Source organism: Diadema antillarum, unplaced genomic scaffold (genome assembly GCF_040938485.1).
Source record: "Diadema antillarum isolate AM-2024a unplaced genomic scaffold, OU_Dant_1.0 seq00000098_RagTag, whole genome shotgun sequence".
In the NCBI taxonomy this organism is placed as follows: Eukaryota; Metazoa; Echinodermata; class Echinoidea; order Diadematoida; family Diadematidae; genus Diadema; species Diadema antillarum.
Genome location: NW_027271187.1, coordinates 1,640,829 through 1,712,917, shown reverse-complemented (window position 1 = coordinate 1,712,917; position 72,089 = coordinate 1,640,829). Strand labels below are relative to the sequence as shown.

The window sequence follows — 72,089 nt, the reverse complement described above, 5'->3', positions numbered from 1 at the left end:
AAAAAAGTTTTCATTAAGATTGATGGTGATGATGATTGATGGGTAAACAAAAATTCGAGTGACACTGTACATGCAATTATTTATTAAACACCAGACATTATCATTATTAAACATCAGAAACTGTGTGAGTGTGACACAAGACAGATAAGCAGGATCGGTACTGTGTTGTGTGACACAACATTCCTATTGAACATTGATGGAACTGTAGACTTAGATCTGATTCAGGTCTACAGGTGTATATTTGCAGGTTGTGTATCATAGGGCACCATAAGATCAGAGTGGTTGAGTGTTTTGCATGCTCCCAACATGGCAATTAACATTTGTGTAGATACCAGTGTATGTTGATCTATTGAGAATATTTGTATCTGTATCATTGTCTTCTTCTGTATAATCGAGAGCTACTGTATACTGAAGTATGAATGCAATTAAGTCTCATATGAAATCATTTCTCTCTTGTAGAGCCCTACAGAAAGCTCCATACACAGCGCTGAAGGGTGTCATCATTGATGGCAGACAACCCCCAAGGGTAAGTTTGTGTTTAAGAATCTAAACATGTTTCGTCATGAAATTCCGACTGAACATATCCAATGCATCAACTTGTTATAAATGGGTTATATTTTGACCGGATACAAACTCCCTTCTGGTTCCTCAATGCTATTTTTTTTTTTGGATAAGTTTTGAGAACACTATTTTTTTTTACTTCAGCAAATATTTCATTGTTTAACATTTTTTGAATGAGACGCATCTTCAATTCTTTTTTTTTCACAGTTTAATTCGTCATTAATATTTGTTAACACAGCTTGTCTAAAATATAATCTCTTTTAAGCTGAAATACAGGTGATTGTAGTAGCATGAGCTGTCTACATATACAGCAGAGTAGAGTTGAAAGGATGTAATTCCTTCCAGTTAACCACCTAGTCATTTTTTATCTTTGCCATAGTTCTATATTAATTACATAACTTTTTACAATCATATATTACCTGGTAAGTACTGAAATCAATATTTTCCCCACTAATATGTAGATGTCATCATCAATCTCTTTTCGATTTACCCCCTCCAGCACCCAGAGTCGCCGCGCTATAGAGTCCGCAAACAGGTCGGCGGCACCAACAGGTGGCGCCTTCCGGAGTCCCTGGGCGGAGACCTGCTAGGTACATCTCAAGCCATCAAGTCCATCAACGAGCCTTACAACAAGAGCACAGTGGCCATCATGACAGGTCAGTGATAGACACTTCAATGCAATTCATCTAGGGGATGGAGGGGGGGGGGGGGGATAGGTTCAGTAAGTCATGAAAAAAAGATTAAAGGGACCCACCGGGTTTGCACCCCCCTTTACATTTTTCTTAAAAAAAAGAAAAGTATGCATAAAGTTGCACGATGATCTTTGTCAGCCAATTGTAGTGGCACCAGGAAATTGCGCTCAAGCCTTTTTGTTGTTGTTGTTGTTGTTGTTGTTGTTGTTGTTTTTTTTTTGCTTGTCAGCTGATTAACCCCAGAAGTGGTAAAAGAGAGTACCTGTTAAGGCTTTTTTTGTTTGTATGGTTTTTTTGCTTAATTTGTCAGCTGATTAAAGCTGGAAGTGGCACCAGAAATATACACTGCTTTGCGCCCCTCCCCCCCCCCCCCTTTACAGAATTCCTGCGTGGATCCACCGCTGCCTTGCAATCCGATGAATCTATGCTGTGCCTATGTCTTGAATTAATTCATTTTATTCTGTGTATACTGGTACATGCGTAGAATATGTTCAAATATAATGTGTGCATGCAAACAAAACAAATTTCCAGACATGGACAGTAAAATCAAATTGAATTAAATGGAATGGAAAGAATCAAATGCCTGCAAGCATTCAAAAGCTTAGACTGTTCTCACAATAAAAGAAAAAAAAAATATCCTAGACAGATAATCATAATGCAATCATTTACAATCTTTTAGATTTCTTAGAGGCAAAGCATGATGATATTTATTTTTCTGACTTACCAGTCTAAATCTAGGGTTGTTTCTGTTTCTTTTTTCTCTTTTTGATGTATATCCACTGTTTGAAATTCTGTAAATTGTACCTCAAAGTAATGGTAATATACATGTATATGTTCCACCCAAACTGTTCCGTTTGCTTCTCTTTTTTTATAAAGGAAGGTTGACTAGATTATTATTAAGATGTGATTGTGTTGTCTTGTGTGTTTCAGCCGATAACCCAGCCACCTCAGTAAACAAGGATCTGGAGAAGCCATACAAGTTCTTCTACGGGGAGGAGCACGAGAAACCTAAGACTGCCCCGCAGCTCAGCTCGTCCAGCAGGGAAAGCGACTACAACCAGAGGCTTCCGAGCCCGAAGCCACCGGCCACCGCTCCCGAAGTCAGGACAGCAGAGTGAGTGTTGGTGGGACATTATGGAAGGGGCAACGCTCACCGAGCATTCAGAGTTTTGTTCTTCTTCTTCATTGCTTAGTCGCCGTTGCAAAGATAGCCGTATGTTTACTGTTAATAGGGAATGAGCACATTTCCCAATCATTTTTGTTTTCTTAGCTAAGAAATGTGCACATTGGTTGTTTTGATGACAGTGTGACCTTTCTTCAAACATTGTATATGTCGAGCATTTTAAGATATCATCACCCTCATTCCTATATCGCAATAAATGATAAAACTGAAATGATATGCGACAGTCAGTTCCTGTGATATAGCTTGATTTTGAGTAAATTATGATGGTCACTTATCATTATTGAATGATGTTGTTGCACATTTCAGATTGTGAATCATGTAAACAATGAAATAGTGATGTCACATGGGGCTATCAATTTTTAGCAATTTTTCCTAGATAAATGCATGTTTTCAGGGAAAGAAAGAGAGCATGATATAGCAAAGATAATTTGTAAGTAAAGAGAGCAAAGAGAATAGAGAGATTTCAAATAAACACCCCCTTGCAATTGCAAATTTCCGAATCAGTGTGAGAAGGGAAACCAATAAGGTTATCTCCATCATTGGAAGAATACACGGTGAAGATTCAGTTTCCTTCTTTTACCTTCATCCACAGAGCCCCAGCACCCATTGAGAAGTTCCGTCCTCTTTCAGCGAGGTCACCGACCCCAGTGGACATCTTCCACTACCACTCTGCTCCTGTCCATAGCTTAGTTGGCCCTGGTAAGTTGTTTAACTTGTTTACAGTGTTTGGTAATGCAATAACTGCAATCTTACCATCCCTTGTCCTAGTATGTGTATGTATATTAAACGTTGGAAAGCATTTGACAAGATGGATAAAAAAGAAAAAAAAAAGTGGAACAGCACAGAAGAAATTAATTCAAGACTGTTATATTCAAATGAATATAGGTGATGGTGAAAATAATGTCTGAACTGCCATAAAAAAAAAAAAAATCTAAAACTGAGACAATCTCAACCTTTCTTTGATGAAGAAAGATCATAACACACACACTCAGTTCTGGCGAATTGGAAAACACACTTCAAGTCACTCTTCATATCCTCCTAAGGACAACAGACACAAAAATAGGTCCTCTGTAATCATGCATAGCCGTAGATGTGTTTTAACAAGTATACAGCAATCAGTTTAGAGTTCAATCTAACAAGAGAAATTACCTCTGTTGTAGTATCAAGTTTGCATTTGGAAGCAAGTTGTGTGTGAACTCATTAAAACTGAATGAGAATTTTTAGTGAGGAACCACCATTAGCTGTAGAACAGTTTACCTAGAAATGGCTGCCATGTTTAATGAACACACCCCCTGGATTCTACTTCCTGAACTTAACTCCATGCCCCCCACCCCCAACTTTGCTACCCATACTCCAGACATCCTGTTACAGTGCCTGGAGACTAACTGGGAGCTCCACCGGCCCTACATCCGCAAGGCCTCCACCCTGACCCAGCTCCTGCAGAAGGCGGAGAACAAGCCCCAGGAGGAGCTTTACTACCGGGATCCCATGGCGGCCACCGTAGACCAGTACATCAGCAAGAGCAACTTCTACAGGTACAATGTCACCCTGCAGGAGTCTGGGTTGCATACTGCTTGTTGATCACCTTTAAATTTAAGTGATTCCATTGATTGCACCTATGTGGCATAATGTTTTTGGGGTGACAAAACCTTTTATCTCAAACATGTCAAATGTTCAGGACAGTGAAAGAATATGGCAATAAAAGCACTAAAATGGAACCGCCTTTTATTTGACATGCCATTGTGGCTTTTTTTTTTGGGGGGGGGGGAGGGGGGTAAGACAGCTAGGATTTAGACCTAACTGATTGTCTGACAATTAATCAAAAAAGTGATTTTCACCAAAATCCGAGATACAAGCTCTTGTCACCCCAGTTAAGATAAGCATTCCATTACAATTTATTTAACCTGAAATGAGATTTAAAGGCTGTGATATGAGATTAGATTTTGAGAGAAAGATAAAGCAACTAAATTGTATGCTGATAGAAGGGACTTTATCTGTGGTTGCTTTCAATTTGTGGTAATTGCTGTTCATGGTGTCATATTGTCCATGGGGGACTTATTAGTTGGTAGCTACATGAACAATCTTAACCAGACAATTCTTCTTTGAGGGATATCGAAGTGGTTGCATGAGAGAAGGGGCCACTATAAACAAGTGACCACTGTTAAGACAGGTTTGGCTGTATTTGCGTTGTAGCCATGCTAAGCACAATCCATCAAGATAACCTCACCCCCAAGAATCCAAATGAATGGCAGAATTTCTCATCAAACTGTCCGTAGATGATCAGCTCAACAGTGCCTGCAGTGCATATCCAGTGAAATGCTTTTACAGATGTGACCATATTTCTGCTTGCGTTCTAGAGTCTATCAGGTTTCACGTGTATACCAGCATAATTTTCCCCTTGTAATTTATACTACCCAATTTGATATGCAGACATCAACACTTTTTATTTTCGACATCTGCCATGAAAGCACTGGTCAGTTTGTGACTTTATTGGTGACTTTGAAGTCAGAAGAAAATAAACATGATTAAAGGTGTATATCTCAAGTAGGGCATACAGGTTTTTTACTGTCATGAAAAGCTGACTGCAAGAGCACAATTTGTTTTGTTTTTTTGCCATTCAAATGTTTGATATTATTTATGATGTGCTTTTTTTTCCCCAGTACACTGAAGGAATGCTTTGAACAGCATCGTGATATCTTTTTCAGTTCATTGAAAGAACCAAAATTCAAAGCACAATGGGGGGGGGGGCATTTCATGAAGCGTTTTGTCGGACAAATTCGTCAGACAAATTTCCTCTCAGCCAATCAGATGCAAGGATTTCAGAAGCTTTCAACAGTTTGTCAGAAAAACATATCTGACAGAACGCTTTAAAATGCCCCCAGCATATTTCAGCAATATTCCTATCTCAGTACGGAGTTTTTACCCAATATACTGCCCTGTGATCCTCTTGGCATTTCGACAGGACACCAGAAAACATGTAGTGTGAGACTCTTTTCCCAAAATAAATGAATGTTTTTCAGTAGATGGTGGCTTAAGCCGTTTCTCTTTCATGTGATTATGAGATTTATTTTCTTTGGGTTTTGGTCTCTCTGGAAAACTGTGCATTACACATAACATATAGTCAAGTTTTTCCCTCAGCACTGCGTTTTAAACCCAATTTTCCTTTTTTTTTTTCTCTTTGCTCTGTAGTCCCGAGTACCAGAAGATCAGTCGGCAGCTGAGTGTCCAGACAGCATCCCAGGAGAGCTTTCAGCAGGCCAGGAGGAAGGACATCAGTCACCCGTCCCACATCGTGGCTGCCCGCACCAGCAACATGGTCAAGCTCAAACTCAAGGTCAAGGATGCCATGGTGACCAAAGAAAGTAAGGGTCAACAAAAGTGTGGCAAATTTTTGGGCTCAGAATTAGCGCTAATTATCACTTCTGACATTACAGTTAATTATCTAAAATGCATATAACTTTAGGAATGTTTACAGTGTGTAACTTAATTGCCCTATCTGTACTCTAAATCAGTTTTCAAGATGTGATATTCTAAACTTGTTGTGCAAGTGCTCAGTTTTTCACTGAACTCACTGATATATTTTTGTGCCAGTTGTAAAGACCACCTGAAAGAAGAACTCATCTAAAACATGGCTTTAATAATCAAATGTCTGTGCTCCATCCGATGCAAAAAAAAAGATATGTGTTTTGTTTTTGGTTGTTTTTCAGGAATGGCCATAATTACTTCGCTTGCTTTCAGTATTCGTAGCATAGTAATTAGATAAACTCCTAATCGTCTCATTGTCTCTGTAGCTGTATGTCATTTCTAGCAAGTCTAACTTTTGATGAATCAGGACTTCGCGATAATTTTTGCAAGTGGTTAATTCAGTCGCGGAGTGCAGCATAATCAAACATTTTGTTCATGTACTGTGTTGTGCATACCAGCTGTATGGACACGTGCATGTCAAAGTCACATTCATGTCAAGATGAGAGTTAAAGGACAAGTCCACCTTCATATACATAAGGATTGAGAGAATGCAGCAATATTAGTAGAACCCATCAGTGAAAGTTTGAGGAAAATTGGACAATCCGTTCAAAAGTTACGAATATTTTAATTATCTGCGCGTCACTGCTGGAAGAGAAGACTACTACAGTAATGATGTCACATGCGTACAACTCTATAAGGAAAATAAAAAGATAATTTCACAAAACTTTACTTTTTGAATAAAGTGCACAGTTCTTCGACTTGCTACTGACGTATGTTAAGGGTAATATTATTCCCCCTGCCTTCTGAAAGAGAGAAGTCGAGCGTTCTTTTGTTATGGGAGAAAAATGGAAATATGTTGAATTTTCTTTATTCTTTCTTTATATCGTTGTACTCATGTGACATCACAAGCTATAGTAGTCTTTTCATCCAGTCGTGACTGAGCAGAAACTTCAAAAATTCATAACTTTTTAACGGATTGTCCGATTTTGCTCAGACTCTCACTGATGTGTTCTACTAATATTGCTGCATTCACTCAACCCACATGTCTATGAAGGTGAACTTGTCCTTTAATATTTGTGCATGATGTTCTTAAATTCGAAGTCGTGACGTTTGTGACAATAGAAGCCTGTAAAATATGTGCTGAATAGAGGAGTATAAATCCTATCTCTGAATCATGAATAGATAGATATGCCTCTCATATATGTGTAAGAGAAATCTCAGTGGGTCAAGCGAAATGGATCTTTGTTCAGACTGCTTAATAGATGATAATGAAGAATCACTTCTCACTTCTCTATATGTTAATGTCTCCAGCCTTTGCCATAGCCCTGGGCAACCTGTACCACGAGGGGGTGGATCCCGAGAGGATCGATGTGGTGGGAGTACTGGCCTCTGCCCACGCCCTGGGATTCTCAGAGCTAGAGAGAAGGTAGGTTGTTGCAGCCAGCTCCTCAATCGTCATGAGTAGACTCTTTGGATTCAAACTTACTCAAAAAATGACAGATTATTGTTATGCTGCCAATCCACTTTGCAAGGTCTTTCCCAGAAAATGCCATACATTATACCGGTGTACTAGTGATAAGATTACTTGACTACTATTTCTTTGCAATGAGGAGTTAAGTGTGAAGGGAATTGCGTACATAGATGTTAATGTTGGAAGTATGTATATGGGTCTTACTTTTCTGAATATGTATTGTTACACTACTTGTTAATCCTAAGTGATAGTGACCACTACATTTGATATCTTGAAAATTTTTAATGTTCTTCACTCTATACAAAATATTTCTTTCTTGGCATAAATTGGAAGAGATAAGTTATGCAGATACTAAGTTTTATTACGAAGAAGGAAAATGGAGTTCAGAAGTTTAATGACTCAGTCGTTTATCGCGCTCTTTTTTTTTTTTTTTTTTTTCAGATGTGCTGATATCATGATGGACGACATTCAAGCCAGTACAGTGTGCAGATATCATCAGGCTGCCCTCAAGGTAAGTCGGATATACTCTTCATCTTGAAGTCATGTGTTCCAACCCCCCCCCCCCCCATTGTATGCGCTGATTGTACAAGGCCAATTATACATGTTAACAGGACACCTCACAGAATGCAGAAAATTGTGTCATACTAATGTTGTAGAAGTAATCAACAGATCTAGATGCTTCCCAAAATGTTTCAAATAGTCCAGGATATTTTGTGCAAGGTCTTGTGATAACCACAAATACTCAAAGCAGTGCTGTAGGGATAGGACTAATTATAAATGCAGCAGCCAGTACAAACCAGCATTTATTGCATGCATGCATAGTATGTGTTATAACATTGAGCTGACAATGTTGATCCTTTGATGTTATAATATTTCAGGTGATTATAGCAAGGAACAATTGTATGGACGTAACTAATGAATTGTTTTGCATCTAAACAATTTGAGAAGACAGAACTGACCTTATGTATAAAACTGAAACTGTGTAGCTCTTATAGTGTCCTTGGTAAATTGGCAAGGAATACAAATATATTCCTATAGTTGAAGCTGCAAAATTTTATTAATTATTATTTTTTTTGGGGGGGGGGTGGAGGGGTGGGGCACTATTTTCTACTGTCTCCTGCAACAAATGGCCTGCTTTAATCATGATTATTCGTGAGACAGAAAAAAGAAGAGGAGCTGGCAGCAGGGATATGATCATTCTTGAGTAATCAGTTGATCTTATAACCACATATATTTTTTCATGTTCTTCCCATGCAGTACAAAATTGGTCAAGTGGTGAATGCTTGTGAACGGTGGTTGGAGCTGAACCTTATTCCACAGGCAAGTATATATATTAGCTCATACAATTTAGTCTGCTCTTCTTTCTTTTGATTAGTAGATGCTATAAAGACAGGGCATGCCGTATTTAAGATAAAAATCATGAAAATGTGTCAAGAATAAAGAAATTGTGAGAGTAATTGAGAGATATGAAGATGTATGAAGGAAAGATTGGAATGCAGGCGACTCGTGTGATGACAAAGTCCCTGGGACCGGCAGTTTTCATTTGTTAGATGAGTATTCCATTATAACCAAACAAATAAAGTATATAAAGATATACAGGTAATAATTTTGGACGTGAATTTTTGCTTTGTTGTAACAGGAATTTCTTGTAACTGTGTTCATTATAATAGGAGTGTACTTTATAGAAGTAGTGATTAATTGTTCTTGCTTACATTCTTTGAAATGAGATTTTGATAGCTTTTCTTACATATGTGGTGCCTCCTTACTTGTATGTTCATCAAGTAATGTGTACCCTCCCTCTCTTTTTTTTTTTTTCACCCTAGCTGTCAGTCCAAATCCAGCTGAGGCAGCTGCCCATTGAGCTCTTGCAAAAGATCATCAAATCAAGCAGGTAAGGGGTCGCGTTCAAGTTGCTTTTCAATAGGATCTAAGGGATCATGGCGTCCCCGCCCATCTCTTTACAGGCTGTCAGTGTTTGGTCGGTAGATCGATATGACTGACAAGAACAGATATAGTTGTCTGTGTTTTCATGCGCATAGATTCAAGTTCAGTCACTGAATGCACACTAAGAAGCAATGCTGAATGAATAGATTTATCTTAAATGTTCCTGTCTTTGTCAAAATAATGATATGAATCTAATCATTTACATACATATATAGGGCTGGACAGTAACTTTTTGTTTTGTGGCCCAAAAAAGATATTGGCCAGAAATAAACAGAAATAACAATCCATTTTGAATTTCACATGCCCGCTCGGGCCACCATAAGACGAATTGCTCAGGCCACCAGGCCACAGCTAATATCAAGTCCAGATATATATATCATTTGAAAGATGCCTGTGCCAAACAGAAATATGTCATTCATAACAAAAAAAATGGATAAAACTTGCATAAGACAGCAGCGGTACATTACAATTTTCTTCTGTACAGGGGGATTTTTTTCAGTAAATGATGAAAGTATTTCTCTGTGTTTTGAACCCTTGCAGGTTTTTCACCTTCAATGAGTACTGCGTGTACAAGATGCTCTGTTACTGGATCTTCCTGCAGCAGAACCCACATCTCCAACTCATGCCGTCACACAGCACCATCGTTACATTCTTCAACAGGTGAGAATTAGACAAAGAAGAATATCTCTATGAAGAGAGTTGGGGGGGGGAGGGATGAGATGGGCTAGTTTCTTCCTTTTCACTTGGTCTGCAATGATACAGATCAAACAAGTTATCTAACTTTTAGAGAGCTAAAAAACCAAAACAAAAAGTCTATTCACATCTGAAGGCAAGTTGTATGTATGATAATCATTGATGAAATAAGGTTTTATTTGGTACTTGATGTCCAAGAAGAGTGTTCCACAGGCATCACTTGCTGGAGTTTTATCCAGTTTTATCTATGATATTGGAGCAAGTAATGATAACTTACAACAAAAACAAAAACAAAAAGACAGAAAGGGTTTGACAATTTTGACTTGATAAATGTGGAGAAGGTAATCGCCGTTTGGTTATATTGTGTGATGATATTTTCCGCAGTTATACATGAAATTCGTGCACAAATTTTTAATGACATCAATCTTCATTGACCGTCAGTCCTGTCTGCCAAGGTCTTTCCAGGAAAGAACAGGGCCCTGTTTTATGAAGAGTTATAATTGATTTTATAGTTGATTTCAATCATAAGTCTATGGCAGCCTGTGTGGTAAGGAAATTTAAAATCGATTTTATATTTTGATGAAACGGGGCCCAGATATAACAAAGAGAAAAGTTCATTCATACTGGCTGGATGTGTTGCTGTTTGAGTGAAAGTGTTTACAGCTGTGGCTCTTAAAACATTTTTGACTGTATGATATGGGTCTATTTTTCATTTTTGTTTTTGTTTTGTCAGAAAAGCAGGTGCTAATACTGTGACAATTATGGGAGATATTTAAGAAGTTTATAATGTTAGCAATTTGTACCGAGTGTGAGAAACAGAGGCATGGACAGCTTCAGTCATACACATAGCGTCATGTGAATGTAGAATGTAGCGATAATCATGGCTAAATTATTTATGTCAGTCACAAATTGGAGATTTTCTTGGTGATAAAATTGATCCTGCATCAAGTTGTATGGAGAGATGGAGAACATTCTTAGCGAAGAGACAAAGATGAAATATTTAAATTGTGTGAATTTGTAGTAACCATACCCCCAACATCCTTATGTTGTACCCTCTCTACATTAAATGTTCTCCATACTTTATGGCATCCTTGCAGCATGTCGCGCACCAGCGCCTTCATTGAGCAGGAGCTCGGCCAACCGTACGCCGGCCTCTTCATGTCCCTCCGGATGAGCGGCATCACCGACACCCGCCACCTTGACGACATGCTCCAGATGAACGTGGTGCCCAACCAGTGGATCCTGCGGACCCTCACCCTCCACTACCACGCTCTCCAAGGGGGCGGGGACATGTCCCTCATGCTGGACTTTAAGAGGGATGCTGTCAGAGTTGGCTTCATCATTGAACAGGTGTGTAGGTGTGTTTGGGTGGGTGTACGTGCTAAAGAGTAATCGCAGGACTAGGATTCTGGTGCATTAAAAGATATGCAGTGCTATAATTTGCAAAGTTTCTGTTTGCCATAACAACACATCCTCTGTTTGTAGCTGATTGGTTGTTGCCTAGCTGCTGCCATAATAGCTGCAATATTCAAAGTGCAATTCATCAGTTTTATTATTTTTTTTTTTGTAAAGTGTTACGTTAAATCGGACCAGAAAATGACATTAAAGACCCTGTGTCAAAAATTAACAAAGGGAGCTTATCACTTTTACAAATCAGAGAAAAAGTTTTGTTGTTGTACTTGCACTGCTGTCTTATATTGGTGTTTCTGTATAGGCTGGTGGGAAAATGATCATGGATTGATGAGATTGTTGTCTTAGACAAAGACCACAATGAGAGCCTTTAGGGCAAGATAGGTGTGAATATAATTTTATGAGTACACTAATATATGTTCATAATTAACCAAGATTAATGACTTTGTTTTTTATTTGTCTTGTATCTGCTTTTGTTCTCTTGTCGCAGGAACCACGCTACCACTGTGAAGTCATCTCCATACATGGCTTCCACTTTGAGCTCAAGGCACAACGTCTTGGCAAGCAGAACAACTACCAGTTTTACATCCAGGTATGAAGCATCAAAACGTCAACCAAGCAGGGCCATATTGCTCAAAACATTATCATTAAATGTAACTCCTAAAATCAAATGAGAGTCAAACCCAATTTGAACTGGAGCCAATTTGACTTGAAGCCAATTGGAAATGCATTTGGCATACAATGTAGGTTCATTTTCATTTGCAGTCGAGTGTTGAATGTGTAATAGGTTCAGGGTCGTGATACTGGATATCTGGCAGTGCAGGAGATCTGGTTGGTTTCCCCTAATTATAGCCTAATATGTATTCATGCAAAAAAGGGTTAAGTAATGGTTGCATAAGAAAATGTTCAAATGCCCTAATTCATCATATGTTTCATATGCCTTTCAGATGAGTGATAATTGACATACATCATCCTTGGTAAATACCCCCTCCCCCAAAAAAAAAACAAATAACAAAAAACAAACCAGCAACATGTCTATAGATCTATTCTGTGTGTCCAATTTCTCTTAAACTGTGTTTGTGATACCTTCCAATGTTACCAAACCCCTGCCAATGTTTTTAAGGACTCTTTTGGACCACTTTAATAAAAGTAGGTCTACAAAGAAAGATTAGCATTTTATATTTACACCAGTGATATTTTCATCAGAATTGGAGAAATATTGGGAAACTTATGAAATTGTGAAGTTTTGCTAATTCTGACCAGCATTGTGAAAATGTTTTAGTGTACTCTAAATCCCAGCTTTTCATACTTGATTTGACAAAAGCCTGAGGATGGAAAGATATTACTTCTTAAAAAGCAATTTTACACCACTCTGTCTGTTTTCCGCCCACCAGCGCCTGAAGCCACGGGACCCCGCCCTCTCCTTCCGCATCTGCGAGCGGCAGACGTTCTCCATGCGGCAAGACCGCGAGGTCCTCTACTCCATCCGCACCCAGTGCCGCATCCGGGGCCAGGACTATGCCTTCAACACGGGCATCCTGGGCAAGCGCTTTGGGCTGGGGCCCAAGACGTGCCGCAGCGAGGCCCTGACCCTGGAGGGCCTCTGTCTTCCCCTCTACGTCACCTACTCCATCCTCTTCCCACCCTCCTAAGAGGGAGAGAGTCTTTCCCTCCTCCTCAGTGCTCAGAGTGGTGGAGTATTTTACGTCCCGCCGAACTTCACTCGTTGATTGATTGCGTCTGACTGCCGTGCTTTTTAATAGACTGTGGAGGATGGTCGTGTTATGGACTCGTCACAACTGTCTTGCTGAATATCATTTTACACCGGGTGGAAAGTGAGCTTAAAAAGCATCAGGACATCTAGATATGTGTGAATTATCAGAACATTGCTGCTACTGAAAAAAAAAAAATTATATTTGAATGTTAAAAAAAAACAAAGAAAAACACAAAACAAACGGAAACAAGCAAAATCCAAGAGGAAGATCATGGCTACAGGACTAAAGATGCAATGTTCCAACCACTCCACTGAAAATGAAAAGATTATTGATCCATGTGAGTGCTATTAGACATAATTATATCCAATGTTTCTAACGGACCATTTTTTAAATGTATTTAAGGTAGCACTATCACTATGTTGCAGGACAAGAAGGCGACAAGAATGTTAACATCTCCAAGTCACATGGACAGAATACAGTGATTTGAGGTTAAGTTGATGACCAGAATTTGTTGCAGCAAGTACCACCTTTTCCATCAAGTGCCAGTATCTTGAAAATTCTATTATTGCTACCTTGTTGTTATGAAAGTATTGACTAGAATCCGTCCATTTAACACGTCTTTCCTTGAGCGCATTTGCCAAGTGGTACTGTGTTCAAAATGATAGGGCCTCTATGAATTACTATCAATTAAATTGTACTTGTGTTTCAAAGAGAGTGTTTTATTACCAGATATTTATTGATTTTGAAGAGGAGCCAGCATTGAAATACTGAACCCACAGTCCTTCACGGATGTACCTGTTGAGACGTGTTTATAATTTTTTTTTCTCATATATTTGTAGAAATGACCCAAATTTTGAGTGTAGAAAGGACTTCTAATCTGGGTTAGATGCTTTCTTCTCTGATATAGTGCAGAAATACTATCTATGACCATACACAGACACTCACATACACTAATAGACAGGCACGAACATATAAATGCGAGCAGCCATTCGCACATAGACACACACACTCACAGACAAACAGACTCTAGCATCAAGCGCCACTCCAATGGAATGCATACTTGATGAAGAGAATGAGACCATTTGGAGTCACTCTACCCATCCTATTTGCTGTTGCTTACAGTGTTATGTATGGACTGCTCCTATTAATTGGACGAAAGGTACACAGTGTGTGTTGCTGCTGAGATAAACTAAAATGCACACTGCAATGAGACAAAAGAAAAGTGTGTCGTATTTAAGTTGTTAAACGCATGTTTATTACATTCCAAACTCATAAATTGCACATAATATATCCTTACTTGCTTTGGACATTGGTCGTCAGTATTAATTGCCAAGTACTAAGCTGGTAGAAATGCTAGGACATGCATTACATATCATTACGTATATGTGATCATTAAAAAAAAAAAATATATATATATTGACAAGTGCTACTGTACATAATTATCTACAGATTACGGTAAATATGCAGGTTTGAGATTAATAAGAGGTGTTTTATCATATCGTGTGTACAGATAATAATCATGGTCTGCACACTCTATATTGAATGCAACTTATACTGATATTGCAGTCTTAACAGCTCATTATAACCTACACATACCTGATTATGTTTTTATTATGCATGCTGTATATGATAAAAGTGATTGTCATTACTTAAATTTGTGCCTTTTGATTTTTTTTTTCTGGGGCCTTTAATCTTCGCTGCCTGTAATTATAAAATGTGCCATATTATGTTCACTCTTTTAACCAAAAAGAATTCCTTTCTCTTCTTCACTGCTGTGAAATCTATGCCCTCATATTTAGCCAGCATCATCTACTCATTTAAAAGCACTGCACCCGCACAATATGAGTTTAGATTTGCTGATTAGACAGAATAATCATTACTTATATGAATTCTGCAACTTTCTTTCTTTTTTCAGTCATAGAATGTTGAAATTGTATCATATTTTTACAAGATTTTGACATTCAAATTGTGCCTTGATACGAAAGTGTGCTGCTTTCATCGCCTGAATTATGGTTTTAATAAGATTAATGGCGTCAACTTTGCAAATTTCAGCATTGTTTTGCTTTTAGAGCTTTGGGCAAAAATTTCTCATTTAACTCACTAGGACAAACAAATATGACATGGCGATACCATTCAAGCATTTACATAGTAGTCTATTTTGCTTTTCATACTTTGCAGACATTATAGATGACATCTATTACAGGAAACTGCTTAACGCGTCTGACCTTGATGTAGCAACAATGCACTTTTTCAGATAGAGTTATTTTTTAATTCACGGAACAGCTTGATATGAAAAAAAAAAGGAAAAGGGGTAAATAGTAATATCACCGTGCAAAATATCATAGCAGCATGATCTTCAAATGCTTAAAATGGTGCCTTTCTTGTCTCTTGACTATTTCTTCTACCATATCTCTACGCAGCTGAGATTGTTTGTTAGTAGATGCATTATAGGAATAGCTTCATCATATGTGATGATATGTGAAGAAAGCAACGAAATCCAACCTGTGTCTTACGTATATTCTTAACATGCAATCTTGATTGAATTGTATTTTCATTTTCTCCCATGTTCTTGCATGTCCGTTTTGCATTAAATGCACTATCGTGTGAAAAAAAAAAGTGAGAAAACGTCCACTCATATTGATTCAGTGTATATTCATAATTGTGGCTTGAATAAATGCAAAGTCATTTTATTTCTGGTCCTATACAGTATTGGAATATAAAATGGCTTAGCGCATTGAAACATCAATAGACCTAACTACACGTTCAGTTGTGCTACATAAAGGATTGAAATTAAGGTCATGTAAAACAGATTGATCAAGGCATTCTTTAATCTTACACAGATACCCTCTTATAGTTTGTTTACAGTTGTAATGTGAAAAACGGATGGCTTGAACGTAATCCAACAGTTTAGGAAAAAAAAAAACACACATCACCAACAAAACACCCTCCCTCCCCCCCCCCCCAAAAAAAAAAATGAATTACATTCATTGTTAAATACGCAAACTGCGAACCAATTTCACTTTACTTTATGGCTGAAAACCCTCTACAAAATCATGTAACAGACATGACATCACAGCCGGAGGGAGCTGTGTCATCTTTTCCGAGAAGATAACTAGCACGTTCAATTCTGCTCGCACATGTTTCGCGCTAGTCTTGTTGTTGCGTGTGTGTGTGTGGGGGGGGGGGGGGGAAGGGGGTGGGGGTACCCCATCCACACCACTTCCTATCATTATTAGACTGGTAGGGCGCATGCAAGACTGAAAAAAAAAATGACCGTGTTCAATACCTCTCAGGAAAGCAAGAAATATTACAAGCGGTAGTCATCTACGTCAGGTTTGAGACATGTTAGTGTAAAGTGTGCTGATTGCCAGTGAACCTTCATCACGTATTTTTGAATACTCGAAGAAGCTTATTAATTAGTGGTTACCTTGTACGTTGAGTGATATACTACACAGTTTACTAGTAAGTAATCAGTGCACATATATGGACACATTCTGTTGTAAGAGTCTACCCGTAAGAACTTCCTACTTACAAATCATAACGTTCAATGTTCAAATAGTAATACTCGCCCGCATGCACTGTAGTGTATCGCTATATGCGCTCAATTACTCCTATTTTAGGCGCCCCTATAAAAATCATGTGCTGCCGGGAGCGTTGCAGCAGTGTATTGTTGCACTCTACATCACGTCCAAAATAGCTTTCTAAAGTGTTCTATCGAGAAATTCAAATGCGGAGCCCCATTAAATCTGGAGTCAACTATGCCTGTTCTAGTCGTTGTTTTTCTGTTTTGCTATTTTTCTTTTTCTGAAATGATGACTGGTGCAATCATGCATGAGAAACTTTGCAGATAAAAATATGAACTATTTTGAAAGTCCATGCGTGAATCAAACATCTAAAAGCATCACTGCGCATAGGATAATTATAATGAAGGTAGTTGATATATGATACGATCTTGGCGGTACGTATGCCACACGTACAACTCTATAGTGTGCTGGTAGAAATCATATTATTGGTGGCTGGTTGCGTAACCCAGGTGATGAGTTAGCAAAGCGGTCCCGACGTCCCATCCGGTCGTCTCAGCCAACGCGGGCACGGTTGTCCGTAGCAGTTCCACCTCACTCAAGGCCGTATCAGCGACCTAGCAAGAAGTCGGTATTATAGAGAGAGAACCATTTAAAAAACAATAGAGCTGAAATCAGACAGCAACTGATGTTCACGCCATTCTGAATACGATCGTGTCACTGAACAATATTATTATCTCGATTACGGTTGGCGGGGCATCGAGCATACATAATCTTTCATCCGAATAGTGTTTAAATGCAGAGTGATGTTGTAGGTATCTCGACTTCCTCATAGGGCTCCATAGGACATAACTCACTTAACTAGCATTAAAAACGCCGCGTTTGGAGAATTATTTGTTAATCTGACATCACACGCCATCATCTGTTATAATATGAGCTGTAGACAAGCATTCTATAATTGCGTTGCCACCGACTTGTCACGTAGACTCTGCGTACACTACTGAGCCTGGCAGGTCCGCAAATTACAATGTATCCATTCGGTCAGGTTTTGAACATTGTATTACAAATACGAACATTTATTCCATCGACTACGCTTGATGTGATCGTTCCACTATTTGGGATTTAATGGACTATTTGCTAATACAAAAATGTTTTGGCCATGAGCAAACTGACAAAGTGTTCTACCACCATGTGATCATGTTTGTCCAATCACTGACTAGCATTTTACTAACTTATATTAATCCTGATTAGTATATAGAGTTTTAAGAGTCACTGGCAAAATGAAGAACGACAGACATCACCATGCACAAAATTATTTCGATATATCTGTGAGTAAAGACGGGCAGATATTATGGTTCACAGCCATTTACTCCAAGTCAAAGTGATTTTCACATTGTACGATACGTTGTGCAATGAGTCTAATGATGGCGCCGGCCACAATTGATTTCAAGAGATTGATTAGACTGGCCAATGACGCCGTAATTTTCTTTCATTGTCGAACAGAAACGCCGTGGAGAAATAAACATGTAAGATTTGATGATCTTTGTATGTGGTGTTCTTTTGCGATTCTTAGTCTTCCTGTTCTTCGTCTCTTTTTGTCTTCTGTTCTATTATCACATTTCTTTTAAAACGCATGCTTCAAATTCACGTCAATGTGCTCTTCTCTCTATATTGGTTGGTACGTTGAAATAAGTTGAGATGCTTTACTGACGGCTCTGACGTACTTACCTGAAATACGATCTGTAGAACGCCGCCATTGTCCTAAGTTCACATCTCGTGTGGACGAACAAGCACGCGCCGTACTCTCCGTGGCAGACAGAAGGAGACTCATATTCGCGCTGTCGGTTCTGGATGTCGGCTGACTCCCCTCGCTGCTGAGGATGAATGAGTTCCGTTGCTAGGAGTGGTCCAGCCAGTGGTCGGGTCGTAGTTCCCATCGATGACGATAAAGCTGAGTCAAGACAGTGGATGACCGGCTCTTGGCACCTGTTTTCACCCTCTGTTGTTGGCGTAGTTGGCAGCTCGTTTCGACAGTTGAGAATTCTGTAATGTACTCGGCAGATGTGCGTCACCGTCCTAGCGCAGGTATGCAGTGGCAGCAGTGAGAGTGGTCGGTCTTGTTTTCCCAAAGGCAGATCATCTCTAAACTAAAACATCTCAGAGAGAAACAAAACTTCCTGCTCGAGGGATTAGACAAAAGGGTGGGGTGGAGACAGGTTGAGGTACATGTAGATCCAAATTCGGATGATAGTGAATAAATGTTCACATTGTAACCCCTTCCCTGCATGGTGCTGGTGGCCAAGTTGCCTCTCATAATCAACATTCAACAACTCACCAAAATCTATGGCTGGAAAGCTGGGATGTCTTGCGCTGCAGATTCGCGTAGCTGTGTAACTCATCTGGACGTAAATCGGGCGATACGGTTGCCACAGAAACCTGTATGCATGATCTGAATGGTTGGAGCTAATATAGGGGGAACAAGAAAAGGGTGATGTCTGCGATGTGAGGCGAGCGAGACACGCAAGACTTGCCTTGTTAGCACCTTACCACTCACACAGGTTACAGACACTCTGCTCCATTTTGGAAGCTAAATACCTCACGTCTCGTCCCCGCGTTTCCAGGTCTCTGTGTTTCTATTCTTGTTTTTTTTTTTTCTCGGCGGCAGCCAGCTTTCATCTTCCCTCTAGCGGCGGCCTGATGTCTGGGTCTCGACTGTCGGAGCTCTCGTTGTCGTGCCCTCTCCACCACATTGGACCTGAAGATATCTCTTGCAAAGCTCATTGTACCCTGAATACTTAAGGGAATAAAAATGAAGCAACTGACCTATTTAGAGAAGGGTTGAAATCGTCTGCAGGTACTCACCTCTACCGTTCAACTTGAGGTGTCTCTCTGGCAATGCCTTCCCGGCAGACTCCCCTCAACGTTACCCCCTCGCTCTCCGTAGTTGAGAGGTTTCCAGAGCAGGGGCGATGAACGCAGCGCGCCTTCAGGGTATCTTTAGCCTTGGAACCTAGTAATTAACACTTGGCAATAGGCCGACTTTAAGACGGCAGTAGTGTTTCACACACACCTTATATGTCTGACAAAAATAAACAGGGGAACGAAGAAATCTTTGACGAGAATTTTACAATAACCCCAGTCAAAAAAACAACAACAATACAATCGAAACAAACCCAACAAAGAACTCATTATAAGAGGGTGATCAGGACAGCACGTAAAGACAAAATTTGTAAAAGTAAAGGTGAGTCAAATCGAGGTAAAAATGAATCCACTCTTATAAACTCTTTTTTTTTCGTAGCAGACACAGAATGGTACACAGGTCGATGGCATTCTTGCCGCAGTGGACAGCGCAAGAAGATGCTCTACCAGGCTCTCGATCGTCACCATTACTGCATAGGGAAGACAGTGGTGACTGGACGTTCGTGAATCTGTCGAAGTGCAATGTGGCATGTCCGCTGGTCAAACAAATATCGAAAATGGACCATGCAGCTTTTGATGCTCTGACGCGGCTTTTTATCTCTACTCTCTCCGCTCGACATGGTGATCCACTTAGAAAATTTCGAATACATCGCGATGCGCGCTTATCGTACTGAAAGCTGGGTCGTGATGATCACCATGGTAAATTGTTTAGACAGTAATAGGCCTTGTTCGTCACTGTACATTTAAACTGTCATCTCAGCATTGTTTTCGTGCGTCACTCCACAATCGTACACCCTTGTTAGGTAGGTAGGTAGTACTGGATCATTCAGCACACGCTCACACATACGCACCACATTCAACACGCAGATGGCAACTCGCTCATGAATGATTGTGAATGGCGTTGTGTGAATGAGGCGAGTGTGCTGGGATGTGTGAGAAGAATATCTAGAAATGAGCGTTATGGACCATATAGGTGAAGGTGTAAGTGTGAACTGAAAGTTGCTGTGAGTATTCATATTGCCTGGCAGCGGAAGTCAATGGCATGTCTCCTATTCAAACGTGTAAAATAATGCGAATGTACTGGCGTTACAAGAAGTATAAGTGTGTGCGTATTCTTAATTGCTTTGCTGGACTCTTGAACTCTTAAAACCAGCCCAACGTACTGTTGGCGTCTCTCAGAGGGTCTGGATCGTCGGGACCAGGACGCCTCATGACCGGGGGGCGAGTCCAGCCGGGACGATTGCCCAGCCGACGGTTCTCATCCTGCATGTAGTCATTGAGCGGCTTGAAGTACTCCTTGAAGCCTGCCGGGTTGGGTCGGCTCTCTCCAGTCAGGTTCCGGAGGACTTCTGGCCAGGGCTTGCTCCTACCTAACTTCATGGCATCCCTGGCAGAATAACAAGAGAGATAATGCTACATCAAAATAAAGCAAACAAACAAACAAACAAATAAATCAATCCTTAAGGACATCTTGGAAAAAATTCAGGGAAGATTAAGAGAATGATTGTCGCTCATTCCTCTACACATGCCAATGAATATAGAAACTTTCTACTAAAATCATTGCACCTACTTGTCAATTACTAATTTCCTCATTTTTTATTTGTTTCCCTAGGACATCACATCTGAAGAAAATCTATTAAGAGCGCTGGTTCCATCAGCAATGATTCGATCGACGTAACTAGGTATGTGCAGGGTTTGAAATGACGATTGTGTACATTTTATTTGGAGATCGCCTTTACTCAATCATATTACGATATCCTGATAAAGTAATTGTAGTATTTACTTCGTCACCATCTTGTTTGTTTGAAATAGTATGAGCGAATAAGTACAGTTGCAATGTTTCCTCTTTCTTTTTTTAATTTTCTGTTTCACTATTGTTTTTTTATTAAATTTTTTCAGAAAAATGGTAAGTTCCGCTCATGTTTAAACTAAAAGCAAAATCATCTGACCATTCAGTCACAGTAATTGCAGGTGACGAAGCAGCGTTAATGTCTATAGCAGATGGTAGAAAGTTGTTGCACAGCTTCAACTCTGAAAACTGTTTTACCCTGTGTGAACATGTAAGAACCGGGGTTTTTTTTAAACACTGGACCCTGGAAGGGAGCATTTCTCCTCTCGACATTCACGCGGGCCCAGGAGACACTGTGTCGCCAATGTGCTGTCTTATGGCGGAAGATGACTCTCCCCACTGATTGGTTCAGACAGCCAAATAAAGCTCTTGAATTGGCGGCTATGATAACACAATTATAAGTCTCATGGGGGTAAGAGACACTGCCACATGAGCAGGTGAATGTTCCTATAACGTGGCCTCATCCTGATGTGCATTGTCACTAGATTTTGCAGAAAATCAAAGGGCAGGCATCGTGCTCATCAAGTGATTAACTTGATGCGAAAAGAAGTGAAATCCAATGAAGGCAACGTCCCTAGGGCGTACTCTTCGACATTTAGTTCGACTATCGTGGATGACTTTAATGTGTCTAACATGCGTAAAATGATGCGTAAGAAATGTGTACGCAAGATCTTTTTTTTTTTAGAGGAAAAACCCCCATGCACATTCACGTGCTCACTACATGGTGTACCTTCAGTGTAAATCAGGTCAACGAAGGTCTAATTTTGGTATCGTGGGTTTCTCCAAGTTGCGCTGTAATTTGCACCTATTATGTCAGGGTATATAACCCACTTTCATTTTGTCCTAAAATAATATGTCGCCACACTCCCTCCCTCGATCGCTATGACTGCTGTCGTCAAGAAGATACTCAGCAAATCGAGGGGCGGAATGGTTTTTGTCCAATCTCGTCACATAACTTGCACACCTAAAAAGAAAGGCGCACTCTCTTCACCTTCGGCATAAAATGACGGTTAAAGACACTATCAGATTTATGCGCAGTATGTAGGGATTGCAAGCTTGTTAGATCTGCGAAACATTGTCCAGTCCATGTTACTTCCCACAACATTAACGATAAGCTGAACTTACACATGTAGCTCCAAAGCAGAATCTGCAAACATGGACATTCAGTATTAGTCCTATTTTCTCTAGCTAATTCACGTGATGACTAGTTACTTAGGCTGAAAGCACATAATCGAATGACTAAAGAAATAATGAGATAAGTAGATGCGAACTAAAGAAGGCAAACGTTATCTTGTGTGTAGATTAACAAATCAATAAAACATATACTTCCAGTGTACGCTTGCATCTCTTCTCCGTTTTCTCCATTTTGAATTAAGTGAGCAGCTTTTTTGTAATATTTCCAGTTCATGCCCCTGCCCCCACCCGCCCCCAATGGACTATACGCAAGGCTACTTAATTAATGTGGGTGCCTACCTCACATTGCATATTGTAGTAGTCAATTTAGCATATGCGAAAAAGAAATCACAGCTCTGATATCATGGAAACAGAGACACTAGTTGTTGTTGTTTCTAATCAATTAATACCACTGCTGTAGTTGAACTTCCTTTTTTTTGTCTTCTCATCATTATTACTGATATATCCACTTATTTTCTGTAAAAGATAGTATTTATATGATTCTGTTGCAGATGGACAAGGTGAATGAATGAATGGATGAATTGTTAGCATCATTTTTTCATTATTCTTATGGTTGCTATTATTGTTATTACGATAATGATTACAATAATCATCACAACTGTTATTGTCATCAACACTGTTGTTTAACTATCAGTAATGAGACAAGAAAAATACAACACACTTAATCAATACTCATTCAAATACAATACGAAATTTCAATCATTCATACACAGTGGCCTTGACTTCATGGGTGTAAAAAGGTTAACTATACCATTTGCATTCCTATAGGTCTGTTCTACCAATTTGTATATAGGGAAATCTCGAGAGAATGTCTCGTCGTGCAACTTTTCCTTCCAACGACTCATGTTGAACATGTTGAAATAGCACATTGCATGTTGTTATTGTTTTTTCCCACAAAATGTAATTGGTTCAGCGGTGCAGGGACCTACCTGAGCTTTTTACCAGCCTCCTCGTTGCCATAGAGATTGCACTCGTGGAGCGGGCCCTCGTGGCCGGACTCGTCGCACAGCGACTTGAAGATCTGGTACTTCATCGTTGTGCCGAGGACGTCACTGTGAGAACACACCGAGACACACACACAAAGAATCACATATACACACATTTTATACACACACAGAAAAGTGTGTGTGTAGGAAGGAGACAGTGAGTGACAGAGGAATGGTTGGGGGGGGGGGGGGAGGGAAGAGATCTACCATTAAGATGCGGCAAGTGGCGTCTTGTCGCGTCTAGTGGAGATTAGTGGAATCAAATTATATATTATGATGATACATCTCCAACGCATCGATTCGTTGAAGCGTGGATGTATTCATGGTTGAAGATGACTTTATGTCAAGGGAGGAGTTAGACCCCAACGTTATAACTGACAATAGGCTTGTATACTCGCAAGTTTTTGCCTACTCTGGAATCATTATGTGACCGTGTATCAAAAAATCAACAAAAAGTCACATGCAGTGACTTTGTGTGAGGACTCAAAAAGGTGAGATGGGTCAACCTGGTCATTCTTGAGTTTTTTCATGTTTTTTGAAAGAGCAAGACTTTTGCTACATCATGGTAAAGTTTGATATCATAAAACGAACAGGAAATTGTGTTTTTAACACTTTGAAACATTTTATGTTGGAATAGTGTAATTAGGTGTGTCTTAGAGTCCCCCTTTCATTTCTGAAAAACGCAATGTGCCGAGGTATTCACCTGGGGGAAACATAATCATTTTCGTTTTTTGGTGTGGGTATACACATGTGGGGCGGACCACTTCACCGAGTTTGCACCCTGCAAAGGAAGTAAAATGGGGGTCTTTAACGTGTGTTTTTCGTGGCTCCTCCAACACGCGGGACCTGCCAGAGGGACAGAATACCTTTGCTCCTCACAAGAGGGGACAGGATGATTAAACATTGCATGGCTTAGCCGGATGTGATTCAAACCCGAGTCAATACCTGATTGCAGAGTCTACAAATACAATATATACCGTTGAATTGACACCAGTTGAAGGTACTCACTTGGCCGAGGGTTCGTCGTTGAGTATGTTGTAGTTGACACCGGGATCGAAGTCCGCCTCGCTGCGAAGAACGGGAGGAGTCAGTCCCTCGTACTCTTGTCTGATGGAATAGAGGGATGGTACAAGAGAAGCGGAGTTAGATTGAGATGTGTATAGATGGACAGGTACAGAGAGTTAAGAGGAAGAAAAAAAAGCCAAGAGATTAGACAATCGAGACTAGAAACGAGCGTAAAATAAGGGAAAATTAAGATTTTGATGTGAAGTGAAGAAGGGAAGAATTCGATGTCTGATATCCAATTTGTTATAGCTTTGCTCGTTGACTATATCAGTAGTTGACCTCGCTTCACAAATGCCAGTTCTTATGTAGGGTCATTTTTTTTTCGGGGGAGGTTTGGGTGTGGTGCTCGTGGTTGATTGAGCCAAGGGTCAATGCCCTTTTGCTTTTTTTTTTCAGGCGAAAATGGAGGTTGGTAGGGGAGAGCTGCCAAATGAATCAAATGTATATAAATTTCACTTACATACTTAAGAACAAGAAATAAATGTTGCGCGCAGATGGTTAAATTGCTGACACTCACCTCTTGTCCCACCATTTCTCGGTGTATTTGTCAGGTCCTACGGAGCCGTCGAACACGCCTGATCGCCAGTCATCTGAAGCCATGGCGTACGGCATGGCGGGAATCACGTTCAGCGCCTCTCGCATCTGGCCGTTTATTACCTCATCTAATAAGACAAAAGAAGCCAAACCATTATTAGTTGTGGTTCAGTTTGCATTGCCAATTTACGGACTTCGTTGTGCTTTGCTGATGAATGTCCCAGATTCATGTTGCATCCATAACTTACTCATTAGGTTTTCAACGAACACTCATAGAAACATATCTCGTTGTGTTTTTTCATTGATGTTGACATATCAATATGTGGCTAATGCTCTGTACCAAAAGTATTACACACGAGAAGATGAAATTTTCGAATGTAATATCAGATAATTATGCCCATCATCAGAGCTCCGCAAGCAATGTGAACACTTTATTTGAAGGCGATAAATCTCCCAAACTAACGACTGTTTGAAAAAATATATATATATTTTTGAAGTTGGACCAAATTTGATACCGCTAGACTAGTTACATATTCACACAATCAGCTGGGACATAATCCAGCCGTGGAAAGTGAGTCAACGAAACAGTATACTCGCGCCATAACTATCAGTCGCCATGTCCATATGACAATGGCTTTTATATGGGGCATGAAGGTTTTGTTCATCCAGGTCAATCTTACAATGAAATCAACTGTTTTGGTAATCCAAGCAAGGGATGGGGTCTGGAGCCCCTTTTCTGATTTGGAGCAGAGATGCATTTGTAGCAAAGAACGGATTTTAAGACGTGATAGTCTTGTGTCTATCAAAATAATAGAATAAATTCTGGAAGCATAGTCAGTTCATTAATCGCTGTAAACTTCTAAAAGGATAAGTGTTCAGTGGCAGCACGAGAACCAATACTCACTGCGTTCGTCGGAATCGCTGATCCTTCGTCCGAGCTGCTTCTGGTAGCCGGGCTGGTAGACAGGGATCGCAGGCACGCCAGCGATGGCCTTGAACAGGGCTGGACTGGCCGGATCGCGGAGAGCCATCGGCTGGTCGGCGAACTCTCGCTGGTAGTAGGTTTGGCCCAGCAGGTCGACGGCATCCGCCACGGTATCCATGGAAACATCATCCTGGCATGACTGACCTCTGTTGGAGAAGAGAATGAGCGAAGAGGAGGTTGTCTTTAAACATCAGATTCACTCATAAAGCGACTCCTGTCATCAGTAGTGACGTCATTACCATCTTATCGTATTCATCATCGTCATCATTGTGTTATCGTTGCACGTGTGTATTTTTTTGTTGCACATATATCTTTTTATTACGGCTAAGGGAGCCGAAATGCAATGATAATAATAAGAAGATAGGTCTTTAGGCCTATCGTCAATCTTGTCATTACCGTTACCATCATGACAACAATCATCATCAGCCTCGACCATCATTTCAGGTCATCATCAAACCCGGTAAACATCTCGTACACATTCATTATCAACACTGCAAGCTCAATCGTCTCATTCATTAGTAGCGGTTCAACGTCATCAAACACGACTATTACAACCTCACTCCCTCAAACATTCCTGATGGTCATCACCACTTTCATCCATACGACTAATTGTCTTCGAATTCGTCTCCAACAGTGACATAACTACTACCGTAAATTCACTCATCATAACCACAGCTTTTACCATCCCTGATGTCAACACCAACCACGTGATCAACATTCTTATTATTATGATATTACCATTGTCATCATCATCACTTGAATGTGGCGCACCTGTAATTCTGGCCATCCTTGAAGTCGTAGGAGGTTGGGCGATCGCAGAGTCTGTCCTTCCCGTTGTCTGGGTTTCCTAGCTGGGAGTTGCTCCAGTAGGTGTCTGGCAGTTCATCGAATCCCATCGAGGTGTACATGTCTTCAGCCGCTTGGTACATGCGGGGGGTGTCGTAGCCCTGGAGATGGGAGTGGCATAATGGGGGGGGGGGGCGGGCGGAGGGAGATCACACGGTATATCATCATTATCATGAACTTGAGATGGGAATTGATGAACGCTGTTTTGACGAAATACAAGAAAAATGTTGATATTAAACTTCAAAAAGGTTTTGTGGGTCAGCCGTATACAGTGTACAACCTGAACAACTTTGCTGCATCGATTATTCTGTCGGCAAACAAAGGTAATAAAGTGGAGTGTTTTTCCCTTTGAGGAAGGGAGAGGCAAAATTTATCAATGTTTAACAGTGGAGAAAATCACCCTCTCTGCTCACATATATCTCTTCCGTATATAAACACGCCAAACAAAATTGTGTTACTCGTTGATGCGTTTCTTGTGTGCGACTATACCGTATGCGAGAATATATACTATAGTATACCAATACGAGGCTAAAACAAAGGAAACTCTAATAATACCAATGCTGACCTCTCTCTGCAGAAATCCATCAGCTCCACCTCCGCGTTCTTTGAACGGCTTCGCGACGTCGTAGACGTTGCCCCAGTCCTGCCCAGTCATAGTTCCTGTGAAAAAAAAAATCAGAGGGTTAATTGTGATGACAAACAGACAAAGTATCATAGTGTCATATTTCACCGTCATCGTCACCCTCATAATGATCAGATTCACTGAACATAAACATGACATTTGTCTAATTTTCCGAGTCTCTGGCCTGTTCTCAGAGTGGTCTTAAAACTGCAATGAACTTGTTTCGATAAGTCTGAGCACAACAAATGACGATTAAAGGAGTTGTAAACATGCATTACACGCTCGAGTAGACAGTATCGCTCGTGCCGCTTGTTACCTTTTGTAACGTTTGTTGCTGTTTAGATCTTTTTGTTACGTGTGACGTGTGAAGATCCAAACGTATAGACCTATAACCAACAGACATTACTTTCCTTAGTGCATTTCTTAAGTCTGCATCAAGCTTTGTCATAATCCATGGGCCATAATCGCAAATATTGTTCATGATTCCTTGTCTATTGCATGTGCATAGCCACATCAGACTTAGGCTACGAGTGCAAGAGGATAAGAATAATGTGATTTTTTTTTCTCGCTTGGTAGACTGATTAATGTATCATGATTAGGGTGTCTTTTCCTCGTTTTTTCCCCCTCTTCTTTCTGTGATTGTCTTTGATAATCTTAGACTACCCGTAATGACCATGTATAAGGAACCTTCTTCCAATCAAACTTCTAATAAACATGAGACTATCAAAGATATGGTCCGTGACATGATCTCACCGAGTCGATCAGCTGGGATTGGTCCCTGGGGATCGATGACGTCGGGGCCGTACTTGTCGTATAGTTTTCGTCTCACGAAGTTGTGCATGTTCTGGTAAACAGGTCTCATCTCGTTGTACATGTCGGCAGCCTCGCGCTTCAGGTTGTCCACGCCGCTTCCCCGGCGAGTGCGATCGCCATTGTCCCGGAATCCTACCCGATAGGTTAGGCGATAGAGAATTTGTCAAATGGAATAGAACTGCAATTAGTCAACGGTGAATGCATATTGTGGAAATGATGCGATGTGAACAATTGAATACCGCACATAAATAGTTCTGTGTGTCATCAGCTCACTCCATTATCTACCAAGTAAAAAAAAAACGATTTTTTTTTTTTGGCTCTCCACAAACTAAAAAATAGAAATGAAAATACTAATAACAATTGGGACATCCCGAAGGCTCAATTGAACTAATGCTATGTTTGCTTGATTTTATAACTTATCAATGCCATCATACAGTTGAAAAGAAGAAACCTGCATTTAAAAGTGAGATGTGAGACGCATTATTTAAGCTAAGTTGATTCCCTTATCATTTAATTTTTCGAAAACTTCAGAGCAACTTTGTCCGTTTCTCAATGGGGGCATTTTCATCAAGGGTTTTATCATTCATTTTCACTGACAAACTTTGCTTTCAGCCAATCACATGTAAGGATTTCAGTGGATTAAAACCGTTGTCAGTGACGGACAAGTTTCATGAAACGCTGCCTTGATATACTGAAAAAAGGGGGGGAATATAAGTATTGAAGAAGAAAATGTCATTGAGTGTACCATTCTCCTTGGCAACCTGGTTGCTAAGGTCGACGTACTGTCTGTAGTCATCCCGATTGGGGGCGCCCGCCGCGTCACGCCATCCCTTCCACGTATCGGTCAGCTCCTGCTTGTTTTTGCTCCGTTTCATAACTCGCTGCAAATCTGCACAAACAGAGTTAATGAAAGGATAGGGAGAGAGAAAGAGAATGATACAGAGAGAGGTGGAGGATAAGAGAGAAAGAGTTGATGCGAAGCTTTAATGGAATGATGATAGATGTACATTTTAACGTTATCACACACTTTTTTTTGAGTAAGCACTCGACTGAATTTGCCGATGTCGTTCACTTTTGCAAGCTGACCGTCACAGCGTACATGGAATGAGTAGATATTTGTTGAAATGTAATATTATTAACATATTTGGGAGATTAAAGAAACTGATGACGAATTGTTGTCACATTCGGTTAAATTTTTCTTGGGTTAGGGAGACGAACTATCATGGAAAATTTCTTTATTTTCCATTTTAACTTCCATCGAACGGTGGTTATTAAACTTGGCGGAATTAGTCTCAACATCTCGACAAGTCACCTTTTTGACACATGGTTATGGCAGTGAGGCATGGAAGATGTCGGCTTACGAACCCCCAAAGAGGGTTAGAAATAACATGAATTCAGATTTCATTAATGCCCGGAATAAACAAGGACACAAGCTGTCTGAAACAAAAACTTTCGCCACTAATGTGATCAATACATCAACATACTTCAATAGCAGTACCCGGTCTCGGTGGAAGCCCTGCTGGCACTGTGCTTCCTTGTGGGATCGGAACGCGGAATCTATATAATCTCAGATCCCATGATCCAAGACTTTTCTTCTTAGGAGGAGGGGGGGGGGGATTTGATAGTTGAATGGGTACTGAGTCGTCATCATATGGACTTCTCAAGTCCATTTCTCGAAAGGTCATTAACATTCCTTCTGCGATATTCCGGCCGTGAGAAATACAGTCAGAACACCCACCTCGCTTTATCATGGACCGAGAGACGTGTTTATGGTGGACTAAAAAGACAGGACTTGCCCCTGGATTAAGACACATGCGTACTGGATGGCAAGTATGCCGGGTCAACGTCTATTTGATCTATGCAGAAATTGAATTCAGAGTTTTGTCATTTCTTTTTTTAAAGTGGCTTGTGTGTAATATGATAATGCCTCCCTCGGGACCTTCTGTAGAAAACAATATCATACAAGAATAAGTCTGCGACGAAAATAATCTAAGATTATATCCTGATCAAAATGAATGTCAGGGATAAAATCTGACAAGCAAATCGTTTGTCCTCTTTGTATAATCGTTCGTTTTTTCCATGAAATTGTTTAACCACACAAATAATATATATGTATATATATATATATATATATATATATATATATATATATATATATACATAAATGTTATGTTATATTCATATACTTCTCTACATCGATCCTCCTATAAACCGGTGATATTGTCATGCCAGAATAAACACAGGCTAGAATGCTAATAGAAGAACTTATTCCATGTGGAAATACTTCTCATCAGGCAAGTGAGAAAGATAAACTTGAATAATGAGCAGATGAAGATATATGTTATCTTATGACTCATCACTTTTCAGCTTTATTCAGACAGTTGTTTACATTCTTTTAATTCTCTTTAGTCATATGCCTCTTGCGAGTCTGTGGATTAAATAAGAACTAAGAAGAGAGAGATAGAGAGAAAGAGAGGAGATGAGACAGATTGACGTATAGGGTCTAGATAGATAGATAGATAGATAGATAGATAGATAGATAGATAGATAGATAGATAGACAGATAGATAGATAGATAGATAGATAGACAGATAGATAAATTGATAGATATAGACAGATAGGTAGATAGATATAGAGATAGATAGATAGATAGATAGATAGATAGATAGATAGACAAACAGATAGATAGATATGGGGAAATATAGATGAATAGATGGACAAACAGATAGATAGATAGGTGGATATATATATATAGACAGATAGATAGATAGATAGATAGATAGACAGATCGATAGATAGACAGGTAGATGGATAGACAGATAGGTAGGTAGATATATAGATAGATAGATAGGAAGGTAGGTAGATGAATAGATATGGGACCTAATATATGTATGTAATGTGTTTGTGCACGGGGGCACTCATATTCACCTGTTCAATCTATGCGCTGTTTGTTCTGGAGGGGCAAGCAAATATATTTTGAATTCGTTGTTGTCATGCGGGTAGGACTGGGTGCTACATCTTGGGGGGGGGGGGATTTCATTAAGTGTTTTATCAGTGATTTTTACTAGTAAAATTGCCCTTAGCTAATCGGAAGCAAGGATTTCAGTAGCTCAAAACAGTTGTCACTGTCTGACAAATTTCATGAAATGTTGCCAAGATTTTCGGTGAGAGACAGACAGACAGACAGACAGAAAGAGAGACGGACAGACAGACAGAGGGAGAGAGATTCAGAAAGAGAGAAAAAAACAAAAACCTTTTCATGTATCCGCATGCGTGTGTGGATATGTGTGTATGTGTGCGTGCGTGTTTGTGTTTTGATGTCTTCACTTATTATATGTGTGTCCGCTTGAATTGAAAGATGACAATTTTCAACAGGTTTTCAGAATAAGGCGAGGTCAACGAGTTCGGTGCTTTCTTTTCCGAGATGTTCACTAAACGACAAATTAGGACATTTTACAGCGGCGACCCTGCTGACATTATAAAACAAGAACAAAGACAAAAACCACAAAAACATTTGTGCAATGTACTCCACCCCACATATCAACAGCAGAATGTGTGCTGAAAAAAGATTGTCTGTACCAGTCAGATCTTAAGTAGGGCATAACAATACATTTCCCCCCCCCCCCATGGAAACTTTTTTTTTTGGTGGGGGTGGGGGTTGAGGGATTGACAAGAAAAGATCAGATTTGCCTAATCAGCGCTATGTTCGAAAGGCAAAGGATTGGTTGTCTCACGGAGTAGTCCGTTGCGAAATGACAAAAAAAAAAGTGAGAGAGAAGGAGGGAGAGAGAGGGAGAGAAAAGCTTCGGTTGACATTTGCAGAAGACATTGCTGTTTGGATATTGCATTCAAGGTTAATGCTTAGTTAAGACAGTGCGATATCAGTTGTTTCATTAAAACGTAGACTGAAGCAACACTATGAAGAACTCATCCCTTATGTAGTGATTGGTACCGTTCTGGTAGATGGGTGATTCCGTCGGGGGTGCCTTTTCATCAGTTTAATCATTTCTTGGTTTGACAAGATCTACAAAAATAATTCAAAGGTACTTCAAAAAAAAATCCTTGCGACAGTTTACATCGTAGTATTATGTATGCGTATTATTTACAGAAGAAAGTAAATTTGTGTCACAGCGACGGTCGACGTTGAAGTGCGAAGAAATCGAACATGTAGGCTATGATACTTCATGTAGCGTCAAGTTCGAAGCGGTCGGTGTCTGCTAGAAGCCGAGTCGGGCAAACTCCAAGTGAACCAAGATATCTAATGACCCCTGAACACTGCACTTTTCTCATCTCCAACTGCGAGGGGTCTTCTACTGCTCCGGGCTACTAGTATACCGTGGATGTTACGCTTTTTAGGATTACTTTCTTGAGTACAGTAATTCGTCAGCGGCATGGAATGAAGGTACTGGTGTATGGACAGGGGGTCAGGTCGAGGAGAACATGACCCAAGATTTCACGACAGACACACTGAGAGCTACGAATGACCTATAGTCGTACATTGATAAAACCTTTTGATATTTTGTGTGTCAGTGCGTGTATGTTTGGTGTGTGTGTGGTTTTTTTTTGTTTTTGTTTTTTTTTGCTTGGTGTGTGTTGTTTGGTTGGTGTGTGTTTTACATATGTCTGATTTTACAAAAATACATTTTTTACCTTTTTGTCGCGACTGCATTGTGCCGAGTCACTGACCTTCACCATCTTATTGTGACCAGGGAGGTGAGTCTCACCTCCCTGCTGTGACCATACTGTTCCGAGTCACACCCTCAGCATACTGTTACCATACATGTGCCGGATCACATCTTTAACATTTTTTTTTTCTTACCACACTGTTCTGACTCAAACCTTCACCACACTGTCCTGTTCCAGTCACACCTTCACCACACTGTGACTGTACTGTTCCAGTCACACCTTCACCACGCTGTGACTGTACTATGCCCAGTCACATTTTTACCACACTGTGACCATTCTGTTCCGAGTCATACCCTCAACGTACCGTACGTGCTGTCACACCTTCAACATTATTTGACTATAACTACTTCAGTATGCCGTGTCACATCTTCACCACACTGTGACTGTATTGTTACTTTTCGAGGTCACAGGCACCTTCACCACACTGCGACCATACTGTGACAACCATGTTTAAGTGAAAGTCCACTCCATGGGAAATCTTGACCTCAATTCAACAACAGAATAAAAAAACAAACAGAACAATGAAAGCGTCAGCACAAACAAACACGAAATCGGGAGAAATTTCAAAATCGAATATTACTCATATTTTTCACAAAACTCAGATATCGGTCACCATCATAAGTTCAAATAAGACTAGACCACAGTTATTATCGCCGCGTAGGTGTCCCATTTACTTATCAGTATTTTAGTCAATATAGTGTATACCAGATTACTCTGTGTATTTTCTTTTGCAAATGATCTTAGAACAAGATTGTTTAGAAATTGTATATAAATAAGTGGGAGGCTTTTTTTGAAACAATATCATCACAACCTCATTTGTCATGCACGTTGTTTTTTTTTTCATGACTCACATCGCCATTTTGTGAAAACCTGTGACCTAACAAAAGTCCATTAATTTCATTCACGCTATATTTTTCCCAAATTCCCTAGAAATTTGCATTGACATGTTTGGTTACTTTCATTCTGCGTACCTATGTCGATTCGATCATGGAATGGAGTTTCACTTGAACATACACATCAGGGTTAGATGGGAAATTGGAGTGACTTTGGTGTGTACTTCAGATCCGAAAAAAAATAGGTGTGTCCGCAATTGCATTACAGCTCTCGCGATCGAGATGCTATATGATATCCAAGGCAGCTTCGTGAATGTCCAACATGACAAACAAAATACACGTAGTCAGTTCAGTGGTAAACAAGTCACTGGAAGAACACTAACATTTTACAGAAATCATATCTATGTATACTCTGAAAACTCTGAAAGAATCTTCCTCTGAAATCATTGACATTAACAGCCTAAAGGAATGGTAAGTAAAAACTGAAGCACCTCCCATGAGCGCACGTAGGTGTTACCGTAGCAAAGCATTTCCAAAACAGGGAAGATTCTGATCTGGATATGTCAGACCAAAATGATTACTATAAAGAATGCAAATGTAAGGTACTCATCCCCCCCCCCCAAAAAAAAAAAGAAAAAAAAAAGAAAAAAAAAAAGAAGAAGTCATACTGGCGGGGCAAATGTGCAAGTTTGGCATGTGTCATCTATCAAATTGAACAAACAAAAATCATGTGCATTTTAAAGCGATATTTTCGACTCATAAAGGCTTGCAAAAGGCAGGGAACTAATGGATAATAGATAGGCAATAATGTCTTTTGCTCAATTAACATGAATACTGATATAGAAGTATCTTATTCATAGTGAGCATCAAAATTTCACTGTCTTGTCACGTATCAAGGATCTTAACAATCATCTCCATCATCGCCTGGCTATCTCATGCCATTCGAAATATCTCGCTTAGTTTAGAATTGTACCCATGACGTTTGCAGATTCGCTATATGCCCCGTTATTCATGAATTGTCATAAAACAGAGGTCAGCTTTGAGGATAGCAAGCTTTGAGGATAGCAAGCCATGAATACTTTTTTCTCTTTCTCTCAAAACCTTCGATGCTTCTAGATTCCTTACCGGAATCCTCCCTTGTCAGAGGAATTTGTTGTTAAGCCGTGGGGTCTTCGCTCGACACACTCTGGTTGGTTCCCTAAAAGGGCGTGTCTTGAACTGAACTTTGTTGAACTTTTTTTTACCTCCAGCTTTCATGGAGATTATGACCTATGATCAAAGGCAGAGTTCTGATCAGCTGCTTTTTGAAAGAACAAACAACAGCACACACCTCACAGCACACATTCTTGCCTTTGTAATAGAAATGAACTTCGTTTGAATCGTAGATGTGAAGTTGTGAGAAAGTTATCGGAATTCAATTCAATTCAATTCAATGTTAGGAATGTTAGGTTCTGCTTATCATTTTTATTTTTGCCTTTTGGCCACTGCGGAAGTAGATGGATACATCCACTTGATTAGATCTAGTATGTTATGAATCATTGCTAGACCACTGCTGTCGCGATCTTTTCCTCCGCCCCTGAATCCCGCAGAGCGGGGCAAACTCATGTCATGACATTGAAGACAATTACTCTTTGCTAAAGCATATTGCTCCCTCGAACAAATTATTTTAGTCAACATCATCTGTTCGTGCAATGATAATGGCCTTCCAGAGAAGTTTACTTTTTGTATACCGGATGGCCGTGGCGCCTAAAATAGAAAAATCAAGAGAAATCTGCAGTAGTGGGAACGCACCTGCCGAAAAGGGGGTGGACAGTCACGTGAAAATCTAAGATAGGATTCAATCGCCGTCAAACACAGAATACGTAAGCCGCAATGAGTGAGAGAATGAATCAATTACAACGATTGCTTTCATGGCGGGGAAATTATTAGTTGTGATAGAATGAAGAACGATACATGCAAATCGAAACAAAGAGACTATATTGGAGCTGAAATTAATGAAATTCGTAGGGCAATTTGTCGATAGTTGCTGTACCTGAAGCTCATGCTACAAAATTCTTTCACATTTTCTCTATCTCTCCAAAGTATTTCTGCTGCAACTTTTTGATATTTGATATGTAATTTAGTCAAAATTCATTTGGTCACACATACGAAATGCCAAATCAAAACCAATTAAAAAAAATGAAATACCCAATATTTGCGCAGGCATGGATAAAATGTATTTGTGTGTTTTTATGCAAAATCGTAGAGGCATTGACGCAAATGCTTGACATTTCACGTATAACTTGATTAGAACTTTCGACCTTTTTAAGAGAGAGGCAGAAATGAAGAGAAGCAAAGTTAGAAAAGTTAGCGCACACACAGACACACACATTCACACATGAAGAAAGAACAGGGCGGAAAACACGGCAAAAACAATGACTACGCAACTTGCAAGCACACCACCGAATGTGAGTACAGAGCAATTCTTTCAAACAGTAGAAACTTCCAACATCGACAAAAGTCAGGGTTCATGTCTCGACTACCTAATCAACTTATTTTCCTTACTTCCTGTCAAGGCCATGATCCAGGAGGTCTGATAGCTTAGAGTGATAACGATTTTTGGTGACATGCCCCGTCAAGTTTTCCACTCCCGTTTCGCTGTCTTGACCTGGTCGCGGCGTGAAGTATCGCTACACATTATTGATTGCGTCTCAAAATTACATGAAATTAGAAGAGCACATTCATATATTTCACAAAAATGTTCTTTTCTGTTCATTTTCAAACAAAAAACTCAAATTAATGCTACTGAATGATTGTAACTTGTCTGATTAGAATCATTTAACCTGTTATTTTACATTATCCTCTTTTAATGTGTGGCTCATCAATATGAAGCGAACGTTTACTTTCCTCTGATTTCAGCGCGTTTGCTTCTACTTTCCTAATCATTACACTAATACTCATACTTTGAATTCGTAATGAACTTGATGGTAGATATAAGCTCGTATACCTGTGTATTTGAATGCTTTTTTCAGTCAGTTCTTATCATTTTCCTTTTGTTTTTTGTTTTACGTTTCTTTTACTTCTTTTGCCCTTTGTACCTTGCCATTTTAGCTTTCATATAGTTTTGTCATTAGTAATTTGCAGTATGTGTCCTATCTCCATTGCAAAACGTACTCACACTAGTATTTTTTCCCTGGAACCCGCGGTTACGAGCTTTGCTTTTGCGGTTCCTTCATATTTCACATGTTATTGAGAATTGTCACACTTTTTAGTTATGATCCACTTTATATGATATTTTGTATTTTTCTTGTTTGTATTTGTGTGTGTGTGTGTGTGTGTGTGTGTGTGTGTGTGTGTGTTTGCTTAGTATAATTGAATAACATAGATGCCAAGTGAAATATGAAAATAAACGTGCTGGAACTGTTCACTGTGTCTCGAGTGTAAGACCGGTGCAGTTTCAGTTATTCAATTCAATTCAATTCAATTCAATTCAATTCAATTCAATTCAATTCAATACATGTATATACCTGTTTGTGTATATGTTTATTTGGTTGTTTGTTTGTTTGTTTGTTTTTATATATCTGTTCGCAAAAACATATGCGGTATTACATTTCTATTTGCCTATCTTTTTTCCCTTCTTTCCTTTTTAACACTTTTTCGTTATTGACTATCAAGGCGCATACGGTACTTGCAAGGATTGTCAAGAGCAGAATGCTTGGGTATGGACTCCTTCGAGTTGCCATGCTGCGATGTTGGATTACGCATTTCAGGTTGAATGTTACACTGCGCCAACAACAAAAACTGTAATGGGGAAGGGAGTATAACCTGGGTTGAATTTGTCGACTGCAGATCTTTCGCCATCCTCTAGTAATAAATCTAAAATCACTACTAATCACGTCCAATCATGAGTCTCTGACGTCAAACCAAGCAGATTCGGGTCGTCGGCGTCGCATACAATCAATTACGTCCATTCTTGTACCTTCCAAATGCGACAGGAACTTCTCACCGGGGATTTGATATGGAGAGCACACCAAACAAACCCCCTTACCTCGGCAAGAAGTTTGATGAATGCTATGCGACACCACCATATAGCTTAAGTTCGAGGTATATGAACCCCACTCGTATTCTGTCAGAGGGCATAAACGGGTGGGGGTTGCTTGAGAGGTCATAAGTCAGGAGCTATAGAGGTCAATAACAAAATTTCATGGGGCGCCACTCCCCTTCCCCGAAAAGCCTGACGACCTGGTCTGGGCCAACGTCTGAAGAAAGCTCATGAATGCTCTTGCAGGTCATGAGGTATATTTGGAATTCGTTGAATGCTGGATAATGGGGGTTTGGGTGTCAGCACTTAAGACACGTACCGCCATCTTAAAAAAAAAATGATGATCAGAATAGATGACGAACTATACTCATAAATTTCTGTTTATGTAGTATTTCAAGGACATTAAATGTTTGCATAAACTTTTGACGAGTGATCAAATTGCAAAATGACACTCAATCCATCCACTTCTTGTTAACATAAACCTCATGGAAAACACTTTTTTTAACTTGTAATAATTCTCGAGGATAAGGGGTAAGGTGCAATGTGTTCAGAATGGTAAGGAGACACAGGCATGCGAATTGCTCAAGAATATTTGATAAGGACTTATTGAACTTCTTCATAAAGGAACTAGGGACATTCTCTTGACATTTCATGCCCCTCCCCCTCCAAAAATGAACATTTTACCGGCGTTTTTTCTTCATCAAGAAAAAGGATGAGTGCATGTACTTTCACTCTGTGATTGATATTTCCCAGACAACTAAGATACAAGTGTTTCATACAATTTAAAACAATTGGACTGTGCTTTTCTTGCCAATAGTTTTGTTTTGCAGACTAATGTATTTTGTACATAATATCTAAAATACTTGAACTTCACTTCAAAGACCGGTTTCTTATTCTTTCCACAACTATACGGGGCAGGCGAAGATATCTTCACGTTGATATACCATAGAATTCGAATAATAGAACTTAATCATCCAAAACAGAAAATGGCGCCAAAAGTTTCGATGTAACGTGATACCAAATCGATAAGTATCAGTAACTACGTCTTTGCAGAGATCTTAAAATACTCAGCAGATGGAGCTTCGTTAACTCCTGACGAAGAGGCCTCGGTAACTGAAGGTGACGTTGCCGTATACACTTGGGGCGACGCTGAATACTGATGATTTGACTGGCGTCGCCTCTGATCGCTATACGTGTCAATATCGGTAAATCTTAGTGTCCAAACGACTGCGAACGACTGATCACTTTCCCACGGGAATAAGTGGGTGTTAGTTTGATCTATTCCTTGAAGTCTTTCCAAACCTTTGAGCTTGCCATTCCTTGTTGTTTTCTTTTCCGCATACACTGCACTTGGCCCGACTGGAAGTACATGTATACAGCTTTTCGTTGACGTTGTCCCCCTACGTTTTCCATTTTCCATTTTTTTTATGGACGTACCGGAGAAATGTGAGAGGTCGGAGGTTTCACCTTTAACCTCTTGTCCAGAGTTTATTTACTCTTTACCGACAAAGCCATGGCTTTACTTCACAATTTGGGAACTCAAGCACAGCTTGTTAAGCAAGCCGTTGGAGAAGGAAAAAACCAAAGAAAAACTGAAGAAGAAAAGAGGAGAAAGAGATAGAGAGGGAGAAAGATAGATTGATAAGCAGGGTTCCCACTTAGCCGAGTTACAGTGCCGAGCTTTGGCGAGTTGTGGCGAATTGCCTCAAGGGGGCACTCGCGATAACTCGCGTAAAGCTCTTCATGTAACTCGCGACAACTCGCGTAACTCGTAGTGAATCTGCAAAACTCCCCGTGAACTCGCGAGTGGTTCAAAAATTTTTGAACATGTTCAAAATTTTCCCAAACTGGAAGTGACTCGTGCTGAACTTTTTTAAACTCGTAATATACTCGTACTACTCGTAACAAACTCTCAATACTCGGACGACGCTCGCGATGAACTCTTCGTAACTCGCCACCTTCAAGTATATACGCGAGTTCTGCTCGAGATTTGAAGAGTGCGATACGAGCACTACGACCCTACCACCACTATGTGGAAGGCGGAGTTGCCCTCGAGCTAAGCGGGAGTTTAGATCGAGCTCTGCGACTTACAAGGAGTTTTGTATTAGCTTATTGAGAGTGCATTGCACTGACCCATTAATATGGAATTATTCACATTTTCGCAGCGTTTTCATGACACTGGGACATTCATTCAACCCTACACGCGATACAGTAGGTCATTGCCATTGCATTTCTAGAACTACGTAAACATTAAGACAAAAAACATGCCTTGACTCAAGAAATCCAAGAAAAAACAGCAGAAGGAAATGGAGATCAATCAAGCAATGGAAGAAGAAGAGGTAGAAGAGACAGTAGAAACAGAAGAGATCATTCGTGATAAGCTACCGAGGCAGTCAAAAGACCAAGCCTCTGAACAAGACCCAAAGGACCAGAGCCCAATTTCATTAAAAAAAAAATGTTAAAGCAACTCTTGCTGAAATGACGGCTTCCAATGGACTTGCAACAGCCAATCAGGAATCTGGATTCTTCTCGTTTCCATGACGATTGTAATTCCAGCAAGACTTACTATCGTAAGAACTTTTTATGAAACAGGCCCCAGGTCCCTATAGAAGAATATGGGAGGAAAGACTCCACTGGAGACCAAACCGAACAGTAGGGATTGCGTGAACTCATAACGGACTCGTAATGGGCTCGTAACGAGCTCTTTATAACTCGATGAAAGCTTGGTTTAAGTCGTACGCAGGTCATCACAACTCACACCGAGATCGGTATGACTCGTATCACGCTCGGATCACTCGTACAGCTATCGTAGTAAACTCGATGTTACCTCGTAGATCACTCATGCGCAGCTCATTAAAATTAACAAATTTCACGCGAGTTCAAGCGAGTTCTCGCGAGTTCAAGCTCGCGCAGCTCGGCACAACTCGAGACTCCAACTCGGCTAAGTGGGAGCCTTGCTATAGAGAAATACAGACTGGGGTGAGGTGGGGTTGTCGATGGAGTGTGCTAAGACTTTGAAAGCAAGAAAGAAAACGAAAGGAACGGACTATCTGACTTTCCGTTTTATGGCTTTGTTTGAGCGTCTCTATACTGAAGCCAGTCGAGGAGGACCACAAGCTATATCGACTGGCCCTTATCTCTTGAACTCCACGAAAAGTACACTCAGCAAAAAATAGAAAGTAAATACTTTTTCGAGGTCATATTTTTCATAGAAGATTTTTATGAAAATCAAGGTATTATATGCCATATTAAAGGTAATTTAAGTGGCTATTAAGCTAATAGGTGAGAACTTTACGCATGAGTGAGCATATTTTTTTATGTCCTCCGAGGCACAAAAATAAAAATTGCAAAAATTGACATGTTCTCTTTAATTTGCAATTTGCTTCACGATAACATTGACAAGAAAAGACCAGTTTAACACGATGAGATACATGAATAAAATAGGAAAAGTAAGTTTTTGTTCTCTTTATCTCTTCATAACCTCTCAGAAAAACAAAGTGAGAAACTAAAGGGGTAAAATAAGAATTTTCTGTCAAGTCAAACTTCAATAACAGGGAATAATAAGCATAAAGATGATTAAATGAGCAAAATTTCTTTGTTTATATCATTTAGTATGGTGATTTAACAGTCTATGTGACAATTTCAAGAACCAAACAATGTTTACAATTTCCTAATTTAAAAAAAAAAATCTCAAATTTCTACCATTTTTGTTAATTATTACTTCTTCTTTTACTCCATTTGAATTTAGATTTGACATAAGATGCTTTATTTTCCTCCATTAATCTTTTGGGCTTTAAAGATATCATAGAGATCAAAGATTTATTTTTGCAACTTAATTCATTTTTATTTTTGTGTGAAATTTGTTGTTTGTTCTTATTGTTCTATGGAAGAGCACATACGCATGAATGACAACTTGTTCAGTTTTGCAATTTTTACTTTTGTGCCCTGGAAGAGAAAAACAATGGTGTTTACTCATGCGTAAAGTTTTCCTTTTTGTTGACCTACCAGGTTGATAGCGAATTAAATTACCTTCAATATGGTATATACTACATTAGCTTTCAGCAAAATACTGGTTTGTATTCTATGAGAGATCTAAACTTGAAAAAGCGTTTACTTTCTTCTTTTTTTTTTGCTGAGTGTACATCAAACTGTATAAATACATAAATATTGATATCTTTCTCTCTGTGTAAATACTTATATATATATATATATATATATATATATAGGCTTACATATATGTGTTTATAATTAGTATATAATATGATATAATACATATAATTTTTAAGTACACATTAATATGTTAAATATGTACGTATATGAATTTACATGTAAATATTATACATACATATGCATGTGGTTTATCCATCGATCCACGAAATCATTTTCTAGGTCTCGAAGTCTATATGTGGTGAACGTGGCAGGGAAATCAATCTCTTCTATTGATACTTATTCGTCAATTTGCAATGAGTACAGATTCTTCTCACAAAATAGACTTGTGACGAAGAATCTTCGTTAGAAGTCTATTCTTTGTAACATCGAAACACACCTTCCATATGACAGCTGAGACACACTTAAACGTCGAACAGGTTTCTGTACGGCGAAAAACACGAACACCATTAGGTACACCAAAGGCCACTTTAAACTCCTTGGTATGACAACACCACATCTGACACCTGGCTTACACCTGAAAGCTTATTACCCTTTATCTTTCAAACACCGTGCATAGAAAAGAAAATCCCACATGAATCGGTAACACGAAACACCTAATCTGACACCGTATGTATGCAACGGGGGTTCACGACAGAGAACATTGCCCCATGTCTTAATCGCAAATCAAGCTGCCGGGTCAATGACATAGATCTGAATGTATGACCGTCCATGAACTTGAAGAATGTAGCAACGATGCAAAACCGCAAAAAACTATGCAGATCAATGTCTTTTGGAACTGATGGTTTAAGGCGTGGTATTAATCAGCAAGTTTTTACTCCAAGCACGTTGATTGGTCCCGACACCTCTAAATCAGTAAAATGGTAGACATCGCAGCGAATGGTTTCAGGGCAAAGTCGAATAGTGCAGGCAACATTAAATCCGATGACCCGCGGAAGCCATCAGTGTTGAACTTTTTGAGTAGCATTTACATGACCAGGAACGCGCTGGACTTGCAGCATTTATCTCTGTTCCTATCATCATGGTAATTGGAATAGTGGTTACCATGCAAATCATTGAAATGTGTCTTTCCCACGCTGAACCATCTTCAGATGAGATACGATGTACGACAGGTTCATTCCTAGGTTGAAAAATGGTTTGTAACCCTAACGAAAATTTTCCTTGCTTGACACAGGAATGACGAATATAGAAAATGTATTATCTGGACATATCAATAGTACCGCAGTAACATGATCATTCTTTCAATTCCATTCTCATTCTCAAGAATGATAAAGCTCCATCATCCAAATTGGCATTGCAAAAGATTTGATTTGTAGAAATGACGAATATGGTCGATCTCAGTTTGCAGAGCCCAGTTCTATTCTCGACCAGATATTCACTGAATGTTGAATCACAATAGCTGTACGACGACTTGTTGAAACTCGCCTTAGAACCTTGAGACGAGATGGCTATACACTGTGATAACCTGCCCTGACACCTTGTTCAGGACCAGCAAAGCCTATTGCTCATGACTGGAAACTATTGAGGGAAGGAGGGTTAATAATGAAAGTAAACTGGGCGCCTTGTTCAGCTCGGCTTGGTGAAACAGAATAAAGGAAAATTCTTTGTGAGACCGTCCATGGTGAGACCAAGGTGGTAGGCCTAGGACCTCCTTGGTATAGACTGCGAGCCTCTCAAGCAGCTTTTTTTCAGGATGAGTTTTTAACATTTATTGCTTTCTCGCCTTCTGAGTTGTCATAAACAAGACGCATGTAAACAGTTCTTTATTTAGACTTTTCGCTGATTTCAGCATCTTCGAAATAAAAAAGAGAAAAAAATTAAACATACCAACAACCAACAGTCACCAAATTAGGTGAAGCGACAAAAGCTTTTTTTTTTTCTTACCAGGGCATTGAAAATAAAGGAAAAAAGATAAATCGCATTTTCTATTCTCTTTTTTTTTATGTGTGTGTGTGTGTGTGTGTGTGTGTGACCAAGATCAACATTTTGAAACATTGCTTCTTGTCCCTCCACTGAAAACAGAACTATAATCCAAACAAGAAGGAAATTGCATCACGTGCGCGGGATCTGTCACGAAAACCGCCATGAGGACTCGGCACGTGGTTTGCGGGTGAAATAAAATGTAATGCCTAGATGGACATTTTTAGAGGGAAAATGCATCAACTGCACTTTTAAGCACCTCACCATTCCTTTGCTCATTGCTGGCTGGCAAACAGGGTCGCGAAATGACAACCAATCCAGATTCATTGTCTCGGAAGCGACGTTTTAGCAAAGCCAGCAAATACAAGTTTTTCCAATCGCTTGGTCTTGTTCTTCACCACTTATTGGTTTAATAATCCTAAAGGCCTGGCCGTTCTTTCTGTCCCTGTCACCAAAGTGATTTTAAGTAACTTTGTAGGTATGGTTACATTTCTAATGAGTTCGTAACATTCCGATCCAAAGTAAACCATTATTTGTAAAACACCCGAGGGAATGGATGAATTTTTGTTTTACATAAATCCCGCATTTGGTCGATATAACATGCCCAGGTACATCTGATTTATTCGTAGCCCCTCAGAGGGAGAATCTGCCAAAAAAGAGGGAGAAAAGGAATACCTTAATTTCGAGAGCTGTGAGACAAAAGTTGCAGTTCACTGAAAATTGGAACAAGCAAGAACGTTTTTGCCATTTGAATGTCAAAAGTCAACACTGACGGCGCCCCTTGAGCGTCTGGATATTAAGGTCTGGTCGGTTGTGCAAAGTCGAGCTTGCCAAGTATATCCTACATCCGATTTGTAAAGGATTATACTGCTACTTTGAAATAATTTCTACGACCTTACTCTAGATAAGTTTGCCGAAAAATCAAGAAAAGCACAACATTTTGGCCATGTGAAGAAGGAGAAATAGAAGTAGATGAAGATGATGAGAAAGAATTAAGATGAAGTAAAGAGAGGACTCCGCAAGAGAGATAGCAACCGAAGTCCTTGAAAAGCGGTAAAAGGAAAATCAGAGAAACGAACACATTATCTAAGCACTTTGATAGTTCGACCTTGAAACTTTCTGCCTAGAAGTCTTCTTGTAAGTGTTGAACGTTAGTGGCAAAAATCTAGATTTAGCAAAATTGACGTAAGGCGGCAAGAAGCTCCTGAGCGAATATCGACTAAAAACATAAATCTTCTCCTGTGGGGTTTTTGTTCCGAATGAAGTGAACTGATGGAGAAGAATGAATAGAAGAAGAAGAAGAAGGAGGAGGAGGAGGAGGAGGAGGAGGAGAAAAAAAGGGGAAGAATAAATAAAAGAAAAAGAATAAGAAGTGAAAAGAGCCTTCAGAAAGAGAGGTCGCAGCCACATTAGGTCTCTGAAAAGAGGTACAAAGAAAATCAGGGAACCAACACACTATTATCTAAACATATCAATAGCTTGGCCTTAAAACTCTTTATAGAAACTGCTATTAGGCGTCAGACGGTAATGTCAATCATCTAGATTTGGCAAGACTAATAGATTTCGCAGCAAGAAGCTTCTCCTTAACGAATGATGACAAACAATATAAAACTCCTTTCGTGTGGCTCATTTTTCCAACTGAAGTGAATGACGCTGGAGAACCAACCAAACATCGATCGAGTCAGTCAAAGGATCTAACATTTTGAGGAATGAATCGGTGTACCAGTCTCACATTTGGGAAACCCATTTTCCTTGAATATGTAAGCTTAGCTGCTTTCGGGAAATTCAGTGGCGTTAGGATGTTCCTTTCTTACGACCATTTTAATTTTTTCTTCTTCTGTAAGCTAACGGTGAAAACGACAGTTCATTTTCAAGGTGACCTTCCTCAATACGTTGAAATCACCAGAATAGAACAGGGTGGTGTTGTAAAGATCGGAGCTGATATGAAAGAGATTAAGATGGAAATGTTAAGTTTCCTCTTTTTTTTCAACGAACGATTTAACCGAAAAGATTGAGAAAGTTATTAAAAAGAGCTCTCTTTTTTACAAAACAATTGTGAAATATTTTGGAGTTGATTATATTCTACTTTGTAGACACGTCCCTTACAGTTTTGTAAGTAAAAATTTAATTTCGAATTTGACCCCAAGGCCTCGATCCATGTCAAGCAGCTGCTTATGATCGCGGTCTCCTGCTTTTCTTTTCCCACAATCACTATTTTTCTTTCCTCTAATTTTTGGTTATTGTGATGACATAACATATTCGGAATGAATATTCAATCAACACTAAGCTAATTTTTACAATCATTGTTATTTTCACAACCTCCTTCTGAATTTCTTTGTGAAATATAGTATGCTATAAGTCTCTGAGCATACATCGAATAATGTTATGTTCATAATCTTTGTATGTATTTTGAATCAATTTGTAAAACAGTATGCTAAGCCTTTAATGCATCGTGTAATAATTTTATCCTCAAAGTGTACACTATTCTCTTGTTATGTGTGATTTGAAAAAGCAGAAATAAAACCGACCAACGAAAAAAACAAACGGACAAACTGAAAAGAGGGCTTGAAAAGGAGCTGAAGATCACTTTTGAAAAACAAATGACGTCATCCCTGACTGCAACACAACCTCACTTTGCGCGGGAAGTTGATTCGTGCCTCTGACGGTTTTATGTTTTTGGAGGGAAACACAACCTTCTCATTGAGATAGCAGGAGGCAGGAAGGGGAACCGTTCAATCGGAAGGGACCGTTGGATGTAGGCCCCGAATAATATATCCCTTGTGCTGAACGCATATGGACAAACCTACAGGGCCCATTAATGCCACAGAGGCAGGGAGGCAAACATGTTTCTCTCTGCGGATGTGCATGTTTGGTATTTGCATGTAAGAGTAATCGGAGAAAATGATGCGGCAACAGATCAAAGGAACTATTAACAAGAAAAAAAAAGATCGAATCAAATCAGCTAGGCATCCAATAGCGAATGCAAACCACTTTGTTAAGCTCAAATCTGGTGAAGTCAATCTGTCCTGACATAGTTTTTCTTATATCAGAACCGCCACAACAACTAAAATTATTCTCGATGTTGCATGGATGAGCAAGTATGTATTTTCATTCCGCTTATCGTTTTGCGTCATTATGAAAGCGTACATTATGTCTCTAATTCTTTTTTCCTCTTTTTTTCAAGTGGAAATATCATTTTTCTTATTACAGAAAGCACGATGTACGAAACTACCTCTTAGTAACATAAAGTCAACTATTGATTTGGGCATTAATGATACTGTACTTACGAACAATACAAGGAAAATTAGAAAAATTGATACTTGGTATTAAGTGTGTTATTTCAGGGGTTATCCTATCGTTTCCAACGAATGCACAATCCCAGTTACACCTTGACGCATTGATAGGACACATGGCACAGTTCAGCTAGCAGCGGGGAAATATTTCTGCAAAAATTTCATTTCGCAAAGTATTCTAACGTCAGGGTCAGGGAAGTGAGAAGAAGATATGGTGAGAAAATTCCTCCGGCTGCATCCAGTGGCGAATCCATTCAAGCCTTTTCAAAATGAACCTGACCTCTGAGGTCACGATGTAATTTCCATGGGCTCTGCACGTGTCATAGAAGTGCCGCGAAAGCAGCAGCGACAAATAAAAAAAAAAAACTCAAACAAGATCGGGAAAGCAGCACGCGGGAATCCTGAAAAACATGGTACGGTATTACACAGCCCAGAAATCTCACGATATTCATCAAAATCTTCACCAGCCCGGAATAATCCTGCAATATGTTCTAAACATATTTTTGCTTTTTTTTCTACCAGGATATTTGCCTTTCAATTTTTACGCCACAGCGGAATGGAAGGTCTTAAAGTTACTAAATTGTGGTGCACGATGAAACGTAGCAACTTTCTGACTCGAGGCAACAGGGAAATATCATTTAGCTTCTATTTCCTTTCAACTTGTCAAATAGAAGTATCTTTTCTGACCTGTTTGAAATTTGATGAATTTAACCAGTTCCATCCAATCTCTCGCTGATGTGGGATATGCAGTAAAATCACGAAAGAGGAAACTATCAACATTTCTGAGGGCAAAATTACCCCAAGACCTGATGCCATATGGGTGAAAAGAAGCGAGGAACAAAAATTTGGGGGGATGCGAATGACATGATTTCAGCTGTTCATTCACAGAACAACTTTCCGTACCTTTGTTGTCATCCATTGTAAAAGTTTTAACATGAAATATATGTGGATATGCACACACACACACCCATAAGCACGCACTGTATACATGTATATATATATATATATATATATATATATATATATATATATGTATCATTATATGTATATAATGATATATATGATATGTTTGCGTCCGTGCTTGTGTGTGTTATTCTTTATAGCAAGGATTATTTATGCAAGTAAAAAATGTTTTTGTATGCGAAAAATATTAATTTAGTGGAGCAAACTTTTGCCAAATATTGTACAAGAGCAGTCGTATATTTTCATAATCTAGACTAAGTGAAAATAAAGTTTGGAATAAATTTGGAAAACAGGTGACGCAGTTTGAAAAAGCAGGAAACATAAGGGGAATACAATATGAGTTTTATTTGTTTGATAAAGAAGATTATAGTTTTTCGTTGAAAAGAGGGCTATGGTTTTTCGTTGAAAATCTGTGAAAATACAATCTTGTTTCAAGATATTCCATCCAGATCCAAAAAGGTGTTTATGATCTTTTTAAAACAAATCTATAGCAATCATACACTGTATGAATTAAAGATGGGCACAATGATTTTACACTTTCAATAAAGAAAATCACTAATGGTTTCTTCAGACCAATACGCAAAACCCCTTTAACATAAGTCAGAGAATTTCAATCTAGATCATTACATACAATCATCATTACATACAATCAATCTTTTCAAGTTCGTTGAGAATAATCTGTGAAGGGAATTGGTGGAAACATATTCTGGAACTGTGTGTTTGCGTATGGGGACCCTGATATCAAATACATTTTAAAACAAAAATATTCATTTTGATTTTTTTTAAGATATAGGTCGGAGGATGTAATTCCTAATTTTGAAGAACTTCGTAAGAAGATAATGTGATATCGGGATGAAAAAAAAAGAAATAGCTTTAAAAAGAAATAAGTTCGAGCTATATTTGGTGAAATGGGAAAAATGTTATTGGAACAAGGGCCCGTTTTTCTTCTGACTCTGTTATAGCTTTGGGTGGGTGTCTATGTACGTGTGTTCATGCTTGTGTTTTCTGTGTGTGTTTTTTAGATTAAGTGACGTTAAAAAAAGTTTTGTTTAGGCCTATATTGTTTACATTCGTTGAACAATCATCGCGGTTTTTATGTGTGTTCGTGTGTGTTTTAAAGGTTCACAAAATAATGCCGCACACGAAGCGACTTCGCGCCCTGGACTATATAATGTCCCCCCCCCCCTTCCCACTTCTAGAGCATTCTTTGCCCTTTGCCACGACAACACCTATCGTGACAATTCCTGTCATCGCAGGTAACTCCTCACCACTTTCTGCTCCGAAGCAGCTCTTGAGGTGAGGACAGACAATGGATACCTCTCGGCAAAGGGCATTAGCATCTTGCTGAGCTCATCCGGGGCCGGCGAATGGGCGTGCAGCTCGCACCAAGAGGCGACCCACAACGCTCTTGGGCGTCCCCTCATTCGTGCTTCCCAAGTGGTTGTGATCTTCATTCGGGCGAGCTTAACTTAACCTTGCCATTCGCCTTGCTATTCGAGCTCTTTCTCAACGTTAAAGTGCAAGTAGTTTTTTTACAAGTTCGCTTCAATAGCAAAAAAAAAAGTAAAATTCAAGCGAAAGTAATGGCAGATTTATTGTTTTAAATAAAGATCGAAGATAATTCAAGAAAGTCAGAATTTTAATGAGTCAGACATTTTCATGAAATAGTGATACAACCACACGTGCATACAAGAAGATTTTATGATTACATCATCACCTCACAAACCTTCCACTGACCTGTAAATAAACCGATAAGATGTGACTTGCACGCCTAGTGTGTACTTGATAACTATGCCTTCTAGACAATAGGGGTTACTTTACGGTGAAAACCGGTGATACTTTAAAAAGTTCGATATCTCTTTCCCCCTTTAATTTTATGTCCAATTTGCCTACACTATACTTTCTACCGTTCTCTTCATCTGATTTTGCTCAAGTTCTCAAAGTCAACTTGAAGAAGATAATGTCAAATTGCATTTTTAACCTTTCATCGAGTTCCTTCCCGGCCCGATAGACTGCAGGAGCACAACGTTATACTGTACTCTTTACTCAAGTTTGCATCTTCGACTTACAATCGCTTTGTGTAAAGGGTACCAGTACCATTAGGCACGACCTTATTTTTGCTGTATGACAGTCTATATATCAGTCATATAGACACATATCGCAATATAATTATCATTTAGAGAGCAATGCACAACAGGGAAACATTCATAGAATATTTTACCGGGTCTATAAGCTCTGTAACGATACATCACTCCCAGGCCCCTGCATGGACCTTGATGTCGCAAACAATTAGGCGCGTGCGCATGCGTGACAACTGCTTGCGGGCAGTAATAAGACAGATATTGCCTTTTTAGAGGAGTAATATAACATTTGGCATCCAGGCGGGATCTATATTTTCCCGGACATATTATATTTTCCCGAAACGATAAGTGTTAAGAGAAAATATGGTCGGGGGAGGGGGGAGGGAGTATAGAGTGTTGTGCTACAACGATAAACAAGGCACACGTCATTTCCCTCGAGCCCCATCGACAGCCAGTCAAATTCTGCAATTACCTGATGTGACGTCACTACAGGCAATTATGATATAATTCGAACCTGGCTCCATTATTCATGTGTGATATTGCTCTGTTGTGGACCAATGATTTACAATCTATGAATAGTGAACATTAAATGGGTATCATGAGAACGCACAACCAGGTGAAAGTCGTTCACGGAATTTGCATAGTGGATAAATTCCGCAAACGCTAGTATTCATTCAATACTTTCTTTCTTTCTTTCTTCACAAAAATCGTAGCCGTGTGATGGATATTTTATTACCCCGTGTGTTTAAACAAACAAACAAAAAAGCAGAACAAAAAAAAAAACGAAAGATAAAAGCCTTCCGCAGCCCTTTTACAAATTTCAGGGGAAATTGGGTTACCCACTTAAAGAAGAGGAAAAGTAGGCAACATAAAAACAATGCCAGGGACAACAGCAAAGAAAAAACAACAACAGCCGCAAACCTTCATCTCTTATATTCGAAGCACAAGTAAACAGAAAAACCACCTGCCGTCCTTACCCTTTAATGAAGGGAGCGTCGGACTTACCGGGGTTCAGTCCTCGGCAATTTTGCCTGCTTCCTCCTCGGTTGTCATCGCACACTTTTGAAGAGAGATAACGCTGCTTCATGCGAGATTTCACGTTTTCCGCCTTGAGAGGGAACAGGGGGTGGGGGCAAAAGTAGAAATTAAAATCCGTTTAATTAAAGCCGTGACAATGTTTTGCAAATAACGATAATACTGCTAATTCAAATTAATGATATTTGGGTCTTGGTGAGTTGACAAATTGTCCTACATTGACGTAAATTAGCATATTCACTGCTTTACTAATCCTAGCCATGATAAAAGTCATATATGGGTATGCATATATACTCAGGTTGGACTCGAACCAACAACATCCTGATTCCTATGACAGGCGCCATATCCACTAGACTACCGAGCTTTCACGATCATTGTTGGTTCTGATCCCTTAAACCCCTTACAGCAGCAGGTAATGTTAGCGGTAATTTATGCTAGATGGGAATATCATGGATTTCTGCTTTAAGGTACTATTCAATGTTAACCTAACTTCGAGGCAGGCATCTCGAGCAAAACATATACTAATTGTCAGTGATATTTGAATACAATACTAAGAATGAGAAATGTCTTCATTTTTCTTTGATTTTTTTTTCTCCGACATTGTCATCATTCACGTATTAGCTCTCATGTTCACGCGAAAGATTGAGGTTGAAATGACCTTTGTAGAAGAGTTTACCTTACAATACAAACTATCTTTCTTTTCAAAACCAAAATGTTCTACAACATCATTCATGATGCTGGAAGTGAATTCCAGATGCGCGTCACTTAATTACTAGCTCGACATCCACGAGTCATCTACACAAGTCTACCAACTCACAAGTCCTACTGCCCACGAGTCATGTACAGCCTACGAATTTTCCTACAACTCGTGAGTCATATAACTCAGGAGCTAGACACTAAGTGAACAAGGCCCACGACTTTGACATAAATAGAAGAGGCCCTCAAGCTATAAATACGGTCCACGAGCTAGACACTAGGCAAACAAGGCCCTTGAGCTCAACACTAAGCAACTAAGTCCCACGAGCTCGACGCTCGGCAAAAAAGGCCCACGAGCTCGACATTACATCACGGGGCTTAATGTACGTAGTGTCGAGGTCGTGGATCTTGTTTGCTAGTGTTGAGCTCTTGTGCTTTACCTGCCTAGTGTCAGGCTCATAGGCCTTATTTGCCAAGTGTCGAGCTCTTGGGCCTTATCTGCTTGTGTCGAGCTCTTGGGCCTAATTTGCCTAGTGTCGAGCTCTCGGGCCTTATTTGCCTAGTGTCGAGCTCGTGGGACTTATTTTGCGTAGTGTCGAGCTCTTGGGCCTGATCTGCCTAGTGTCGAGCTCATGGGCCTTATTTGCCTAGTGTCGAGCTCGTGGGCCTTATCTGCCTAGTGTCGAGCTCACGGGCCTTATTTGCCTAGTGTCGAGCTCTTGGGCCTAATTTGCCTGGTGTCGAGCTCACGGGCCTTATTTGCCTAGTGTCGAGCTCGTGGGCCTTATTTTGCGTAGTGTCGAGCTCTTGGGCCTGATCTGCCTAGTGTCGAGCTCATGGGCCTTATTTGCCTAGTGTCGAGCTCGTGGGCCTTATTTTGCCTAGTATCGAGCTCTTGTGCCTTATCTGCCTAGTGTCGAGCTCACGGGCCTTATTTGCCTAGTGTCGAGCTCTTGGGCCTAATTTGCCTAGTGTCGAGCTCACGGGCCTTATTTGCCTAGTGTCGAGCTCGTGGGCCTTATTTTGCGTAGTGTCTAGCTCGTGGGCCTGATCTGCCTAGTGTCGAGCTCATGGGCCTTATTTGCCTAGTGTCGAGCTCTTGGGCCTTATTTGCCTAGTGTCGATCTCCTGCCTAGTGTCGAGCTCATGGGCCTTATTTGCCTAGTGTCGAGCTCTTGGGCCTTACCTGCCTAGTGTCAAGCTCATGGACCTTAATTATTTGCCTTGTGTGTAGCTCATGAGTATGTATACTGTCAGGCAAGTAGGCCTGTTTTACTTGGTGGTTAGCTCTAGTGTTTGAGGCAACAACTGTCATTAGTGATGAATGATTTCCACGAGAGAAGAACAGTGAGGGAAACATTGAACTTTTGGTGGTATGAATTGAGAGGGAATGCAGGTCGCTTATGGATGACAGATTGAATGTATCCTGACAGGGTAATTAGTTAAAAAGTGGCTTGACAAGAACTGAAGATATTTCCTTAAAGGGAATCTGCAAATTTACCCCTGCTCTTCAGACATATTCCTCGAGTGAAATTAAAACTGCAAATAAGATGTAAAACTGTTATGTATCTTTTTGTCACACAACTCGATAACATTTTACCAGTATAAGCCTTCTATATCTACACTATAGGTGCTACAATTTGTAATAAATGATTAGGGTGCTTTGTAACAATAGTGATTCATACTGTTAAAAAAAAGTAAAGTACGCCAAGCCGACTGGCCATGGAAAAAAAAAGGCAAAAATATGACATCTCTGAAATACAATATCACATTTGTACATTGTATCATAGTATACTGAACTTCCAATCGAACGTCTGGTCTGGCTTTATCTAACTCCATGGTTTTATAAACATTTACTGGCCACTTCGGGTAAGAGGCTACAGAATTTACATTTAAATTCATGTAATGTGTGATGTGAGTCTTTCTTGCATGATGCTACGGCTTACCTCCGCACCGGCCTGGCTAAACCTTGGTGCCCTCGATGGAGAGGCGAGTTCTTCCACCTGTCTTCTGGTTGCTGGCGGCGCATTTCGGGCAGCCGGGGAATTGCGCTGCTCCTGCGCAGTCATGCGGGCGTTGGAAGCCAGCTGACCGGCCTGTTGCTGAGAATTGAGCTAGGCAGGAAAGGGGGGGGGGGGAGCAAACAGAAAATCAAGAAAAAGACGAAGAGATAAAGAAGAGTTCCAATTCGGCAGTCAAGGTCAAGGGAAGACAACAATTGATAGAACATAAATCTTGGTGCCAGGACTGATTTAGATTACAATTCAGGGCAGACGATACAAGACTAATCGAGCGAACATCTTCTGAAGAATGGTTGACGTTGTCTTATTTTGGGAAATATTTTTCAAGCACCCGGAGTTTTTCGTTATCATCTTGAACAGAAGATAGTATGATAAAGTAATACAAGAAGTTATTAACAATAGTAGTTATGATTTGTACTGCATGCGTCATTAATTGATGAAATGTCTTCTGCCATGACTGCCCCACATTTGATGCGATGTAATCCCGCTGCATTATCAGAGCACGTGCAAAGGTGAAATCATAAATTTATGAAGGAATCATAACTTTTAAAAAGACTGTCATGTGATTAAATGATATATTTCTTCATTTTGTCAAACTATTCATTGCCTATTGTTTAAAATGTGGGGTAAAATATTGTCTTTCATCTATTGTTTTTTTATGGGGGTCATTTGTTTGTTACGAGTGAAGGTCAGTAGCCTCTTATAATTCCATAATGTACAATCGATTCTTAATTAGGCAACAGACATGAGAAGATCAAACCTCCTGTTCATATTTCAAATTGGCAACGATTTGCATATTCCTTTCTGAGTTTGTGTAGATTCAATGAATTTAGCCACTTCCATCAGATCTTTCTTAGATATAAACGACATTCAGTAAATTCAGAGTTTCAAGTGCTTTGTAAGATTCCCGTGGATTTGGTGAGTCAATCAAAGCTTCCAGGGTTCAGTTCAGTCTGGTTCATGCACAAAACTGTCATGGCAGCTAATTGGCTGAATTGCAGAGTGACATACATACATACATACATATAATATTACATAATATATGATGAAACTGTGAAAGGTTATTAAGTTTTGTCCACGAAATAAAAAAAAATATTAAATTGTCCACAATCAACAATCAAAAGAAATATCAATTACTTAAGTATCGTAAATAACCAGCTGAAAGGTGTAAGAATAATCGGAACTCTTGTTTGTATCAGGCACAAGGTTTGCTATTACATCACGTACAAGTATAAGTTAAACCAATTGGTATATTGCGCCCCTTAATTGTGCTGTATGCTTTTAATTATCACATGCACCAATCAGATGAAAAGCAAGCAAACACATACACACACACAAACACACATACACACAGATACAAGGTAAATGACTTTCGGTTGTGGGATATACGGAAGGTACAAACGAGCGGCAACAACCTTTGGTTCTATGTTCCAAATCCAAATCCAAATCTTTGGTTCTATGTTCCAAAAAAATCAATCATCCATAATTACCCCACCCGACGCTCTAACGAGTTTCATTTACCACTTCTTCGAACGATTCTAGCAAAGAATACTCTTATTTACACTGGACCTAATTATTGGAATTCCCTGAACCACGATATAAAATCTGCTCCCTCTATATACTCCTTTAAAAGGAGATTGAAGTTTTTTCTTTTGCAATCCTATAATGACGACCCCCTGAATCAGATTAGTTCATAGGCTTATTTTGTTACCCGTCCGCAAAATCTTTATTGCCGTTCTTATTATTATTGTTACTTTTGCCTTAGCTTTGATTGTGATAAGATCTTCTTTAACTTATACCTCGCAGTTGAAGGGTTTGTTGTATATTCTTCTTTTCTTCTTCTTCTCTTTCTTCCTCAAACCTCCGAGGATCGTTGTCTCTGTTGCATACTCCTGTCTATTTTGTTACCTCTTCGTCGCGCTGTAGTCTTGTTCCCTGTCGTGTCGTCAAGTCAGTTTTCTTCCCTATAAGTAGTCTTGTTGCTGTCCCAGTCTTGTCTCATGCTCATTATTTTGTTTGTTATTGTTTTGTGTGTAACTGTTTGTCCGTCTGTCTCTTAGTGGGCTGCTAAACTTTTTATGTCTAATTTTTCGTTCTGCTTTGTTGCTATATTTAGTCAAATTTTGCATCGAGTTTTTAATACTAGAGGGGCCCACACTCTACAAGCATTGTCTTTTTAGTGGGTCCCTCCGTTTTTTCACACAGTGCATATTGACAATTCTTTCATTTTCGTTACCTCTGCAACAATTGCAATGTATTGATACTGTTAGTTTTTCCCATTATTGTTGTTTTCTTTGTATGAATTTGCATGCATTGTTTCTGTCACTCAAGAAAGTGAGATTTATGTTTGTATGACTTTATTGTGGAAAAACGAATAAATTCGAACTTGAACTTGAACTTGAACAACCCAAGTATGTTGAATCTGTAAACAAAACTGTAAAATCTCATCTACAAACATGATTTAAGGTTCATCTTGAATATGATAACTCTGAATAGCACGTATTACATCAGATCAAGATCACTTTGTCATTTTTTCTAGGTCTGATCTTGGAAATTACAGGAGGCTGTTTGTATTATGTTCCAATTAGGCCCTACAGAACTTCTCTGTGAGGACAATGTGAGGGGTCACAGATAAATATCAGTACGTGTTATACCTTTTTAGATGTAAATATCAAGTCTCATCATATCCCAAGATTTGCCTCTTTTAAACAATAGGTCGTGAAGGTAATGGCGATGTAGAAATAAATAGAGCATTATATCTTTTTTATCTCATTTAATCCTATGTTTATCTGAAGACAGAATTTAAACAGTAAAGAAATCACAATGACTTGAACGTAGGCTACACATTTGTAAATGCAGGTGATAATGGTAATTGGTGCATATAATCTTATGTCTATGATTACTATTAGATGTAATACTAATGTACTCATTTCACCAATAACCGTCTGAAATATATAAATATAATTTACCTCATCTCCACCAACATCATCACCATTTATATTTGTCTCCCTGTGCAAATGAGTAAAATGTGCACAAATTTCACACGCATATCTATGGACTGGAAATTCATGAGGCACACAGAGGCTTAATACGATCATGTTTAAACTGCAAATTACTGCACATAATAAGTACAATGGTCACTTGACGGTCTCAATCTTATCTCATGTAATGCGTACAGTATCATTCCTACTCACTCCAGTACCTCAGTTCCAGAAAACAAACTCAAGCAGTACGCATTCCTCTTTGGGGATGAAAATGAAGTCTTGAAATATCATTGATACCAGTATTGGCTATCTCTTTATTGTTGAGCATAAATACTTGTCTAATCTTGGTTTAACACTTGACGTGAAATCCTTACCCATTTCGATGCAATGGCCCTCAACTTCTGAATAATGTTTCTCTGCTTTGAGAAGATTTTTAATATCTATTCAAATTCAGCAGATCTGTAGATAAAAGTGATGCTATGCTAAAATCTAGGACACGGCAAAGCCCGTGTGTCGAATCCACAAGGCAAGGACAATGATTAATGATAAGGAATGGTATGAGGCAGGTCATTTGCTTGTGAAGTTATGTGCAATATGGAAAAGAGATGAGAGATTCAATAAAGGTAGAAAGTCTTACCAACGATTGTCGATTTCCTTCTGTCGCATCTGTGTAGTAGTCCCACTTTTTCCTTTGCAAGTCAGGAATAGTTTCACTAGCTGCCTCGTCATATCTTGTTAAAAACTCTTGAGGAGTTGCACCACCGATGGGAGTACCACCGTCGAACGTGCCACCACCACCGCTACCACCACTACCACCACCACCAGTCATGAAACCTCCACCACCGGGACCTCTTCCAGTCCCACCTCCTCCCATAAAACTACCCCCACTACCACCGGTACCTCCTCCTGTTCCACCTCCCCCCATGAAACTCCCTCCACTACCACCAGTTCCTCCTCCTCCTCCCATAAAAGTTCCTCCAGTACCACCAGTCCCTCCACCTGTTCCTCCTCCTCCCATGAAACTTCCCCCAGTACCACCAGTTCCTCCTCCTGTCCCTCCTCCTCCTCTCGTGAAGCTCCCTCCAGTACCACCGGTTCCTCCTCCAGTTCCACCTCCTCCCATGAAACTTCCTCCACTACCACCAGTTCCTCCTCCTGTCCCTCCTCCTCCTCTCGTAAAACTCCCTCCAGTACCACCGGTTCCTCCTCCAGTTCCACCTCCTCCCATGAAACTTCCTCCACTACCACCAGTTCCTCCTCCTGTCCCTCCTCCTCCTCTCGTAAAACTCCCTCCAGTACCACCGGTTCCTCCTCCAGTTCCACCTCCTCCCATGAAACTTCCTCCACTACCACCAGTTCCTCCTCCTGTCCCTCCTCCTCCTCTCGTAAAACTCCCTCCAGTACCACCGGTTCCTCCTCCAGTTCCACCTCCTCCCATGAAACTTCCTCCACTACCACCAGTTCCTCCTCCTGTCCCTCCTCCTGTCGTAAAACTCCCTCCAGAACCACCGGTTCCTCCACCTGTTCCACCTCCTCCCATGAAACTTCCTCCACTACCACCAGTACCTCCTCTATTCCCACCTCCTGTAAAACTTCCTCCACTACCACCGGTTCCTCCTCCAGTACCACCGCCTCCCATGAAGCTTCCTCCACTACCACCAGTTCCTCCTCCAGTTCCACCTCCTACAAAGTTTCCTCCACTACCACCACTTCCTCCTCTACTTCCTCCTCCGGTAAAACTTCCCCCACTACCACCCGTTCCACTCCCACTGCTACCTCCTGTAGTGAATCCTCCCCCTCCAGTTCCTCCCCCTCCTCCAGTTCCTCCTCTACTTCCACCTCCAGTAAAACCTCCTCCACTACCACCGGTTCCACCTCCACTGCTACCCCCTGAAGTAAATCCTCCGCCTCCGGTTCCTCCTCCAGTTCCTCCAGTTCCTCCTCTGCTTCCTCCTCCTGTAAAACCTCCCCCACTACCACCGGTTCCACCTCCACTGCTACCCCCTGAAGTAAATCCTCCGCCTCCGGTTCCCCCTCCAGTTCCTCCACTTCCTCCTCTACTTCCTCCTCCAGTAAAACTTCCCCCACTACCACCAGTTCCTCCGCTCCCGCCTCTATTTCCACCTCCTGTGAAGCTTCCTCCACTACCAACGGCTCCACCTCCACTGCTACCCCCCTGAGGTAAATCCTCCGCCTCCTGTTCCTCCTCCAGTTCCTCCAGTTCCTCCTCTGCTTCCTCCTCCCGTAAAACCTCCCCCACTACCACCGGTTCCTCCACTTCCTCCTCTACTTCCACCTCCGGTAAAACCTCCTCCACTACCACCGGTTCCACCTCCACTGCTACCCCCTGAAGTAAATCCTCCGCCTCCGGTTCCTCCTCCAGTTCCTCCAGTTCCTCCTCTGCTTCCTCCTCCCGTAAAACCTCCCCCACTACCACCGGTTCCTCCACTTCCTCCTCTACTTCCACCTCCGGTAAAACCTCCTCCACTACCACCGGTTCCACCGCCACTGCTTCCCCCTGAAGTAAACCCTCCACCTCCAGTTCCCCCTCCAGTTCCTCCAGTTCCTCCTCTACTTCCTCCTCCCGTAAAACTTCCCCCACTACCACCAGTTCCTCCACTTCCTCCTCTACTTCCTCCTCCTGTAAAACCTCCCCCACTACCACCGGTTCCACCTCCACTGCTTCCCCCTGAAGTAAAACCTCCGCCTCCAGTTCCTCCACTTCCTCCTCTACTTCCACCTCCCGTGAAACTTCCCCCACTACCACCAGTTCCTCCACTTCCACCTCTACTTCCACCTCCGCTAAAACTTCCCCCACTACCACCGGTTCCACCTCCACTGCTTCCACCTGAAGTAAATCCTCCACCTCCGGTTCCTCCTCCAGTTCCTCCAGTTCCTCCTCTACTTCCTCCTCCTGTAAAACTTCCTCCACTACCACCGGTTCCACCTCCACTGCTACCCCCTGAAGTAAATCCTCCTCCACCAGTTCCTCCACTTCCTCCTCTACTTCCACCTCCCGTAAAACCTCCTCCACTACCACCGGTTCCTCCACTTCCTCCTCTACTTCCTCCTCCTGTAAAACTTCCCCCACTACCACCAGTTCCACTTCCACTGCTACCCCCTGAAGTAAAACCTCCTCCACCAGTTCCTCCACTTCCTCCTCTACTTCCACCTCCCGTAAAACTTCCCCCACTACCACCAGATCCTCCACTTCCTCCTCTACTTCCACCCCCGGTAAAACTTCCTCCACTACCACCGGTTCCACCTCCACTGCTTCCACCTGAAGTAAAGCCTCCACCTCCGGTTCCTCCTCCAGTTCCTCCACTTCCTCCTCTACTTCCTCCTCCTGTAAAACTTCCTCCACTACCACCGGTTCCACCTCCACTGCTTCCACCTGAAGTAAATCCTCCACCTCCGGTTCCTCCTCCAGTTCCTCCAGTTCCTCCTCTACTTCCACCTCCCGTAAAACTTCCCCCACTACCACCAGATCCTCCACTTCCTCCTCTACTTCCACCCCCGGTAAAACTTCCTCCACTACCACCGGTTCCACCTCCACTGCTTCCACCTGAAGTAAGTCCTCCACCTCCGGTTCCTCCTCCACTTCCTCCTCTACTTCCACCTCCCGTAAAACTTCCCCCACTACCACCAGATCCTCCACTTCCTCCTCTACTTCCTCCTCCTGTAAAACTTCCTCCACTACCACCGGTTCCACCTCCACTGCTACCCCCTGAAGTAAATCCTCCTCCACCAGTTCCTCCACTTCCTCCTCTACTTCCACCTCCCGTAAAACTTCCCCCACTACCACCGGTTCCTCCACTTCCTCCTCTACTTCCACCCCCGGTAAAACTTCCTCCGCTACCACCGGTTCCACCTCCACTACTACCTCCTGAGTTAAAGCTTCCACCACCAGTTCCTGTCCCACTAGTCCCAGTTCTCCGTCCACCTGTCTGGGCAGCAGTCGGATGATAGCGATAAAGGCAGACGACAATGGCACTAATCACGAAAAGGCGAATCAGTAATATGTTAGCTGCCATGTTTGCGTAGTTTTAATTGGCCTTTCGGCCACAAGTTCGAGAAAAACGGTATTCCAATGTGAGCAGTAGCTGGGATGATATGTACGAATATATTCGTATATATTTCTGACAGTATTGGATGTCGTCCTCCAATGGAGCAGCCTGGCTGAGTTCAGTCTCCCCGAAATGCTATGAAAGGTTGCCAAAGCTGCCTGCGCAGCTGCGTCCCTGTCAAACTCCTTCGGAGACGTTCATGAACTGAACTGAACTGAACTGAGAACGTTTCATCACATCAACCGCGGGTGTGCAGTCTTACAGGCCCACTCTTCTCAAGAGCTGCAAGTTGCGTGGCATTGTAGAGCCCTCTCAGATTCGTTGCCTCAAAACGCCGCATACAGCGTGTAATTAGAGGCGACAATGGTAGAGAGAGAGTTAAAGCTATCCAACAGGAGTCTGACGAGGCAGGCTAGGGAGAGAGGGAGAGAGATGGTTTGCGTGCCTCGGAGTGGACACGCCCCCGTGAGGATGTGGACCAATGCGAACGGGATTTTTTTCTTCAGTTTCCTAGGTTACTGATGGGTTTCTGCGCCCGCAGTGAGTCAACGTCAAGAGTAAACGAAATTAATCTTTGTTTAAAAAATCTCTCTTCTCTCAGTTTATTTCACCGTGAAATAACCCGTCTTGGATACCATGAAGAAAACTAGACAGAGGGAGAGAGAGCTGGGGGGGGGGGGGGGAGGGTGGACTGGAGAAATTCTTAACTTAACATTCTCTGAACGATAGCGTTGAAGCATGACAAATTAAGGCGATCTAGTTTCTGTGAACGTGTCTGGAAGGAAACTTTGTTTCCATAGCTGAGATTTTATGTATAAGCACACAGGGTTGTTTTCCACTTGTCTTCAAACCATGACTTCTAGAAGAGCTGAGCTTGGAAGCAGTGTTGCATAGCTCAGCATTGTACCTCTGACCTGACCTAGCTGTTTCTGCTCGCGTTCAGCATCGAGTTTGATGTGTTTTTACACAATGCGAAATATCTTCATTGCAACAGAATGATAAAACCGGGATGTGAACTTCATATATCCCGGAAAAGGACATTAACAAAACTTCTTGCCGATAAAGTCTCTAAATAAACAGTCCATTACTCTCTTTTAACAACAACAACTCATATATTTTATTTCGTTAAGAGAGGAGCGATCTACAACGTACAGTTACTCCCCAAACCACCTGGCACGGGAGTACGTCACGAGCTACACACACCCACGAGACATACAGCCCACGAGTCATACGACAATTGAGCTAGATTGTATAAGTAAACAAGGCCCAGGAGGTTGAAATCAAGAAAGATTTACCTATAGGCTAAACGATCTATAGACATTTATAATGATAACACTATAATAATAATAATAATAATAATAATAATAATAACAATAATAATAATAAATAATAATAATAATAATAATGATAATGATAATAATAATAATAGTGATAATAATAATAATAATGATAATAAATAATAATAACAAGTCACAATACTTCTTAAAGGGGAATTTTCATAATTTCACATCATGTAGTACATAAATCAACAGCTCCATGTATAGATTTGTGGAATTTATTGCAGTCCTTGAGCAGAAAAAACAATAAATTGAAAATCTTAAACAAATTACACTGAACAGTGTTGATGACATCAGAGCCTCATATATTTCAGAAATGTAGCAGTATAATTCCATTACAATACCCCTTGCTCAACAAGTTCACCTGTGAAAAATCTATGCATGCCTTCTTCTTTTGTTCTGCTTCCTTGAGCCCCAACTCATGCATTCTTATAGTGAGGCTGTCATGTCATCATCCTTGTTTATCACAATTTGTTATAAATTTTGAAAACATTCGCATTCCTTATCCCAATCACTATAAATTCTGAAACTCTGTACTCAGTTTGACTAATTTATAATTGTTCAAATGTAAAAGTCTAAAAATCATCCGGAGGTCCCCTTTAAGCTCTCATGACATAAAAACGTCCCTAAGTATTATGCCATATTTGCGTAGTGTGGTATACAGCTTGTCATCACTGTGTTACTCGTGGGTAATTTGGCTCAGTCGGTAGCGCGTCTGCGTCAAGATCCAAAGGACCCAGGTTCGATTCCCGAGTCTTACTATACTGAGAAAATGTTGTGTGTACTGGTAATCATAACTGTCCCTCTATATTATAGTAAGGGGCAAAACACCTGAAATAGAGGTCCCATGTATGAAAGAGTCACGACTACCGCTCGTAAAAGATCCCGCGCTTCAGTCATTCATCGCACGGAGTAGAGTGTATAAACCCGTTGAGGTGGTCCCGCCTCACACCCAACTTGACCCCACTGAAGACCGGCTAATGCAGCTGAGTATGGGCTATCCATGATTTGACAAATTTGCATCTATTTTGATAGATATGGTAGTCGAGACTTTATGCTTTGCTAGCTCTGCTCAGTCAATTAGGACTTGAAAACTTTTATGATTTTTTTTTCATCATTTAGTTGAACACTTGATAGGATTCAAGTCGTATACTTGTAATTTGGGCTGTTTTGATTCGTGGCTGTCGAGCTCAAGACGTACATCTTTGAATTATATAGCTACAATGGCAGAGGAAACTCCTTCACTCAGAATGAACTCCACACATGGTGAAAGCTTAAAATGGTATTTTCCCTGGGCGACTCGTGAGATATTCTGTATAGCTTATAGCTCCGGAGGCAATAGTCTTGTCTATTGGCATTTTGAGCTTGGCATTGATCAATAACGGACTGTAAATTGTGAACTCATGGTCCTCGCATAATGTTCAAAAAATTGTTTGATATTTGAAATTATATTCTAAATGGCTGTTATTAAATTTTCGGTTGTTACATTTGTCGTGCTACTTTTTGTCAGGATAAGATAACACACGAGAAAAAGGAAAGAATAGTATTTCGGGGTAATGTCTGCAATAAGATATTATGTGATACCCATTTTCCCCGAAATAAAACACAAGGGATCCCCTTGCGTGATTGCTACTCATATAACGCCATGATAAACTGAAAGAGATGTATATGATGCGTAAGTATACTTCTATATTAAATGGTTGTATTCGTCATCATTTTCTAGATCATTGAACACTGTAATTTAATTTTTAGTCGTCACATTTGTCTTAGCACTTTTTGTCAGGGTAAGACAACGGAATAAGAAGGAATGGACAGTATTTCGGGGGTAATGTCTGCAAATTCGATCAGCCTGCTCTGCAACAAGTTGAGAGAAGGCAGAACAAGGGGAAAACATAAAAAGGAAGACGTTTGAGTAATGCAGTGTCAGGAAGAACAGTGCCCTCATAAGGGCATTCTGAGGGTATACTCTATAGACTCTGACACCCAGCTACATGCGCACGTTTGCTCCTCCTTGCCCTTTCATCACAGCACCATTTAACCCATTGAGTACAGGGGTTTGGACGTGCTATCTAAATATCATAGGAATGAATCCGAGCCAGAGGCAACGGATTTTGTTGAGGTTGGAATTCAGGTTTTAACTTTTTTTTTGCAAGATAATTAGGAGCCGCCTATATGAAATATCAAAGAGCATACAATTCTAGGATGAAACAAAAGTTTATTATTTGATGAAAATCGTTTTTGAAATGGCAGAGATATCCAGAAACAAAGAGATCCCAATAAAAGATGGGAGTCACTAATTCTTATTAGGACCACTTTGTTTTACTTTGTTTTTGCATTTCTCAGCTGTTTCAAAACTGATTTTATATACACAAAAAAATGATTTCTTTCTAGAATTATTTGATCTTTAATATGTTTTTTTTTTTTTTGTAAGTGGTTCCTAATTATCTTGCAAAACGTTAAAAGCTGAATCCCCATCTCAACCAAACCTATACCATCTCTTTGAAGATCAACTATTGACCACACATCCGGCAGTTGGATTAAAACCATGATATTGATGCCTGATAGTAGTCTCATCAGAGTTAACCCACTGACCACCGGATTCAGCAATCCAGAAATGTAGCCTATTTTCCCCACGGGTTCCAGTCAGGTTCCAGTAATCGATGGGGTGAAAAACGCTCTACATGAGGGCCCTGCCAGTATAATTACCGCAGCAATACCGGGTACCCATACTATACAGTATATACTGTAGCACGGTTAAAGGAGACTTCCGGATGATTTTTCAGACTGCTGCTTGCACTGGGTACACAAAATTTATGCATAGTGTTTGCGATGAGGAATAAGAATATTTCCCAAAGTTGATAACAAGTCACAATGAACGAGGGTGATAACGTAGCAGCTTTACATAGGAATGCATAATTGGGTGCTCAAGGAAGCAAAGCAACAGAAGAAAGCATGCATAAATTCTAGTCAGGTGGACTTAATGAGCAAGTAATGGAATTACATTGCTACGTGTCTGTAATATATTATGTGAGACTCCCACGTCATCATCCTCGTTCGGTGTTTTGAGTTTTGTTTTGTTGTTTTTTTTTCAAAAGAGTGCTGGTTTATCTGCTCAAGGATCACAATTATATTCCACAAAGCTACACATGACGCTATCTATTTGTATGCTACATAATGATGTGAAATATATTGTCTGGAATGTCCCTGTAAATGCGGCGTCATCATGGACTGAACAGGAATCGATGACCTGCAATGAGAAACATTGCGTATTGATTTTGTTGTTGTTGTTGATCATTTTTTATTATGGCTGGCGTTAGTGTTCAATTTGTGGTTTTAGTCTGTTGCATGATGCCCCCTGAAAGTCTCTATTCGGTGACCATCGATCGCCTTCGTGCATGCGGCGCGGTAAAACCCCCGCTGTCTGCCTGCGGGTAAAAAGTAAATGCTCAGCATGAACTCAAAAGAAAAATAAAATTAGGCCAAGCAAACAGAATGAGAGAAATTTAACCAAAATCGAACATGAATAAAGAAAGTTTCGCAGTGAAATTCCCATTAATGTGTGCACATCGCAAAGATTAATTTCTTCGTCAATTATTTGAACACTATACAGCCATTTCCTCCTAAACTTCATCATTGCTATGTCAGAAAGGTCACCGTTATACAGGTTATTATATCAGCACGACAAAAACTTGATGCGGTGGATACAAATTCCTCTTTTCATTACAATTTTTCATGTCAAAAAAAAAATTGTGGAGACTTGTGCGTGGTTCGATGGGGCACGTACCTACTTTTTTTGAAAACACATGAATCTTTTGAAATACAATAAGCTTCTTGTTATTTAGAATTTTTTTCTTTAGATTTTTTTTCTCTGTCTATTTAAGACAGCCTTGATATTGTGCGGATACGCATGAATAATGTCCGATCCTTTTCCATGGTGATCACGGTACACGAATTTTGCTAATGCCGTGTCATTAAATCGATAAATTTTGATCGATCAATTTGAGATGCATTTTGCAATGCATTTTGAGTGGTGGGTTTACACTAGCTTATTTTGTTTATTTGTTTTCATTTTTATCTCTCCGAGATGGCTGGATAACCCATTTTCAGCTGGTCTTCCATGGGGTCCAGTTTTATGTAGGCATACTTGGGCCGGACCACTTTACCGGGTTATACACCATGTACACCATTGCTTTTTGCGATGAATGAATGAAGCGGGATATTTTACGTGCGTAGGTTGTGACTCTCTCACACACGGGACCTCCATGTCCTATCAGAGGGACATTTTCTGCGCGTTTCCGCGTAAAATAAACAGGTGTCATTATTTTTTGAAACACTCTTATTTGGTACATTGTACGACCATTTCATTCATTCATTTATTTTTTTCCCCTTATTTGCAGCAGAAACATATAAGTATTTTACAGAAATTGAATACATAAATTGCATCACGATACATAAGAAAAAATAGGTTCACAGAATATTTCAAGTATGAGGAAATGCTGGAAATGGGGAAACCGTCGATACTTCTTTGTTTTGTTTTTTTTTAACTATCTTCGCGCTTTCCAAGGATCATTGCACTGTATCCCTATACGTATTCCGACACCATGTCCTATGGGGCTCTAAACAAGAGCTTAACAATATAGATATCATTGCTGGTAATTGCAAACGTAACTTTTCTCAATCAACCTTTGACCTCTTTTGATTGGCCAGAAGAAAGTAACAAGGTAATCTCTTTATGCCTGCATCTCAACTACTTCCGCTCGTTACCTTACACAGCACATAATGACGTTCGGTACAGAATTGTGGATATTTTCCAAGGGCAAAATGCGCAGGTATATTGGCTGTATAAACATGCACAATGATATTATACGGATCGGGTCTATTAATCCCCGTCCATCATACATGTAAAGCGACCGATGCACGAGTCATCTTTTTTTTTCGCACTATACGATGAATAAGTTGTTTCGTATTCTCTTCATTATACAGATTTATGAAACAGAACTCAATTCATACGTCTGCTTTCTGATTCATGTAATGAGTATTAGCAGGATTGGTGGAAATGTGAGCATCTACGTGCAGTTTGTTTACTGTCCGTTGCGAAAGAAAGAGATTGAATTCTCCCCCATTTTTTTTTCAGTTAACTCAGTTTTTATACAATTTCTTTCAAACCGTCTCTCAGTTTTATTATCAGTTTTATCATATCCACAATATGCCCTCGAGAGCGATGCCATGCGTCTGGTACGTACTATCATAATTGTGACCTCGTACAGGGAAAGTCTTTGCGTTGTCCATATTATCACAGACTGCATGAATGAAAGTTCATTGTGTTCCTCTTATCTTAGATATCAGTTTGAGAACTATTCAAAGTTTGTTATAACTGCTGGAGTAACGACAAATTTGATGCAATTCATATGATTGAAATGCACATTGTAGTCAAGAGAAGCAGCTCTCCCGAAAGTGAACCACTGAGTGGATTCAGTTACAAAAGATTAATGAAACATTCAGTAAAATTTTGAGGAAAAGTGGATTATCCGATTAAAAAAAGTTCTGAATAATACTGTTCTGGTTGATTCTTTTTGCCGTCCTCTCTGGAAAGGAAATTGAACGAATATTCGTGACGTCAGGAAAGAAAATAAAGAATAAAACAAGAAGAAAGAACATCTTTTCTCGGACACTGAAAGAGTACTTTCGTACTGTAGAATGACTGGAGCATTCATACTCGATTTAACATGATAAGATCTCAAACAGGTCGAGGGAATGTGTGCTTTTGTCATATGAAAATGATGACGGTTTGTAAAACTCCTTACCGATTTAAGGCAGAATTGTGGGAATATGAAAAGCAAGCAGGATATTCAATTCAATTCAATTCAAATCATTTTATTTCCATATAAAGTAATACAAAGTAATATACATACATTTGACATAACGCTTACATGAGTACATAATATTCAAAGGAACTTTGAATCACGTAAGTTTCAACAAAACATGAATACAATACAATACAATACAATACACTAATCATAACTGGAGATTAAGATTAGTCGAGTAGCGAAAGAAAGATCCTTAGCATATTACTGACGTTTTCTTTATTACTGACATTCCAGTGAGCGACACATGAAATCAATGATAAAATCATCATTATCTGCAACGTATACAGAGACTGTAAATGAACTTAAGTAGGTCAAGTAGATACGTTCAATTTTTGGCGCAAACACCCTTTGTTTGTAGAGATCCTTGTAAATGAGTCGTCTGTTAAACACTGCCCTTTTGCTATCATATTTCATCAATCATATTTTTTGATCCGGGTCCAACAAGACAGATTCGTGCTAAAGAGTCTAGACGACATATTCACCCAGGTCACGTGGTTTTCATTCTACAGGTGTAATCGATTCCTTTGCAAAATAGATACAAAGCCAAAACAAGCAAATACAATTGGTGGATTAATAATTAGATAAAAATTCAAATTGATCAATTTTGGTGATCAGGCTACATTATACCCGGGATCGAGCCCACGCTTTGGAGGTTATCATCTGTTATCACTCTTAACTCGAATTTACCGCAAACTGATCTCCTGTAATATAAGAAAGAACTCTAGCTTGAAAACTCGAGACTATGGTGCTACCCACATATTATTTCCCTTTACCCTCTGCTTACCTGCACAAGTTGTTGGCAAAGAGCCGGGCCCCATCCTCACTCAGATGCCCGCAACTCTAATACCACCGCCATGCTCCGTAGGCTTGTGCACGTTAATACTATGCATGTGGCATGTGAAATACCTGTTGTAGAAAGGAATTTTGAGCCGCATAGAGGAATATATAGGCATGGAATGTATGATAATACTATACAATAATTATCTATGAATCGGTACGTATTTGTAATGCATACAAAATTACTCTCTTTCTCTCTCTTTTCACATGATCGTGTACGTACGTATATGCACTAATTATGTGTGTGAGAATCTGTCGAAGATTATGAATTTATCAACATTCGTGACAACAGAGCTAACGGAGAGTTTTTATTTTTTCAACAAATACATTAACTTTGTGTTTTGTGTGTATGTGTGTGCGCTTGTAGGTGAGTATGTGCTTGCGAGTCTGTGTATGTTCATAATCTAGTTTGTCTGTGTGAATTTGATACAGACATTCACATTCACAGATCTGAAGGAAGCGTTCCTTCACGTAAAAGCTTGGTTTCAAATTGTCACATTATTTATTGAACATTGTGGAATTGTGTAACATACAATACACTGTTATCATAGTGATATACAATTAACTATATTAGGCTATAATCGACTGAAGGCATGACCATTTTGAAAACAAAGTATGTCTTCTTGTAATTAGGAGTAGGTGTTTTTGTGTTCTTTACTTTATTCTTGAAAGCATAATGATAACAAAATGTTGTTGTTGTTGTTGTTCATTTTCCATCTGTGAAGATGGCTGGATAGCCCATATTCAGCTATACAATAAGCTGGTCTTCCATGGGGTCCAGTTGGATGTGGGGTGGGACCACTTCACCGGGTTAGACACCCTGCTCTTTGCGATGAATGAATGAAGCGGGATCTTTTACGTGCATGAGCTGTGACTCTCTCAAACACGGGACCTCCATTTTATGTCCTATCCGAGGGACAGAGTGTTTTGCCTCTTGCTAGAGGGGACGGTATGTATAGAAGCAGGAGCCCGTCAAAAACATGGATATACGTCGCGTAGCAATTCGAATTACTACGCGACGTAAATAATTACGTCGCGTCGTAATTCGAATTACTACGCGACGTAATCATTTACGTCGCGTAGTAGTTCGAATTACTACGCGACGTATATCCGTGTTTTTGACGGGCTCCTGCTTCCATAGGTATGTTTACACACAACATTGCTCAGTCCAGACTCGGGTTCGAACCCGGGCCGCGTGATCGTGAGGCAGACGCGCTACCGACTGAGCCAACTCACCGCCCTTGAATGGTATTCAACTTCTCCTATGTCAAAATAGCTTTAAAAGTTACTATTATCTATATAGTCATTCGAAGTATTATGATAGGAGGAACTGCATATCATTTTTCTTTTTAGCATAACTGTCAATGATAAGAAAATTATTGTATTACAGAAATTTTCCAGATTAAGTTGTGGCATGTTTGAAAATATTCATAAGTTATAGTTCGTACCAGTGAATTGAAAGTGGTAAGGTGATTGTAATTAAACGTTAAAATGCCGCGTTAAACTACGACGATTTATTAAGATAATTATGGCCGATGTCTATTTAATTTTGATACTGATATTACGGAAGGGAGGGAAATCCTTGTGGCACAACAACATGTCACACATTCTGACACCAAAACAAATCACCACCACCAATTATATCAAATTTAAAGTAACAAAAACTTTATTCTTCCCTCGCCTCACACGGCATCGTCCCAGTCTCGATTTATCTTTTTTCCAACGTGGCCCGAACAGGCCACATCCACTTTACACAAGTGCATATTCATGACACTGATGATAGTTATAATAGTTTAACATGCCACATAATTTAGATGAAGACATGTATGAGTAGTTGTTTTACTGCATGATCTGAAAAAAAAAATAAAACTTTAGTTAATGGAAGGTCATCATTGTAGAGGTCATCCAAAGGGTGTGCTTGGCAAGCACAGGTGAACATGTTGCTTGCTGTGTAGATAGTTGGTGGTGGTAATTTCCGGAGACAGTGCACATGAACATGAAATACTGGTATTCGTGACAAGACTAGTAATGTGGTAATGTTTGAAATTAGTTTTTGTTCCTGTGAAAGGATGTATGTATAGAAATATAGATGGGACGAGATACACCGTAATTCCATGCCTTCATAACAAGAAGATATCTGTAGGTACCGGTAATGTTCAATACCGGAACGGCATGAAAATGAACAAAGGGGAAAATGAAGTATAGCTTAGAAATTATGCTAGGGCCCGCGTTTTAATCATTCATAAGAAAACATGCACTGTTGCAGCCGTGCGCTATGAGATGCGGGTACCGCGACTTCAACGAAGGGGAGATTTTTGATGGGGCTGAAATGAATATACAGGCTTCTTCTCATTTAAGAATCTATCAGTCTTCAAGGTGGAACAGTAGAGGAAGGTTTAAAAGGTTTGCCAGCCAAGTAGCCATTTTCTATAGGCGATTTTGGTCACAAAAGTCCTCGGAAAGAACTCCCAAAACGCATCAAGTTTGGCGCCCGGCTGACTTGTCCAGCTATAGTGTACCGTAAGTCAACAATTTTCTTCGATTTCATTTTCTTTCACCATCCATAAATGCAACCTGATACTTAGCTTTGTGACAGAAACAAGGAACCACGTGTTTGCTTGTGAAAAGATGGCGGCAATGTGCATGGTGCAGAAAGTGGAATGAATACGCGAAGAGTAACAAGAGAACAATGGGAAGAGAGAGTACGTCCAGATCGGCACCCCTGACACTGACGAGTGATTCTTTTTTTAGAGATGGTGGACACTATGGTTTGTACATATCTTTGTTATATTTCTTTTTTCCCTTGAATATTT

At 40.1% G+C, this 72,089-nt stretch overlaps 2 protein-coding genes and 1 pseudogene across 2 annotated transcripts in view; 2 read left to right on the top strand and 1 right to left on the bottom strand.

Annotated features, from left to right (window-relative positions):
* LOC139726783 (BTB/POZ domain-containing protein 16-like) overlaps positions 1-13,071 on the top strand; it is a 13,285-nt gene extending 214 nt beyond the window's left edge. Inside the window, exons 2-15 of the mRNA XM_071637774.1 lie at positions 460-526; positions 1,061-1,217; positions 2,184-2,367; positions 3,029-3,135; positions 3,794-3,971; positions 5,626-5,798; positions 7,213-7,327; positions 7,814-7,883; positions 8,630-8,692; positions 9,196-9,263; positions 9,857-9,976; positions 11,107-11,359; positions 11,910-12,011; positions 12,814-13,071. Of these exons, the coding sequence (XP_071493875.1) occupies positions 460-526; positions 1,061-1,217; positions 2,184-2,367; positions 3,029-3,135; positions 3,794-3,971; positions 5,626-5,798; positions 7,213-7,327; positions 7,814-7,883; positions 8,630-8,692; positions 9,196-9,263; positions 9,857-9,976; positions 11,107-11,359; positions 11,910-12,011; positions 12,814-13,071 (1,915 nt within the window). The remainder of the gene's footprint in view (positions 1-459; positions 527-1,060; positions 1,218-2,183; positions 2,368-3,028; positions 3,136-3,793; positions 3,972-5,625; positions 5,799-7,212; positions 7,328-7,813; positions 7,884-8,629; positions 8,693-9,195; positions 9,264-9,856; positions 9,977-11,106; positions 11,360-11,909; positions 12,012-12,813) is intronic.
* A 4,182-nt stretch (positions 13,072-17,253) lies between these two features.
* LOC139726765 (angiotensin-converting enzyme-like) lies at positions 17,254-58,396 on the bottom strand. Its single transcript, XM_071637755.1, has 16 exons — positions 57,806-58,396; positions 54,110-54,277; positions 51,438-51,540; positions 29,214-29,357; positions 28,409-28,600; positions 27,599-27,693; positions 26,959-27,134; positions 26,107-26,333; positions 25,186-25,330; positions 24,612-24,710; positions 23,547-23,669; positions 20,738-20,961; positions 20,022-20,110; positions 18,991-19,118; positions 18,384-18,731; positions 17,254-17,272 (listed from the first exon to the last, which is right to left on the bottom strand). Exons 1-16 carry the CDS (start codon positions 58,394-58,396, stop codon positions 17,254-17,256), a joined length of 2,871 nt encoding a protein of 956 aa, XP_071493856.1.
* Positions 58,397-60,356: 1,960 nt separating this feature from the next.
* LOC139726764 (uncharacterized) lies at positions 60,357-61,058 on the top strand (annotated as a pseudogene).
* Positions 61,059-72,089: the final 11,031 nt, after the last annotated feature.

Coding starts and splice junctions, on each gene's coding strand:
- LOC139726765 (XM_071637755.1), bottom strand. CDS start 58,396: ATGGGAGGAGGTGGAACTGGAGGAGGAACCGGTGGTACTGGAGGGAGT. Junction 51,541..54,109: donor TTAGCCAGGCCGGTGCGGAG/GTAAGCCGTAGC, acceptor TTCCCTCTCAAG/GCGGAAAACGTGAAATCTCG. Junction 18,732..18,990: donor CTTTCCAGCCATAGATTTTG/GTGAGTTGTTGA, acceptor TACCTGCGCTAG/GACGGTGACGCACATCTGCC.